This window comes from Acipenser ruthenus, chromosome 5 (assembly GCF_902713425.1).
Source record: "Acipenser ruthenus chromosome 5, fAciRut3.2 maternal haplotype, whole genome shotgun sequence".
In the NCBI taxonomy this organism is placed as follows: Eukaryota; Metazoa; Chordata; class Actinopteri; order Acipenseriformes; family Acipenseridae; genus Acipenser; species Acipenser ruthenus.
Window position 1 is genome coordinate 7,840,256 of NC_081193.1, and position 50,694 is coordinate 7,890,949.

Genomic DNA, 50,694 nt, shown 5'->3' on the forward strand with positions numbered 1-50,694 from the left:
CTAGTCTGTGTCAAGGATGACACTCAGACTCCTGACTTCAGGTTTGACAACCAAAATTATACCCAAAGAGAATCCTGAAAGAGGGTGGTTTACCCAAGAGTTTGGGTGAACCAATAATAATGAGCCTCTACCTCTTACAGCACAAAAATACAACAAAGATTCTTTCATAATGATTTATGAATACATAATATGTTTTCCTTTGCATGGAACCCTGTGGTGCGGTAGTGTCACAGCCCAGATGGTATTTGCAGGGAGAGAGACTCAGACACAGAAAGCTGCAAGTTAAATGCACTAAAGCACAGTTTATTGAAATAGAACGGATAAAACACTAAACAAAAAACTTGACAAAACAAATGGCGCTAGGGCCAAAACAAAAAGGTTTACAAAAACTCACAAATGTAAACATTAGATGGGACAACACAGCATGGAACACGCAACACGGACCTCCACCTCTATCACCAACATTAATTCTTCAATTCTAAACTAACACCCGTGAGCACCTATTTTATACACCTGTGGCTGGAGCCTAATTAATAATTTAATCATTTATTCAATTGTCGGCTCTAGCCACATTCCCATGTGTTTTGACAGGGAGAAATGTAACCTTCTCCCTGCCAATCCAATATTCCTCACACCAACACATACACTCAATTCAGCAGGGCTTTCACTCTGCCACAAATCCCCTTCTCTGCTTGTATGATCATTGAGTTCAACCTTATTTGTATTCTGAAAACAAAATGCATGAAAATGCAGTGTGAGTGGAAGCAACGATAGCTAATTGTCTTGTTTTACAGCCATATTCTTAATGTGAAACACATTTCCAATTGAAATTAAAGTATTGGACTGAATTAAAGTGAATGGAAGTCATTATTTCTAGTTCAAACATTTTTATTGAATCTCTTCCAAATCCATTTTTAGATACATATCTTATTTCAAGTGTTTCCAAAATAGTACCTCAAAACCTCACTGCTGCTCAGCCTGAGTACATGACAACAACCTCAGCCATCATTCTAACACAGTACTTGTCACAAAGACGGCCGGAGTGGGTGGCGTCAGACCAGAAGCAGGAAATAAACAGACAGAGAGGTGTGGTTTGGTGAAGCTGAGCGAATGCTTTCGCTCAGCATTTAATAAACAGAACAGAAAATAAAAGGTTTTAAACACAAAACAGGACACGGCACTTGCGCCAAAATAAATAGACAAACAAAACGTACTAAACACTTAACAAGGTGCACGGAGAGACAAACAAACACGGTGAGTACAAACACTTACAGATTATTCACTTTAACGTTTCTCCTTCTCTTTCTCACCCGTTCCCCACTCTCGAACACCCAACCCCGACTGAATGAAATATATACTATCTATATATACTGTTGTGCTGGGATTCAATTACTAATTAATTATTCACTTGAATCCCAGCACGTGAATTAATTCTGTGCAACCCCGTGCTCACATATTACATTTAACCAGCACGTGAAGTGATTTGTGCCCTCCTCGTGCCTAAATACAAATCTACACTTTTTAAATCACACGTGAAACACAGACCCGTTTATATCCCGTGTACCAATCTATACACCAACATTAACACACGCACGCAACATACAACACATAATATACACACAGGGGCGGGGCACATTGCCACAGTACTGTATAACAAAAAGTGAATAAAACACATTGAGTAATTGCAAGAATTCCTCAAAAAATGTAAGGGCATAGTAAACACCAGGTATTTCATATTATACTGTAAATAACAAGTGCATTTAGAACCGATCATACAATGTCAAGGATTTACTATTATTATTATTGTATAATAATAAAGTATATTTACACATGTGAGCATGCACTTAGTTTATTTTAAAGGGATGCTTAAACTAGATGGAATGCTGATTAGAATTTGTATTATGCTGCGGTCCCTTTCTGTTTTCCAGAAGATTAGAAGCTACAGCATACATGTGAAGTAACTCTGCAACTACAAATATATACAGTACCTACAACTGCCAGTAGCTTTTGTTTTTTGCTCTTTAAAGACATTTGTTGTTTCCTATGTATGGTTATGTGCACCCAGATGGCAACAAAGGTAAGACATACTGTACTGTAGAACATTATGCTGTGCAACTTATATATCATGTAGAAAATTAAACCTGGAATATAGGTTATAATACATTATGTTTCAAATATTTGAATGACGAGCCTTGGTTCCTTTCAGCAGCTCCCAGCACGTCTCTCAATGGGGCTTTCCACTTGCCAAATTAAAATGGACAACAATAGCATACTGTACATTCATACGAAATGTAATGATATCATTCATTTCTAACAGCTCTGTTCAGCTGAAAAGTTCATAATTATACTAATAATAAAAATAATATTAAGGTTACTATTTTTTGCTTAATATAACTGGCTTGTTATTCATATAAACATGGACTGCTATTGTCATAAAACGTATGACTGAATACGATGTAGATATACAGTAGTGTCACACAGAGTGCTGTCCGTTAATACCGTTGCTGTAGTCAGTCTGTAAAAAATCTGTTTTAGATCAATATACATTTACTGGAGTTTCCCAATATATGCGTATTTGTGATATCGTATGTATTCTGCAAGTAAATTTCAGTTCTGACAGACTTTTGTATTAGATTGGACTGACAGTAGTAGCTCCATTGACAGCTGCTTCTACATTCAAGACTGCAAAAAAACAGATTTACACTCCCTAACTTTAGTAGTTTACCCACAAAAGATTTTCCTAGGTGTTGTTGTTTGTTGGTGGTATTCAGAAGTACACTTCAGTGGGGATGACACACAGGAAGATGAAGTGACGTGCCCCAAGCAAGGCTGAGCATGGATTTTAGGCTATAACAACTAAACCACGCTGCCTTTTACACTTTGCAACTAAACTGTCAGAGATGCATTTGTTTTCTTTTTAAATATGGCAAGGTAACTTTACAGAACCAGGTATGAAAATGATTAGTGTTTAATTGTTTAACATACTTATAATTTCACCATTGAAAAAATGTAACATAAGTCATTAATATCAGACTATGGCTTTACTTCTAGGAATCGATGCAGACCAACCCCCACTAAAATCTTGGGCTTGCAATTAGTCTGATAACAATGATTTCAGGGTACAAACCTACCATTTTTATGGAATGCCCCCCAACTTTCAAACTGCAGAGTATTAAAATGCCAATACAGATGCATTCAAATTTCGATTCCACATTGTTATAACAAGATTTGGTATTTCAGTGCCCTTGGCACTCTGTTTATGACAAGTCTTCCATCGTAACTTAAAGACGCAAAGAGCCAAGGGTCTGCAGATGACCACTCCACAGCATACACGCTGTCCTCATGTTCTTCATAGGTGGCAATTATGCTATCCTGAAGTGGTTCTTTCCTCCTACAACAAGAATTGAAATACTCCTGTAAGAACGTCTAGTGCTCATTAACATTTAAGGATTTAATCTTTGCCCACAAAACAGACAATAGTTCTGCATCCTGCAACCCTTATTGAAGCTCAATTTACTAGGAAACACATCATTATTTGAGTTTATTTTTATATACTGTTGCAAACAACTTTATTGTCTTGTTTAGTAGCAACATTTAATTGCAGCTAAGAATCAATTGACAGCATTTGGTCAAGGTTTTTAAATCAATTTCTAGACTCTTCTGTACTGTTATCTTCAGTAAACATGTGCTGTACCATCCCAATGTTTTGAAATTAATAAAACGTATAAGTAATGAAAAATGTGATATATTTGATAGTACTGCAGAGAGCTTGCCAACACTGAGTGTTGAGCCATTACCCAGTTTGAATACTCTGAGTATTATAACTGTATCACGTACTTATCCTCCTGGGGATTGTCTTCTTGGTCACTCAGGTCATCTTCATCCACCAGATGACCAAAGGGCTCTGAAGAGATGGACACCATGTTGGAGAGGATGACTCTGCTGTCACTACTGCCTGTCAGTACCAGCTGATCATGAGATTGATTGTACCTCACACTCCACACCCTGTGAAACAATGCAAAAGACAAGCCACAAGGCAATTCAATGCACAACCTTATTTCAGTGACATACATTCCCCGCTATGGGTGTGAATACTAAATTAGAGCTAACTTGTGCTGAAGAATGTCCTGAGCAAGATTCATCACAATTGCATAAGTGGTTCTATTGATATACGGTATCTCTACTAAGTGTAACATGCAGAGGGAACAAACAGACAGACTGAGCACAACCATGTACCCCCGGATTCTGATGGTTTCAATAACTTGTGTTAAAGAATGCCATTAGCAAGTTTTATAGAAATTGGATGAGCAGTTCTACAAATAGACATAAAACAAGTGTGACATATAGCCTCTACATGCAGGTATAAGGAAGCTGTGTAACTTGTGATTCCATGTGTTATCAAATAGTATGCATTGAGATTATACTGTAAGTGAAAGGCTTTGAACATGTGATCTTTTGTCACAGAAAAAAGCATGTCACGTACTGATCCTATAATGCAAGGCACCAGTTTATTTAGCAGACGCCTTTATCCAAGGCAACTTACAGAGACTAGGGTGTGTGAACTATGCATCAGCTGCAGAGTCACTTACAATTACGTCTCACCCGAAAGACGGAGCACAAGGAGGTTAAGTGACTTGCTCAGGGCCACACAGTGAGTCAGTGGCCGAGGTGGGAGTTGTGTAAATCCCTGTAAGCATACTACTGTGGGTACTGTAGCACAGATCACACAGCTCTCATACTACTGTGGGTACTGCAGCACAGATCACACAGCTCTCTCATACTACTGTGGGTACTGCAGCACAGATCACTCAGCTCTCATACTACTGTGGGTACTGCAGCACAGATCACACAGCTCTCATACTACTGTGGGTACTGCAGCACAGATCACTCAGCTCTCTCACACTACTGTGGGTACTGCAGCACAGATCACACAGCTCTCTCACACTACGGTGGGTACTGCAGCACAGATCACACAGCTCTCATACTACTGTGGGTACTGCAGCACAGATCACACAGCTCTCTCACCAATGGGAGTGGTCTTCCAGACTCTTGACAGGTTCATTGATGTTCCGGACATCCCAGAACTTGACCTTGCAGTCATCTCCGCAACTGGCCAGATAGTACTGCTTATTTGGGTTGAAGTCCAGGTCTCTCACCAGTTGGCCGTGTGCATTTTCTATACAGTATATCTGACTGCGTCACAAGGGAAGAAAACATTTGCATTGATCTCCAAAGTAACTCAACAACATTTACATTAGTTCTTTGCCCCCGAAAGTGGGGGACTGGATTTGTTTTATTTATATGGTGTTGGTAGTGTTGGTGTTAGGGGGGTACTTTGACTGATGCATACTGATCAGCAGTCAACAGCATAAAGGGTGGGCTTTTAACACTGAAATGGAAACAAATCGATCTCTCTCTTAAATCTATTTTACACCACTGGGTAGAAAACAAAATACTGCTGTGATACCTGGACTACTCTTGACTTTACTGTAAGTCACAGAGACAGTAAATCTCCAGATTTTACTAAACGGGAACTGGAAAAATGGAGCAGGAAATGATGTTTGTTTAAGGATCCAGGCACATTTAGATTTTTTCCTTCTAAAAATTAAATCTGGATTCCACAAAGCTGGATGTAACACACTTGACAAAGTTATTGGGATTTAGTCTTCCTTCCCTAAGCCGGTGGACCTTGTGAAACCAAATTTAAAGTCTTCTCTCCTTTAAGGCAACAGAAGTTATTACAAGACATCCGTCTCCCCGGTTTAGTGATAAATCACTTTGTGCTGAGGGGATAAACTGTATCTTTTAAAAGCTTGCACAGGCCTGTTTCTATGGCAACCGCTGTGCACAAAATTACTTCATTGCTTATCAAAATCAAACCAGAGCTGGAGAAAAAAAAATCTCTTCTATGGTTTATTAGAAACACAATCCTATGGATTAGGTTCAATTAGCGTGCTCCTGGAATTAAGAAATACATTGGAAGAAGCAGGTAATGTCACTTCATTTACTAGTAAAGTTAATACATTTACTGGTAAAGCTATATTTTCCATTATATTATCCAACATATTATGTAACATACATGTTTACCTAGCATGTGAATCTAATATTATATCTATCTATCTATCTATCTATCTATATATATATATATATATATATATATATATATATATATATATATATATATATATATATATATATATATATATAGATATATATAGATATATATTTACTAATTCAAATATGAGATTTCATGTCTCATTTACAGGTTGTAATTTGACTGGCCACAATTTGGTATTACTTGTACTTATAAAAATACGATCTATACAGTAATATCGCCTGAGCGATATGCTGATTACGGTAGTGGATTCTGTAAAATACAGAAAAGGCTATGAGACAGAGAAAGAGCAAACACCATTAACAACGACTGCAGAAGTCTACATAACAGAAACAGCCAAAGACCTGCTGTTTCAAATGAAAAGAAAACAAAAGCTGAATTGCAGCAATCAGAAAAAATTACCAACTGCTAAATACATGTTAGATGCTACAATAAATACTATGACAGACACAGGGGTAAAAGAAACCCCAAAGCTGGCTTTCATTTCTAAAAGAAATGGGCCAGTCCTTCTTAATGAGAAATATGGAGTGGAGCAGCCAACCATCTTGAAGCACGCCTCAGCAGCGACTCTGTTTGTGTTTGTTTTCACTCTCTGCGCACAAGTCCAAGTATGAATTCTGAGTGATTCACAGAAAGAACATCCTTTATGACAGGCGTAGCTAATGTCTGAAACAAACAATAGCACCCAACCACACACACACACACACACAATTTATTTCTTAGCAGACGCCCTTATCCAGGGCGACTTACATATATATATATATATATATACACACACACACACACACACACACACACATACTGTATGTATCTATATGATATTAAGCAAGACTTACATTCAATTCAAAACATGAAAGAATTTGTTGTTGATGAGTCAATATTTTAACAATCTGTCTTCATTATCACTTGGCCATTTTAAGAAGAACTAAGCTAAAGCATACAAGACTGCCCTCTAAAGTGCGTTAGTGGAGTAGGTGAGAAATGTATCCTTGAGTGCTTTCATAGCTTTAGGGAAGCGCATACTGTCAAGCATACTTGAATTCTGTATTGAAATCAGATGTTGCCACGGCACTAAATGCTAGAGGCGAGGGTCCAGCCTGGGAATTGTCTGCCAGGGCTCTTCAGGTGTCTGACCAGTAGCGGTTGCTAGAATGCAAGGAGGTGAACAAGCTCTATTCGGATCTTCCACCCCCAGCAAAGATTGGCATCTTGCAAATGGTATTCAAGTTTGTGCATAGTTTTACAATAAATCCCCTGAAACCTGCTTATAGAATGTCTTCAGTTTACAACTTGATTCCACAACACAGATTCATTTAAACATCAGTAAATAAACGATGTTAGTCCTTTTGGAAAAGCTGTAGTAGTATAGTCATTGTGATTTTGCTGTGCTGTGTTCCATGTGAGAACTGGAACCACTCAGGAATTATTTTAGCATGCCACAGGAATATCATTAGTCCTTAATTGTAACTGGAATGCTGTTTATGTTATATCTGATTGAGCACAGTAAGCTACACCTGAGAGATGTAATTTGGCTTACTCCAAAGAAATATACAAACACACACATGTATTCCTTAGGTACCCAAATATCTGGACTACAAACTAAGTCTTCTAATACTTCTCTCCTCTTACCTGGACCCTCATCCTGCCGCAGCGGCCACTCTCCAAGCACCATTCCAACTCTATTGCTTTTCTGGCTTTTTATTTAGGTTTATACATTGCTGGTAAAACCACACTGTTACTAACAACACTGGTGTCCAGATTGTTTAAAGCAAAGTGTGGAACATTAAGGAGATCAGTAACAATCCACCAGACAATCCTGGTGGATGAAACATTTGGGAATAGTTCTGTAATCAGCCATCTCTGCTACAGACGAAGAAAGTGCCCCATTCCGAGAGCAGAAAGTAATTCACAACAGGCACAAACAAGCTGATGAAATGAATCGTTAAAGACTCTACATTAAAGATTTAAAATCGACATGTTAAGCTAATTCAAGAATTTTAACCGCTGGATGCAAATTACCAAGCCCTAGTTCACTCAAGTATGAGGTCTATATAAATTTCTTTAAACAGTTTGAAGCACAACATCTTGTATTATGTCTTAATCACAACATAATCTGATAATCATACCATTCGCATGCCGATGTGTAGAGACAAATAGCGTGTTGCGACTTTGATGATGTACACAAAAGACAATCTGCAATCTGTGGCATACACTTTAATGTAAGTAGCTGTCCCCCACATGGCTCATTTGTTTGTCTGTCAAAAGGGAATTATTATTATTATTATTTGTTTATTTAGCAGACGCCTTTATCCAAGGCGACTTACAGAGACTCGCCATCTATTCTGTAATATATAAAAGCTGCATCTCCCTATTGATGAATCACTGGTTTAGTAACAATGGGCAGACCAGCAGGTAGGTCAAGCAAACATTACTAGAGGGCAGATTGTAAGTTCTCGGTTGGCAGTTGATTCTTTCCCGTGCGGATTAGATCACTTCAAGATACAGCTGTGGAGAAAAATATTTACTAGAGAGCACAAGAAAACCAGACAGATGCAGGTATCAGACAATTGCCAACAGGCTTCCTAATGGTGTTATTTGTACTTTTATCTTATGTTATCCCAGACAAATGGTGGGTTTAGTGAGCAGAAAGTAAATGTTTTCCCAGCTCAATGTAGGATATTGTAGCATGAATGCAGACTGATACTGTTCAAAAACGATGTTGAAATCACTGACGAGTATGAAGAAAAGCGCTAGTATTAACTGTAAAACGCTCCTCATATTACGACGGCTCCTTCCAACAAGCTGTTAATCTTCCTTTGTTCATGAAAAGGTCTCTGTTGTCGGTCCAGCCTGAAAATGTCATCACATTAAGCTGAGCCACTGTGGTCAATATTTGGCTGCATTTGGCTGGTAAACAACTTGAAGGCACCATACTGCAGTGAAAGACCTGTGCTAGTGCTTGCCAGCAAGCTGCTTTGTTTCAATTACCTCATGCTCCTGATGTCCCAGCCTCGTATGGCCGTGTCATTGGCAGTCGCAACCTGTGTGCAGTTGTGATGGGGACTCCATCGGCCAGATGTCAATTTTAACTGCCCCTTTCCTTCCAGTGTTGCAGAGCTGGAAATCTATTGAAAACAAAGACAGATGTTAAAAATGTATGATTTGTCAAAACTAAAATCAGAAACAGAATATAATTATATAAAACACATACATTTTTTAAATTTAAACAGGATAAGAATGTTTTTTTCTTTTATAACTTTATGATATACTACATACTGCTGCACATACAAAAGGTCTTCTTGTCACCATTGACATTATCTAAACATATTTTCTAGACAAGGTTTTCCAATTACCTCACTTACTGTAATCACCTTTTTTGCCATTTGTGTGCCATTCAATTTAATATAATGTTGTGCTGTCAATTTACATGCTAACTTAGTAGTAAAGGCATGCCTCTGTTTGCCCTTCATTGCTGAAATTTATGGCATTTCAGGAGACCCAAAGATCCAGTGGGTGTCCGATCCCACGACCAAGCCAGCTTCCTTTTTCAGCCAGGAACTCAAGAGCGGATGTCAGCGAGCTAACGACCTCTGGAAGACAAAGGCCAGCCCTGCAGGTGTCCTGCAGCTCACTGGGCACCTGGCCAGCAGGGTTCGCTGTAGAGCGATGAGGAGAAACAGTCCCTGCCGGTTTTACCTCCCTAACCCACGGGAGCGCCAGAGCCAATGCAACACTCCCTTCGGAGTCCCAGTGAAGACCGGCCTACTTTGCACAGCCAGGACGCGACGCTGCGCTGTATGACTCTACCTTGCGCACTACGTGGCTGGGCTTCTAGCAGGTGAGCCACTCGGGGACCCCTCACCCACCTTTCTTAAGCCTGGTTTATTCTATCTCATCCTCAGTTTCTGAATTAATGCAGGATCATTTTGTATTTTTGTGCATCTCTAAAATTTCAGTCCCTAGCTTCAAGACAAGTGTTTGCTCAAGTTAACCAGACAAAGCAAACTGTTTAGGATTTACTTGAACAGTTAAAAGGGGATTGAGCATGTTGGAAATTGCGCCACTGTGAAGTTACAATCTCGCCATGTTGCAAGCTGCTCCTCTTCTAACCTCATTTCACATTTAATGGGCTCTGTTCAGACAGCAAGGCGCACCACTGGATAGCTCCTACCCACATGCCTATATGACATTAGCATTATAGTGCTGTTGCCCATGTCACAATCACTGCATAAAAACAGAAAGGATGGTGCATGGGCAAGTTTCTCCAAAACAATGTGATATCAGTTGTGAAGGCCATCCATCTATCTTGTAGCCAAAGTAAACAAGAAATGAACTACACACATTGTGAGTGTTACAGTTAGATTTGGCTACTAACCTGCTTGGCCTAGTGGCTACTGCCTATCACATAGACCTAGTGGAAGCTTCAAGGGAAAGATGGAGGAGACAGTGTTTTTGTTATTTGCCAAATCCATACTAATCGTGTAAAACAGCTCACGTCATCTCTTTATATTAATAAAAAAGAATTATGTCTTACCACTGCCTTGTTGGAACTTCCCTGCAAGTCCCATAGCTGCACATGGTTATCTGCAAGTGAAACCAGTCTTTTGCCATCACCCATGGGCTCCCACAGAACACTATAACACATTAAAAAGGTTAATGCCTAGTGATTTGTTTGACAAACAAGCCACCACAGCTACAGTTATGGAATGGTGGTAGATTTGTGATGTCTCAGGAATTCGGGGGAAATCCCGGATAATTGACAGAGGAAAAAAAATACTGTATGTGATAATAAAGTGCGAGATATTAATTATCAAATGTATTTTTCATCAATTAAACAGTAATCACAAAAAGTACCTTTAAAAGTATCATTAATTTCCACGCCTAGTTTGATTTTTGCCATGTATTTTTTTTTTTTTTATTTCTTGCTGTTGAAGATAGGACAAATACTGAAATACTGTATGTGAACAAACATTGATTGCTTGTATCGAATGTAAAGTATACCTAATTATACAAAAAAACATATTATTCATAGACAACAAAAGCATATTATTTTATAGTGATGTAATAACGTATGTCTGGTATTAAAAAAAAAAAAAAAAAAAAACCAACATTATATTGTACTAGAGTATATGGCAGACACAGTTCCTCTTCTTGCTTAGGATATCTGATGGTGTACTGTGTTTAGTTTGACTTTACTTCATTCGTTACACTATAATTCAGTGCTATTTTATCATTTAAAACAAAAATACAGTGAAGTAAATATTTTGAAATGATAACCAAACATTCAAATGCAATGTTAATCTCAATATTTAACATTTCTTCCTATAGCTAGGGCTAAGAATTTGCTATGAAGGAGGATAAATGTGATGCATACAGTATGTTAACTGTGATAGAAATATTATTATTTTATTTCATTCAGTCAATGATAAACAATCAAATGAAACATGTTTAACTAAATAAATAATTATTTCCTAAAAAATATTTTTCATGTTGAATCTTTGCTGTGCAGACAAGACATATACCCTTCACTAGAACCAAGGTATCTAGGTCAGTCAATAGCTTGTCTTTAAAAACAAAATGTGGAAAAAACTATCGAATAACACATTCAACCCTGGATACTCTACTGTAGGTAAAAAGGTTTGAATCAATTGGGTTCCTACCAAGCCATATTGCCATGGGCTGTGTTGTCAAGGTGACAGAGCAGCTCTAGGGTCTGAGGGTTGCTTGATGAATCATCGGGGGATTCTTGATTGCCTGATTCCAATTCCTTCGGCATCCTCCACACAGCTGCACATGTTACCACTTTACTGTCTGAAGCTAGGCAACAGAGACCAGTTTTAGAGGATCACCTCATACATGACAGACACACTTCAGTGCTCAGCAATTAAACAAAAAAAAAGAGGAAAAATTACAACAAAATCAGCGGATAATTGTGGTCAGGGTACCCTTATCCACCACTGTTTCCCTTTCACTTCCTCGAATGTAACTTGAATAATGATCAGAAATGACTATTGTTCTGAATAATGACAGTCCTAGCTGGGTTTAACAGGGATTTGTGTTACTGAATACAAATGTGCACCCCTACCCGAGACACAAAACAGTTTGGATGTTAAAGATCTTTTATATATTGTGTGATTGTATTTCAATACTTGGCACAGTTTGAATTTATTCATTGCAGTAGACAAACACATTTAAAATATATTGAATTGTTTTCAAAATATTGTTGTCGCAACATACAGTATGTGACATATTGAACTTGTTCAACACGGCTGACCGGCAAACAGGTCTCGGAAAGATAACTCCACTACAAACAGCAGACCAGCACACTAGCACACTCATTCATGTACTGATTTGTATGTATTTATGTCCATTTTAATTTAGCTCAACTATTTTACCTATTTGTCCTTTGGTAGTTTTCCTGTAAAGGAAAAACATTACTGAGCTTCACCTGACAACCGCATTTTGTACAAGCCACAATTAGGGCCCACTGAATAAACTGGAGGTAGGCAACAAAAACTGGTCTTGACTACTACTGTAGATTTATACCAGACATATTCTATTGTTTAAAAGCTGCCCTTGAAGGCTCTTAGTTTTGTACCATTACTGTTCTTTGTTTCATAAAAAAAATCTGTGCATATTGCAGTTGAAGTAAACAGTTTTGATTAAAAATGGTAATTTACAAGCAACACTGGTCTACTTAGCGTGCGGGACCTGTGCCATGATGAAGCAACATAAAGAAATGTATTGCTTGAAAATCTGCATTTAGATAATGTGGGTTACACCATTAGAGAAGTCTCTCTCATATTCTGATACAATAAACCTAGGACTATTGGCAAAAAACTTTCAGAAATCCATACTGTTGTAGTGGCACAGATATATTATGTGTAAATGTTTCAAAGCTTCTTGAGTGTAACATCATCATGTATTCATGTTAATTCCTGTTTATTTACATTGCCAATATAAACAGTGGTGAAAGTTATAATAACCTCCCAAGGCTTGACAAGGAAACTAGTTAATGATCTGCCACTTTATAAAACACTATTTATTATCTAATTCATTTTATGCTTTATTGGCAATACGCAAGTACTGACCACCTGCAAAATAAATTAATCGAAACGTATTAAATATTAATTTGACGGCCCTAGCTGTATTTCCCACATTACAGCAACTGTTATTTCAAACACCAATAAGACATTACCTTTGCTTCTTTGTTTGTATCCAAACCTTTGCTAGTGCTACACTGTATAATTGACCATCTGTACCTCACTTACTTTTACTGTAACATGTTGTCAGCACACTTTTATCTGCAGGACTTGCACTGAGGTGCCATATCTCTCCAACTTGGTGCAGCAGTACATTTTTATTAATGATGTTATTTTCATCATCAAAGTCAACAATGTGTATCTGAAAAAATAAAGAAAAAAGATGGAGTAAGGAGCTGAATTTTGCAACCCTCAAATGGCACGGAATGTAGATCCCAGTGTCCTTTATTGCTTAATTCACTCTAGTCTTGCACCCAGTCCTGCGTCTCAGAACCTGTTTGCATAACATTGAAATGACCTGGAATTCCAGGAATTCAAGCAATCAGGCCCCTGCTAAATAATCTGCTCTGGACTGATTGCACTTTTCACAGCTTGAATGTATCAGCTGTGTCTGTTCAGCAGGTTTACTACTAGAAGTCCTGTTTGCTGAAACTACTGACTCATGATCATTTAAATATAATTAAGGGTACTTAAATGTACACTGTATTCTGAAAGGTAGTTGTTTACTACATGGGTAAAGGTAAAGACTTAAGCCCAGCATACACAAGGAAACGTGTTTCCAGGCGCAATGTTTCCTTGTGTATGCCGGATGTTTCCGTGTGTCCAGAAGCCAGGAAACATGTTTCCCGGAATAGACCTGGGTTCTACTTTGAGAAACATTTTTAGGAAACATTTTGCCTTTCGCCAATCAGGAGAGACTCTGTGAGCGTGAGTTCATCGGTCATGTGACCTTGCAAGATGGCGACTTCAACAGACTTCTGCAGTCTACGGATGTCTACATTAGTGCAATGTCAATGTTGCAGTAATTTCTGTTTAGCCTAGCAGTAGTTAATATAATGTTATGTAACATAAAAGTGTAGTTTATTTTAAATATTTAAGTTATACTTAATGATACATTTCATTCGTGCTGTATTTACCTGTCACACATTTATTTAAAAACTTTAGGCAGGGGCTGATGAGTCCGGTGCTGTTTGTTTACGTTTGGTTAATAAACCTTTTTCTTTTCAAGTTTTAATGCAATTATAAGTGCAGCACCACTCTGCAATAAGGCTTTGTGACAGAGAAAGAATGAAATTTGGTTATAAATCTCCCTCCCGACCTGTGAGGGTACTGTGTAAAGGGAACAGAGTGCCCCGGAATAGATGGTCTGACAATTCATTCTAAGGGAAAGGTGGAAGTCGGCCATCTAGAAAGGGGGAGGAGCTACGGTACACCAAGTCACCGAAGGGAAGCGTTGTGGCAACCACGGATTGGAGGAGAAACGGTTGCACTCACTAACCAAGGGGGCGTGACTGACGGTACAAAAGGGGACGTGGCTAAGGGATCTGTTCCTTTTGTTATGGTTAAAAGCGAACCGCTGAAGGAGAACTGTAAACTAACTGTGTGTGTTTTAATTATACTTGTTTGTTTTTGTTAGACGGCTAACACGATCCGGAACTGTCGCTTGAGGCCAGCACCAAGGAGCAGAGGTTTTCTGCTCCTTGAAGACACATGATCTAGTCTTCCTTCATATACAGGGGTGGAAATAAGACTCATATTGTGATAGTTGCTATACAGTAATTTGTACCAAGAGGGAACCAAACAAGTAGAGAATTGTGTCCTTAATAAACTGGATGGGATCCTTTACATGACTTCAATCTCCCGTTTGGGTAGAACATTTCTTCAAATAAACTATAATTATTACACTAATGCTAAAAGTGTATTTGTGTGCAAGTTTCAAACAGCACGGAAAGTAAGGCTAATTTTGATTTTAATACAAAAAGAAGTACCAGAGACATCTGAAAATGAGAGACAAAGAAACAGGTAATGCGAATATAATGTGAAATACTGCAGTATTATTATTATTATTATTATTATTATTATTATTATTATTATTATTATTATTATTATTATTATTAGTTTATTTAGCAGACACCTTTATCCAAGGTGACTTACAGAAACTAGGGTGTGTGAACTATGCATCAGCTGCAGAGTCACTTACAACAATGTCTCACCCGAAAGACAGAGCAGAAGGAGCTTAAGTGACTTGCTCAGGGTCATACACAGTGAGTGAGCAGGGATTTGAACCGGGGAGCTCCTGGTTACAAGCCCTTTTCTTTAACCACCGGACCACACATCGGGCCTTCTAGCAAGGTAGTAGAGGTTAATAATAATGACGATCGAACAGTGGTGACTGTAATATAAACAGGAAAAGTTTTCAATGGCAAGCAATTAATAGATGCTGTATTTAATTACAGTATACAGTACCTCATATCAACGTGAGGCAAATAGTTACAACTGGCCAAGAGTTTATCCATGAACAATAAAGGTTATTTTATACTACAAGCTGTTTCTTAGTGATCGAGAGAAGCGAGACCATTAACCTTGTGATGAACCCTATCTGATTAAAATGATAACGCCTACTGATTCTTTTATGGAGGAGAGCAGAACACAAAGGAGAAAATCCTTAATCAGTCTAATTTTAGAAAATATAGCTGAGCAGTTGGGTAACTGCACCTCGGGCAAGTAAACACTCTGTAATCCAATAGACATGGGGTCGGTCAACACATTGTTCTGGCCAGGCCAGGCAAACCTTCAAATTTTTTTAATTCTTTGTATATGCAACAGGATAGAGTTGTGTGTTATGAAGACCATATCTAAAAGGCCTTTATCAGCCTTACAGTAGATCACATATCAAAGTGAAGGGCAGTGTTAGAAGTTGTCAAAGAAGTTTCCATAAAATTGAAAATATAACGTAGGCACATCAAGTGGTTTATGATACAGTATCTCAGCTATTTAAAAAGTGGTGGTTTCACAAAAACATGTTAGCTCACCCACACGGTTCCAGATATGTTTTCTTTTTAATGGAATTAATGTTTTCTAAAAATGTGTTTCTTTTAAATCTGCACATGCGAGACCTACAGCTATGGCCAAAGGTTTTGAATCAGCCTATAGAATGAACTAATATGTTAACGTCAATAATGTTACGCTAACATATTAAATGACATACCACTTTGTTGTTTTCCATATACTTAAAGTAAAACTGACAACAATTTAAAAATGTGACATTTCAGAATCTAACATGAAATACTGTACAACGGATATGGTTTCCGGTAGACTTTTGCGATATCATTTTGTAGTTTCTTTGAATACACAATGTTAAATAAAAGATCTAAATTATGTTCATATTGTTATTTTTTTTTTTTTAATTATGTGTCAAACCTAAAATTCTAGGTGATGCAAAACCTTTGGCCATAGCTGTACATAACTATAACAGTATGCAATGTATCAAAATATTAAATTATCTATAATCTTATTATCAAACATCTCATTTTCATTTATGGCAGTTCAGCGGTTTTCACAAACAAACACATTGGCACAGGTGTCAACATGGGTGCCCTGTGCAGAAATAGGCATTGCTTTATTCCCAAAACCCTGGAAACTGGTGTTTGCCCAAAACTGGTGTAATTTATATACAGATATGCAAGAGAAGATGTACTGGAGAAGCAATGTTATATAATGAGATTGCTTGTTTAGTGTTAGACTGTCGTTGTAATAGACATCATTCTACCACACTACCACATATGCACAGGGTATCAGCAGATGCAAGATGGGAGGTAAACTGATCTGGTACAGTCTATGAAAGTGTGACTAATAGTACTGCGACATACCTGTCAAATCTGCATGTGTTATATGATGTTGGTTATAGCCTAAGGGATGTTAAGCACAGGGTGTCACAGCTCTCATGTGAAGTACACTACGTATTAATACAGTGCTGATTTTTTACTTACACTGGCTATTGTTATACTGGATTCCTGCCAACAGGGTGCACCCCGAAGAAGGAGGTTTTAAAATGTTGCCTCACAGAGAAGCTTGTTTCGAGATCAATACATTATGATAAATGCTTTCATGATTCTGACTGAAATCTCAACCAATTTGAAAGTTTAAGATACTGAGATAATTTATCTTCAACAAAACATTTTGAAATCTATTCCAAAAAAAGGGTCAGAGATAGATTTTAAATTCAATGTGAGGGTAATGGACCATTCATTAATGGTCATTTCTAATTCCTTCAGTGTATTCTCTAGAACAGTCCACAGACTGAGAACCAAGGTGTTAAACACAGCCATTTGATGATCCTGTGTCCAGATTTGATGCTCCTTGCACCCCTGGACACACAAACATGCCATGACATCTGGACAGGTGGAGTTACCTTTGTAGTTTCAACACAACTGGGTGCTGTTGCCTGATAGTAAACTCTGAAAACACTGATTGCAGTTGTCTCCTCTATTTTTTCAGGATCACCCAGCATGCTCTTGTTGTACTAAATAAATTATGTTTATAGCTAAAGCATCATCACTTTTGAGACTGCTCCTCATGGAAGATAATTAAGTTCTGCAGTCTTTAATATAGAAGCACCTGCCAACGAACCCTCTATTAAAGTTGGACAGATCTGCTTTTTTGCCCATTGTTACTGAAACAGGTATATTCTCCCTTTATATTTTGTAGAATACATAGATGCAGTTTGCAAAACATGTTAATCAGTCACGTAAAGGGCAGCCCATTATTGCTATGAGTGTGTGTGCTATTGTTCGAAGATTCTGTTTTATTTGCCTAACCCCCGCTGTAGATCTTTTTACTTTTTTTCAACAATAAAAAGTACAATTAAAATTACACATGCATAACTACAAATAATATTCTGAAGCTGAGTTCGTGCTCTGCTTTTCTAAGCCATCTGAAGTTGAAAATGTTGTTAGAATTCCTGCTATGACTGTGCAGTGCCTAGTACTTTGTGAATCATCTACAGACACAACTGGAAAGATGTTTATATGCAGTTAAATGTCCAGTAAAACTTTATAGATGTCATGAATGTCATGGAAAACCATTAACATGGCACACACTTCTTTGGGGGTCTACTGCAGTCATGAGTCATCACAGATGTAGTGCTACTTTCTAATGATTATTTATTTATTTATATTGTTTTTCAACACATTTGTTATCTATTGTAAAATAGTACCTGATTGTCGTATTTGAGAGATTGTGTGCCAACAAGAAACCGTATGGACTCTGTTTCTGCAGTTTGGGCTGTCAAAGCACGTGCCTAAAAACAATCAAACAAAAAAAGTTATTGAAAACACAGGCCCATTTTAACCCCTTAAGGTACACAAGGAATTGAGCAGCTATTCAAATGGTTTCTTCTTAAAATACATTTGAGAGTGTCTCAAGTATCATGATCTGGATGACCAGATCCAACCTGTTAGCAAAATGTAAACCCTGTTTCCTGCACCTTGTTTCAAAAATAAGAAAGTTAGCATAATTGTACTTGTGGGACACATATGTCCCTTGTACCTCAAAGGGTTAAGACAGGGGAGCACTGCATTTTTTTAAATGTAGACCATTATTGTTTAGCAATTCCATCAATTACAAAGATGTCACAGATGTGCATTTAGTAATATGGCACAGTCAGCACATACATTAAGAGACTATTCAATGCAGACAGTTTTTCCACACTGTTGTTAATTATCTTTAGTCTAACTGTCTGTACTCTTATACTGAGCCACACAGTGTTGTTCAAGCAGTGTCTGTTTCTGCTGGTGATAGAAAATGTTAATTCATAATGCTCAGTAAGATCCCATTATCTGTCTGTGCAGGCAGCGCAGCAGGGTTCTGTAGTGGTTGTTGCTGGAGGGGAGTGCACCATATGGGATTCAATGAAAAGAAATCAGCAGTGGGTCTTCTTGTGGTTCCACTGATCAGTTTGACAATCCAAGTAATGTATTCTACCAAGCTGGCAGCATCTTGAATGCTGAAGAACAAAACTCCAGACCAACAAGGTGGAGGTCTGCACCATAGATCAATGCAAAACACAGCAACTTTTTGACGAATTGTAAAATTGTGTATCTGGTTTGAGTTGATGCTTCATCAAATGCAGAGCACATAAGCAAAACTGTTCAAGTTTGTTCACTAAAAAACTGTAAACCATTGCAAATGAGTCTATGTCTGGGTTATACAGTATGCCTAATTATGATAAAACTCAACATCTCCCTGTAAATAAAGGAAATAAATCGCACTCACACACACGGCACTGTATGAAGGCAACAATGGTAGTTATATCACAAACCTAATTCCAACTAGCTGAGTGATAAGAATGTCAATGTTTTTTCCAGTATTAATGCCTTGCATATTATATTCACATAGTTTCTCACAGATCCTACCACGAAAAAAGGGATGTGTTTCCAGCTTTAGAGTCCTACCTTATACTTATCAGGCAGCAAAGTCTTAAATCAGAGCTAGTATCCAACAGAAGGCTCTACAATCGTTTACTTATATATTTAAAGAGGAGTCGATTAGCTATTCAGTTATAACAATATATTTAGTACCGGAAGTATGGTGTCTAAGTGTGTCAAGGCTGCTAAGGCTCTTTCTTCCCCCAGAAGACTCTAAATGTAGGCTATGCTAACAACTGCATCTTGCAACACCTGAATTACAATATGATGCCTGAGTTCAATTCAAGTAATGGGATCATACTTGTACTGTAGTTTCAATGTACTTCAGGGTAAGCTGTCTACATAACTGTATGTGGGGTTACGATTTTAATTTTAATTTATATTACAAACTGCAATGTGCAACTTAAATATAAGACGTTTCGATTTAAAAAAACAAACATTTTGACAGTTTGGTACAACAATTTTACATTTTACTATGAATGTTCGTAAAACATCAACATCTCGTTTTGTCTTGGATCGTGTGAAACACCTGAGTTGACATGAAAAGAGCTTTTTGGTACACAGTGTAACTTTATTGTTTAGTAATTACAGTGCTTGTGTTCTTGATGTAATGCAGTACTAAGCTATTGTCAGCTGACTCATATTTACGTAACGTATATCGGCCTTTTTTTTCGAAATCGAATATTATTTCACATAATTGATTTATATTATTTCTGATTGATAAATGTGTGTCATACAGACTAATACAATTATGACAATGTACTTAAAAAAAATAGACCTGCACTGCACGTACCTGGAATTCAATGCCATATATAACAGGGGCATCATCTTCCATATTTCTAAATATGTGCACTCGCTCTCCTTTCGTTTATTCAGCAGGTTCAATGATAAATGCAAGCTTCATTCATGCGTTTAATACTTCCTGGTGCCTGTTATATTGAAAACTGGATACGATTACACGATTTTCTTTCGTAATCCACATGCAATGAATGGATGTATTTCCATTTTAATCGCAAAGCTTTTCGTGAATACACTCTTGCGGTCCAGCCTGACACCTGACACAAATCGGCTTCCGTCGTTTTCTCTTCGTTCTTCTTGCGCATGCTCACAGTTGTATTTTGCTATCAAAAGAGCGACAAGGTAAGCGGCTGGTGTTTACATTTTAGAAATGCAACTAATAGTCATTATAAACATATACTTTACACAATCAGTAGGTTAGGTAATTATTTTTTAAAGTAAAAAGTTTGACATCGTAATTCTGCTTGGATGTACATGGTACATGCGTGTTTTGAACTTAAGGTATCATATCATCAGATTCAATATATTGTTTTTGAGTTTTTCACAGGTATTCGATATTTTGAACCCCGATACAGGCATTGCATCCAGTACTGTAGGCACCTGGGGAGGCTATATTGGTTCAGAGCGGGCAAAGTCTGGCGACTTTTTTTAATTATTATTTGTTTATTTTTTTAATATATTCTATGGTTTTCTGAAATGATCAAGCCAAGTAAAAACACTGATCATGCCATTTTAAAATATTGTATTTGTTATTTATGTATTAATGTTGACCAACCCAAGTGTCAACAGAATGTGATATAACAAAGCCTTCGTATACTACATGAATAGAGACTAGTACAGTTAGGTTGTGAGCAGTTCATCTTAAATTGAAGATCTTCCTAATCCATATTCGCCACAGTTTACCATGTTGTTGTAGTTTAGCTTTCCAAACTTGAAGCCAATGTATCCTGCCCCCACCATTTTTTTTATTTTTGTGCAATATGCATTGAGACTTTGGGGGATACAGTGGGAAACACAGATTACACTGAACAGCAGTTTTAAACCCGGAGAGGCTTGACAATGACACATTGGAATCCGGACGGGCATTCCATAACTCCAAGGCTGTGCCAAAGAAAGAATAACAACACAACTGAAGGCGGAAAGGACTAATGGTCAGAGCAGCTCTGTGGAGACCTCTCAGCCCTGGTCTCGAGCACAGACTGACATAGAGGGAGAACACAGTGAGTGCAGAACCATAGAAATGAACGAGAAAAAATAGGACCTTCTGCCACTTAATGGTTTAAGAGAAGAGCGACTAAGAAGGCTGGCATGAGTTGAACACCAATTCCAGTCATTCAATACAATCCTACAAGCAAATGTTTGCACCGACTCCTTAATATTGTGTTTTTGAAGAGGTTTACTCGGCTTTTGTTTGTTGCATCATAAAGGGTGTTTGTTGGCAGGTAACAGCATTATTATTTACAAGCAGTTTTGCTGGAAACCTATGCTAAAATGTATAATGTTTTATATGTTGCAATTTTGATTGACGTAGCTTTTTGTTGATCTTATAATACACATACATTTATTTTTACACTTCTCATAGGTATAACCAATACATTAAAATATATGCATTTTAAAGAAGTGAACTGAAAGTATTCACTTCCTGTTTTAGATTAACTTAACATTTGCCATTGTACCTGTAATTTATCAATGATGAACATTATATTCACTTGTAAGGTGTTAAAAATGATTTTTTTTTTTTTCAAAGTACAAAGCGCTATGGATTGTTCCAACTCAGAAGCTAAAGATGCAAAACCTGTATCTCTTGACATCACTGGAAAAAGAGAAAGTCAACAAAGGGACCAAACATCTCACCAAGCGACGTCAAGCCAGCATCCAGAAGTGCTTTTCCAAGAAGAAAACATTGACCTTGATGGGGAAGCATTTGTTACGCCGCAAGAGGATATTTCAGAGAGCTTTATGGATAAACTCAATGACCAAATGATGGAAAGCGTCTTGATATCAGATTCGCCCAGTAACAGTGAAGATGACCTTGGTCAGATGGAGAGTCTGCAGGATATTTTGGAGCAGGATGAAGAAAGGGAAAACTTTGGGATAAAAGAAACTGAGAATAAAGAAAACCACGAGGCTACTGGTGAGAAGACAAAGCTTGAAAGTTTGGAAAAACCTGAAGAAATCACAAAGATAACCTTAACACATGATGAGAAACAGGACGAGCCAAAAGAAGAGTCAAAAGTGGTTGAAACCCCTAGCCAACCAACAGTGGATGATTATGATTTAGTTAAGACTGAGCAACAAGAATCAACAGAATCTACGAGTTCAGGTAAACAGTCACCAAAGGAGGAAACCATCCCGGTGTGTACTATCTTCAGTCAAAGTAATTTGCCTAAAATCCAAGCCCAGTCTTTGATGCCTGCTGGGTTTGAACCTGCAATGGTTAAGTCACCTAGTTTTGGCAGCGGCATTGAAACCCCTAACAAACTCCTTCCATTAGTATGTCAGCCAAGTCCGAGTCTCAGCAAGTTTTTTGTAGACAACGGCAATTCTAACCCAGCAGCAGACTTCTTTGATTCATTTACAACCTCATCTTCTTTCATTTCAGTTAGCAATCCTAACGCAAACACCCCCGATTCCTCAATACCAGAAGGACTGTCATCTTTGTCCTCTCCAACTGGGGTTGCTCCCCAAGAACCTGCTACTCCTACCTTTTTCTTTGGGGGTGCCCCCCCTGAGTCACCTGTTAAGCCATCCTCTGCTGAAATTACACCTCAGTTTTCACAGATACAGGCTGCATTTGCAGGCAGCGATGATCCCTTTGCCACAGCCCTTAACATTAGTGAAATAGACAGAAGATATGATGCTTGGCTCCCATCAGAAGAAACAAGGAAGATTTTGATTTCTGTTGCCACTCAGCAGTACAACACAGTGTTTATTGAGAAAAAGCAGCTGACCATGCCCGGATTGAGGTTTGACAACATTCAGGTAAATCTAGCATGTAGGTCTCACGTGAAATTTTAAAGGAAAAACATTTTATAGAAAACATGTATTATCCACTGTTTCAATGGAAGTCCATGAATAGGTATGATTTATTAAATTGTTTATATATATATATATATATGTGTATATATATATATATATATATATATATATATATATATATATATATATATATGTATATATATATGTATGTGTGTGTGTGTGTGTATATTGGGGCTGTCAATTAATTGTAGTTAACTAGTCTGCGGTTAACGCATTAATTTTTTTGACGCAAGTTAATCGCACTCCACTGTCTTGACCCTCTTAGCATACTGTAATTAATTTCCTGCAGCACCATTTTAATACACTCGAGTGCATGCCAGGATGTAATGAGTGTAGTCATCGTTTGATTATAAAATTAGTCATAGAACTGCATTATGTAGCAAAGCACTTAAGGACTTGTGAATGGGAAGTTTATTTAAAAAAAAAAAAAAAAAAAAAAAAACTTTCTGATGGTTCATTGATAGAAAGAGGGTTACTACTCTCAAAGTGAATTCCAGTAACACAGAAGTGCATCTAGTCTGCTGTACCACCTGCGTGCTAAACAGGCCTTCACTTCTGAAAATACGCTTTCTGTTGTTGTTCTGCTGCAGACAACAACAAACGAAACCTGCCAGTTTCGACAGAGTACTCCTTTAGAAATTCAGGATCGCTGCAAACCCATGAATCAAGCCAAGTATGATACTGTAACCAGTGCTGTTGCAAAGCGGATAGATACCGATTGTAGACCTGTTAACATTGCAGCGTTCGTTTATTTCAATAACCACATTTATTTTAAATGACTTTATTTACAATTATAGAGGATACAAGTGTTACTCAGTAAATGTTTTGTCTTATTTAGGCAATAAGCAAGTTATTAATAAGATTATTATTATTATTATTATTATTATTATTATTATTATTATTATTATGTTGTTGTTTTTTTTTTTAAACGGCAATGAAAAACATCATTTCATGAGTAAAAGAAACTGTAAAAGGACAGTAAATGCAGTAAGGTAAGTAATAAACTGACTCCATTGTGATTTAGCAGTTGGTTCAAACAATTTAACAACAAATGCTGGATTGTAAATAAATATAAAACTATAAAGAGAATCCAGAAATAGGAAAACAGGGTTTTTATGAGCTTGTTTATAATGTCACAGAACTCAATGAAATGCAGCCTGTATATTATTTTATATATATATGTGTGTGTACAAATATTGTAATACAACTATTGTATATACATATAAAAGAGCAGGTGGCATAAATAAGCAATTAACAACTATTAGCAGATCAACAAAATATAAATTACATGCATAGGATGCTAATACTTTCATCTGACTGTGTTTATATAAACAGTCTCAGACAAAAGTACTTGGGGGGAAAAAAACACAAAGAAAGTAATTTCTAATTGTTCTATTGAAAGATATAAATTAAAGTAGATATTCAGATTTATAATAAAACAACAAATTAGTATGTAACATGCATAAAATGAAAAATAACGCAAAAACTAATTTAATACTTTGACAAGTATTTGGGCAATCAACATATTTCGTATGAAACCCATTCGTTGATAATTATTGACAATTATCATGATTGAAAACCAACGGCTGATGATAATTATAGAATAAATAAATACTTAATCATCAATTGCTGAAAAATAAATTGGAAATCTGTTATTGAAAAAAGCAACAAAAATGGTAAAACTTAAGAGTACAGCAACAAGGAAAAAGGAGAAACTACCAGAAAGATAGTAGAAAGACTATGAAAAGCACTGTGTGGGCTATTATTGACAAACACAGGAAAACAGGAACTAGTGCAACTAGCTCCAGGTGTGGAAGACCAAGAAATATTTCTGCTAAATCTGGAAGAAGAATCGTTAGAGCAGTCCGGCAAAATCCTCAGAATACTGCAAAATATTTGACACAAGAATTGAGAGAAGATGGTCAAGAAATTCACGAGCGAACAATTCAACGATACCTTGACAAGATGAATTTCCAGGGGAGAAAACCAAGATGCAAACCTTTGTCAAAAACAATACACAAAAGAAAATGATTGGAGTTTTCCACTGAATACTTGAAGAAGCCTGATGATTTCTTCAACCACATTTTATGGTCAGACGAATCCAAAATGTAACTTTTTTTTTTTTACCAAGAAAGCAACAATATGTTTGGAGGAAGAGGGCAGAGGAATTTAAAGAAAAGTTCATCATGCCTAGTGTTAAACATGGTGGAGGTTGTGTGATGGTATGGGCTTGTTTTTCTTCCTCATCCACTGGCGACCTTTGTATTGTAGAAGGATCAATGAATGCTGCAAAATATCAAGAAATGTTGCACTCTCATTTGTTACCCAGTGCTAGAAGTCTTATTGGACAGAAGTTTGTATTCCAGCAGGATAATGACTCTAAGCATTCTACGAAGTCTACAAAGGAATTTCTGAAAAAAAGGAAGATTACAGTTATGGGGTGGCCATCTCAGTCTCCAGACTTGAATCCCATCGAGATGTTGTGGATTGACTTGAAGCCTGCTGCTGCAAAATGGAAACCAAAGTAAATTGCAGAACTCAAAGCTGTATGTGTTGAAGAATGGGCAAAATATCTCCAGAAAGATGCCAGGAACTGGTTTCAAAATACAAAAAAAGACTGCAAGCTGTAAAGGAAGCAAAGGATGGGCACACAAAATACTACTGTAGGGTGCCCAAATACTTTTGTCAAAGTATGAAATTAGTTTTTGCATGTTATTTTGCAAATATTTCTAATTTATTTTTCAGCAATTGATGATTATGTATTTATTTATTCAATAATTATCATCAGGTGTTGGGTTTCAATCATGATAATTTTATGCATGTTATGTAATGATTTGTTATTTTATTATAAAGCTGAATCTCTCATTTATATCTTTTTAATAGAACAATTAAAAATTATAATTTCTTTATGGTTTTTCTCTTTTTTTTTTAACTGCCCAAATATTTTGTCTGTGACTATATATATATATATATATATATATATATATATATATATATATATATATATATATATATATAAATTACTCTCTTTCAGGGTGATGCCGTCAGGGATTTAATGGTGCGTTTTTTGGGGGAGCAGGCTGCAATGAAGAGGCAGGTTTTAACAGTTAACTCTGTGGAGCAATCCTTTGTGGGACTAAGGCAGTTAATTGTAAGTAATGCATATTTTATCCAGCTGTTTCTAGAGATAGTTCCAGGGCCAGTCTCAGCGAAGTTGACTAAATGCAGCACTAACATGGTACAGTAAACAGGTTCCTCATTTTGCTGAACCTGTCCTGCACCTTTTTATGTTGTTTAGAACTAAGATAGCCAGTTATCTTCTTATTGCCGCTCAGTTGAAATGACTGTGTCCACTTTTTGATTGGCTTTAGCTATTGCATTTTTTATTCATGACTAGTCTGCTAGGTGTTGAAATGTTCTTGATGAATACAGGAAAATATGTCTGTGATTACTGCCACTTATTACTTCAGGAAAATTTAGGAATGAGTATCTGAAGTACAGTCTTCCTTTTGAGGTTGTTCCTCGTGAAGCAGCAGTAATTTGTGTAGTCTTGGATTCAGTTTACAGAAGATCAGCCTTCTAAGAAAGTTTGTCTTATCTGCTATCATTCCCATCAAGAAGGAATCAGATTTGCAACAGAAAGCTGTAGCCTTTTATATTACAGAATATGTCAAGGATTTCATTTGCATAAAAGGTTAATCAGTCATGTAAGGGAAGTTTGTTTTGACATGTATAATAAACTAGTAACTAGGTTATACTTGATGCATCTTTTACATCTTTTAGCAATAACATAAAAAAGGTCACATTGTAATGGAATTTGCAATGGAGTCAGAATAATCGTACAACTCTGTTGAAATGTCTGGTGGCTGGGGTTCTCAAGCAGAAATAACATGTTTGTGTCATAGCCTTAGGGTCCTACAAGCTTATTTTCTGGGATATGAGTTGGCAGCACAGGAACTCTGCAGCGCTTCTGTCTCTGTGTTGAGTTCCAGACCTGCCTGCTGTGATCAGATCTCTTCCATAAGAATATCACTGGTACAGTACTGAATAGTGAACAGCAGTCACCGCAGTGCCTTCCCCTCACCTAGAAGGTTGAGAGAAGTGCTGTCAAAGACAAGCACTACTTCAGAAAAAAATAAAATAAAAATAGCTTCAATGATTTAAGTTATTTAAATGATCTGAAGGCAGGAGTCTGAAATAAATTGTTCCTACATTATACTGTAGCTGCAACCCTATAGATTAATGATGCTATAAATAAGCCCAAGGCCCTATTTCAGATTGTCTCAAACTAAGCAAAACAGACAACAATCTTTATATTCCTGAAGGTTCCCCAGAATTATGTGAATCTATACAAGATTTCTTTATTGAGAATGTTATAAAGATCCATGCTACTATATCAGGTGACACTTCCTGTTTTTTACTAATAGAAAAACCGAGATTTAAAGATGCCCTGTCAAATTGGTCATTGATGACAGCCGCAACCTTGGAACCTTTTTTAGCTGCTACTAACCCTTCGTATTGTAACCTGCAAAATCTGTTTTGTTGCCACTTTTCACTGATTTAATAAATAAATCTATCACTGAAGGAATGGTTAAATATGGGGTTCCTCAAGGATCCACTCTTTCTCCCATTGTATTCAAGCTTTATATAGAGCCCCTGGGGGAGATCATTGAGGCATGTGGACTCCAGTACCACCAGTATGGTGATGACACACAGCTATATGTGCGTGTCTCGGGCAATGTTGAGGAGTTGAGGGCTGGGTTAACCTTGGAAGAGTGATAAATAATTCACCAATTTACATTATATGGTGGGTGGTGTAGGTGTATTTATTACTTTAACATTGTCACCCGTGAGGCAAATCACTGCATCTGCATTGGATTCTGTGCCAGCTATGTTGTGTATTGATTCTCTTGTAAAACTGTTATTTTTCTTTCTCTCAAATATACACAAACATTACTTGCATGCAAAATGAAAGCAGATTGTATAACTGCGAGAGACAGGTATAGAATAAACAGTAATTTATTGTTGGTGTACTGTACTTCATACGCACCTACTGTGTAAATTATCTTTAAATAATGAAGAAAAAAAAAAATCTGCAAACTTTCTAAACGATGAGTTTGTTCTTGTCCAGGTCAGGGGGCTGCGTGAAAGTGATTACTGACTGTTTTGTAACTCTCATTTTGTTCTATCTTAACTTCTGATCATTTATTTTCCTGTCCTTCTTGATAATAACATTGCATTGTAGCTTGATGTGTGAGCCTTACAGTCTATGCCTGCAGTTTTTTTTTTCATTCATTCATTCATTTATTAGATAAATATAGAATCAATTGTGACTCATAGTTGTGACTCATGCTGCAGACACAGTGCCAAACGGGGATGTCTCGCACTGTACTCTGTATGGGGCTAAGATCAGTTTTTTTCAAAGCCTTATTCAGCAGTATCATGTGTAGGTTTATATCCTAACCTTATGTTTGTCCAATGCACCAGTCCTTGTTTTTTCATTCTGTTTTCCTCCTTCTCTATCTACCTCCCTGCGACAACAAAAATGATCTAGACAGCATTCAGAACTGTGCAGACACATGGCAAATTAAGTCTAATAGAGAAAAGTGTAAAGTATTGCATGCAGGCAATAAAAATGTGCATTATAAATATCATATGGGAGATACTGAAATTGAAGAATGAAACTATGAAAAAGATCTAGGGGTTTATGTTGACTTAGAAATGTCTTCATCTAGACAATGTGGGGAAGCTATAAAAAAGATCAACAAGATGCTCGGCTATATTGTGAGAAGTGTTGAATTTAAATTAAGGGAAGTAATGTTGAAACTTTACAATGCATTAGTAAGACTTCACCTAGAATATTGTGTTCAGTTCTGGTCACCTCGCTATAAAAAGGATATTGCTGCTCTAGAAAGAGTGCAAAGAAGAACAACCAGAATTATCCCAGGTTTAAAAGGCATGTCGTATGCAGACAGGCTAAAAGAGTTGAATCTGTTCAGTCTTGAACAAAGAAGACTACGCGGTGATCTGATTCAAGCATTCAAAATCCTAAAAGGTATAGACAATGTTGACCCAGGGGACTTCTTTAACCTGAAAAAAGAAACAAGGACCAGGGGTCACAAATGGAGATTAGATAAAGGGGCATTCAGAACAGAAAATAGGAGGCACTTTTTTACACAGAGAATTGTGAGGGTCTGGAACCAACTCCCCAGTAATGTTGTTGAAGCTGACACCCTGGGATCCTTCAGTTAGCTGCTTGATGAGATTCTGGGATCAATAAGCTACTAACAACCAAACGAGCAAGATGGGCTGAATGGCCTCCTCTCGTTTGTAAACGTTCTTATGTTCTTATGTTCTTAACACAAAGGCCAGTGCGGTGGTCCTTGCAGTTGCAAAATCGTCAGCTTAGCATGAGCTGCCATGATCAGATACTCCTGAATATTATTTTATATTTCACACATGTTTCTGACTTCTTTGTTTTGTGGGTGGTTAGCGATTGGAATTACCCATTTCCAAAGACATTGTCTTGATCAGAAATTGATAGCCTGCTAACAAAAAATGTCAAAGAACCTTGGGTACTAATCAACAAAACTAATTGTACAAAACCATAATGTAAAGTATATTTTAAAAAATGGTTTGCCGTTGATTTATACATTAATGGTATGTTAGTGTTTTTAGTAAAGCAGTAAGTAAGTTTGAAATAAGTTTTTGTTTTTTTGTTTTTTATCCGGTGAACTAATTTTATTAAATTATTTAAAAGTGGTGATTTTCAAAATGTCTAACACTATAAAATTGTAAAATGAATGGGTTAAGTGCAGGATTAAATACAGTAAAATAGGGAGCAGATAAGTGCAAATTAAAGTGCATTAAAGGCAGAGTGCTATATAGTCCAGAATGGAAGAGCTGAGTTTTACAGGTGTTGTCTGAAGAGGTGTGCTTGAGGAGGCGCTGGAAGGTGCTCAGGGACTGGGCAGTCCTGACATCCATAGGAAGGTCATTCCACCACTGTGGGGTGAGGGTGGAGAAGGAGCGGGTCCGCGTAGAGGAGGTATAGCCAGTCTTCTAGTGCAGGCGGAGCGGAGAGGTCGGGTGGGGGTGTAGGGAGAGATGAGAGTCTGGAGGTAGCTGGGTGCAGTCTGGTTAAGGCATCGGTAGGCGAGTACAAGAGGAATGGAGATAGAGAGATCAGAGGAGGGGGAAGATGAGGGAAGAAAAGGAGGTGAGATTTAGAGAGGTTGAGTTTGAGGTGATACGAGTGCATCCAGGAGGAGATAGCAGACATACAGGAGGCTGTGTGGTCCAGTGGTTAAAGAAAAGGGCTTGTAACCAGGAGGTCCCTGGTTCAAATCCCACCTCAGCCACTGACTCATTGTGTGACCCTGAGCAAGTCACTTAACCTCCTTGTGCTCCGTCTTTCGAGTGAGACATAATTGTAAGTGACTCTGCAGCTGATGCATAGTTCACACACCCAAGTCTCTGTAAGTCGCCTTGGATAAAGGCGTATGCTAAATAAACAAATAATAATAATACAGGTAGAGATACAGGAGGGGATGGTGGGGTCAGAGGGGGGGGGAGGAGAGGAAGATCTGAGAAATGGTATGAGAAACAAGAAAGAACAATACTTGAAGATAATATCCTTAAGGAATAGAAAGAAGATGAGCGTTGAATTGACAACAGAACTGGCAGAAGGCACAGGTGTTCTTGTCCATCAAATCAACAGTACGAAGGTCAGAACTTAAAGGATATGTTGCAGTAAGAATACCTCTGTTAAGAAAGGGGAACAAGGGGAACAAGACTAAAAGACTAAAATATGCACAAAAACACAGAAACTGGACTATGGGACAATGGACTGTTGATGGATGGACAATGACACTTGTGCCTTCTGCCAGTTCTGTTGTCAATTCAACGCTTGTCTTCTTTCTATTCTTTAAAAACTTGTAAAATTGATCCCAGAGTGAATTCCATAGCCACAATCATCATTGCACCTTGAATAGTATCCAAGCTGACTGAGCCCATGATGAAGATGTTTCTTTTGCAAGTATGTATTATACCCTGCCATTCTCCCATAAGAATCGGTGTTACAAGCCCAAGATTAGATGTAGTGTGGTCAGCATTGTGCAACAACTCTAACTACTTGACCTCACTTTTCCCAATGGAATAGAGAGACTTTTTTTAGAGAGATTTCTTTCTTTGAAGAAATATTAGAATTTCTTTGGAGCCTCTAATTTTGTTTATTTTTTTTAACTTTCTGGCATAAAACAAAAATTGTAAAGGTTCAAAATTTATGGTCCAAGTTGACTTTATCTGTTCTGATTCAGTAGTTGCAGCTGCCTTTGTCCATTTTCTTGCCAGTTATTTTAAGCTTCATTTCCCTTCCTAATGAAGATTTAGAAGTGAGAGATCTGGTGATATGAAGTCTGCTGTGTGTCGGAGACATTAGCATGCTGCTGGAATGTATCGGAGGAGTGCAGGAGCTGATAACAGCAGCCTTAACAGCATAGCCATCTTAACTGTTTAAAAAGGTTTTCTGTTTGTTCAATTACATTTTATGCTTGGTTTAAATTGTTGCCTAATTACACATAGCTTTGATAAATGACATTGCAGTTAAATCTGAATAGCTAAACTGACCTTGTCATTATTACTGATGGGTAGCTCAGCTGTACCTGCTTGCAGCCAAACAAGCAGCTGTTCGTTTAATGGGTTCATTTATTCTTCACCTTGTCCACTCCATAATAGAACACAAAGAACTGGAGGGCTGCTGTTGACCTGACTGGAAGACTACTGACTGCTCACGGTCAAGGGTATGGGAAGAGTGGGCAGCCTACCAGCCACACTACAGATTCCCTGCAGGTAGGTTTTCCACTTACATCTAGTGTTGTCAAACCAAATTCAATCTATACATTTTTCTTTTTGTTGTTAGTGAATTTTACTGCTTTTTTTTGTTTTTATAGTCAAACCTAAAGTGGCCACCCTGCTGAGTCCCTGTGTATACACATATTCCCCCATTTTCTATCTTCAAACACCAGTATATAAAATGGCAACTGTGTTTTAGGAAGTGCCTTCATTGGTCAGTAAGCAGGTCTGTTTTATACTAAAACTATTTTGAAATTTATAATACCCACAGATCAATGTGTAAAAGAGAACAAATTAACCAAAAACTTCAATGCATGAACTGTTTTTATGGCTGGCTGTGTTCAAAATATGCTGTATTTATTATAATGGTTTCTTGGTTACACTTTGATAAACAAATTAACTTGAATATCTATTTGCAAGGACCTTTGACCGACAGTGGAGGAAAATGAGAAACAAGCAAAAATCCTTTGACCGTTGATTTCAATGGGTATACTGAATGTACTGTATTGTGATAATTAATCACAGTTAACCTGGTTTCTCTTTATTTTTTACCCTTATTTATTTTAAATATATTCTTTAAACATAGTTTATTATGTTGTGAAATCATTGCACCTCAAATTCACATTGTGGAAATAGGGTATAAGAATTAAGAGCCGGGGCACAACTCTGCCGCAAGACTTTTTAAAAACAACTCCCAGTCGCCTCCTCCTGGGCCAGGGCATAGGAGCATCCTGCCCAATTGTGGCCATAGACCTCGCAGCGCCCACACCAGTCTGCTGGTGGCACCTCTGGGCAGGGTCTCCAGCGATGGTCCTCCTTCCCGCACCAGGAGCACAGGCTGGCTGGGTCCTCCAGCTGGGGTGGCAGCAGCTTTTGATGCTGCTGTCGCTGCCTGCTTCTTCTGCCTTTTTTTTTTTTTTTTAAATTCACAAAACTAAAAAAACACACAAAAAAAATACTGCCCTGAGCCTCCAGGTGACGCTATCCCACTCTGACACCAAATGTGACAGGATGACAGAGGTTGAGACTCAGAGACAGTGTGAAAAGTTCAAAAATAAAGCTTTTAATACTCAAAAATACAAAATAAACCGGCAAAACCAAACAAAAAGGTTTCTAAGACACAAAATAAACACAAAACGAAACTTACAACAAAATAAGGCTTCCAGGCTGGGCGTTGCCTTCACTGGATCGCAAAACATGAACAAAAAACCAGCACACACAGAAAAACACTCTTGCTTCCTCTCCTTCTAGAACTCTCCTCTACTGGGAGGCTGAGGCCTCCTTTTATGCCAGGTGGCTGGGTGATCATTGAATAATTAATTAATTGATTGCTCCCACCGGACGCAATCAACCTGGGCAGGGAGGAGAATTTAACTCCATCCCTGCCAGTATTACAGTTTTTTTTTTGTGTGTGTTTTCTCTTGGGCTAAACATGCATGGGGTTTGAACTATCAAATCACTCCCTTAAATTTCGGTAACACATGGGAAAGCCCAGCCCAGAGCTGTGCTTGCTTGAGATCTACTTTAAATAAGCAGTCCTGTGAGGAGAGATTTTATACATTTTCAAATCCACCATTGCACCTCCAACTGCTTACGAGTATCCCAAAATACATTTTAGCTCGCAAATTCTTACCTAATATAGCCTTTTTCACCCGAGGGACTACTTTTATATGTGGCTGAGTTGGTTGCCAGATTGAGACCTACTACCTGTGCCTTGGATCCTATTCCTACGTTCTTAATCAAATCCAGTTTCTCTGCTCTTTGTCCATTTGTTACTAACTTCATTAACGAGTCTTTGAAATCTGGATTTGTACCTTTGTGTTTAAAACTTGCTGCTGTTGCACCTGGTCTTGACCCGGAAGTGTTTAATAACTATTGTCCTATTTCTAATTTGGCAAAAACTTGGAACGGGTGGTTGCAGCCCAATTACAGTGTCATCTTTCATCTAATGAGCTGTTTGAACCTTTCCAGTCAGAGTTGAGACAGAAACACAGTACTGAAACAGCCCTTGTTAAGGTAGTTAATGGTTTGTTGATGGTCGCTGACTCTTCGCAGCTTTTGATACTGTCAAACATGATATCTTATTGGATCGTATGGGAAAATATTTAGGGATCACTGGTATTCCCCTTCATTGGTTTGGCTCCTATTTGGCTAACAGGAGACAATTTGTAAACCTTGCCTGTTATAAATCTGATGATGTCATTGTTACGCAAGGTGTTCCGCAGGGCTCTGTACTGGGACATTTATTATTTAGTCTATATATGCTGCCTCTTGGCCAGATTATTTGCCAACATGGACTTGGGTTTCATTGTTACGCTGATGACACGCAGATCTATTTATAAACTAAACCAGATACTGATGTTGCTGTTACTGCACTTTATAGTTGCCTGTTGGATATCAAGCTATGGATGCAACAAAATTCTCTCACGTTAAATGGTGATAAGACTGAGGTTATGCTCATTGGCTCTCAACAACAGCTGCGCAACGTTAGTGATTTCAGTTTGGTTATTGATGGCAATGAAATTAGCTCCATGCCTAAAGTTAGAAATCTTGGTGTTATTTTTGACCCTATGTTGTCGTTTGAAGGTCATGTTAGAAACGTCACTAGGGTGTCATTTTACCACCTACGTAACATTGCCCGGTTAAGGTCTTTGTCTGATGCTGAAAAATTGATACATGCTTTTATTTCATCAAGGTTAGACTACTGTAATGCCTTATTTCCTGGGGTATCTGTTAAGGTACTAAATAGGCTCCAGTATGCCAGAATGCAGCAGCTCGGGTACTAACAAAAACCTCTCTATCTCAGCACATAACTCCAGTCCTGTATAAATTGCATTGGCTCCCTGTGAAATACAGAGTTGATTTTAAGGTCCTGCTACTTACATATAAGGCATTGAGTGGGCTAGCTCCAGGTTACCTGAAGGACTTACTGTGTGAGTATTCTCCGACACGCAATTTAAAATCTACTGATGCAGGATTTCTCACCTTACCTGAAACCAGACTACACACTATGGGTGATAGAGCCTTTTGTTGTGCAGCACCACGACTGTGGAATTCTTTGCCCAAAACAATCTGACAGTGGACGGTTCTAAATCTCATTTAAAGACTTACGACTTTTAAGGTATAATTTTGTAGTTGCTTGGTTGATGTTCTGTCTGGTTTTTATGTATTATCATGTGTTTTTGTGTGTATCCGTGTACAGCATTTGAGATTCTTGAAAAGCACTTATAAATAAAATGTATTATTATTATTATTATTATTATTATTATTATTATTATTATTATTATTATTATTATTTCTATTTTGTTTAGCAAGGTTATGGACGTGACTGCTAGTGTATTAAAATGGTTCAAGTCATGAATAGTTGCATTTGGAATCGATCTCGGTGGCAGTGGGGTGGGCCCCCTGGAGGTTGTGTCAAACTTTCTAGGGTGGCGCAGTGAGCGTTCTAATAATACAATAATTATAGTAATAATAAAATGTTTTTTTTTTTTTTTTTGAATAGACAAATGTTTTGACTATGGAAGGACTTGATTAGAGTCAAAGTTGTGTTTCTTATGATTGTACTTTAGAATGTATGAACTGGTGACATCCCTACATAACAACATTTCATGTGTTATCTAAAATTGAACAAATCACATTACTGTTTTTGCTGTTATTGTTGTTTTTTTAAATATGAATGAGTGAGCCAAACATTTGTTCTGATATTTGTTATCTTTCTTTTGCAGCTCTGGTTTGTAAGGCTAGCATTACTAACCAAATTAAGCCTGTTTCAAAATGCCGAGCTGGAGTTTGAACCATTTGGAAACCTTGACCAGCCAGACCTTTACTATGAATATTACCCGAATGCATACCCAGGACGCAGAGGTAAACATAACTTCCAGTGTTTTATACTGAGACAGAAGCAGCTATTTGATAGAATGTGTTTCAGATGTAATGTTGCTGCTTTGCTGAAAGCAATTTAGGTTATTCTTATTCCAAATGCCAAGCAACGATATCCATTGTAACTGTTGTCAGACCCTGTTTTGTCAACGAGATGACAGATAATTACATTGATGGTAAAACTAGTTGCCTTGTTTTAGCAAATTCAGAAATGTTGTATAAATTGCTAACAGCTAAGTTTTGGAAGTATCAGCATAATAGACGTCATACAGTACATGTGGGTGACTACTGTGAGAGGTTCATTTGATCAACCATTACCCCAATAGGAGCTGCATCTTGCTGTTAAAGCATTTGACAGCACTTGGGAATCCCCCTGAATTGGATCAACATCCAATCCATGGTTATCACAGAATAACCTTAAAAACAGGAGGATGATGCAATCAAAGGGATACTTTTGAAATGCTGTAAGTGCTCTCATACAATCCAGTGGTTGTCTTACCAGACAGGGTCCAATTGACCCCTATGTTAAGGTTAAACACATTATGGCACAATCAGTGCTATGCAAATCTGGTACTGACTAATCTACGTGTTTCGCCTGCAGTATACTGAGAGTTGTAGACAACATTACTTATTGAATCAGATGTATATTTAATGAATGGGAGATTATGGATATTTTATAATTAAGATACTGTATATTTTTTGTTCAATGAACATGCATTTGTTTAAATCTTTAGGTTCAATGGTTCCATTTTCAATGCGGATTTTGCATGCTGAGCTGCCACAGTATCTTGGAAAGGCACAAGATTCCCTTGACCGCCTACACAGCATGAAAATGATTGCCTTAAAGGTGAGCAAACAGTAGGATCACTGGAAAGTGTAAAATTAGTATCAAACTTGCTCTAGGTGTGCTCATGTTTCAAATTGTTTGCATATTCTAACACGCCCACATCCTCCTGGAAGAGTAGCATTTGCGTGAAAGGAATAATCTGAAACAATATTTATAACAATCATTTCTTGTAGGTTAGGTCTACCAAAATGTACATTTTTGCTATATGGGATTTCAAATTCATTATAATTTTGTGGACAGATTTTAGAAAGCTGCGCAGTCTGGCATTAAAATTGTATGCATTATTTACTACGTAAAATAATGCCTGTGCTTGCAAAGGTACCACGAAATGTTCCTCTCAGGACAACTGAGGAAGTCAGCACCTCCGGTCACTTTTTTTTAAAGTAACAAAAATGCTTATTCACTGCCAAACATGAACTACTTCAGATGACTGCAGTATAGGATATGACCTTAAGGTTAGGGTTTCAGTGTAGCGAGAGGATTATTCATTGTTTTCACAATAATACGATAGCCAATCAGAATGCAGTGTCCTGACAGGAGAATTTTGTGTTACCTTTGTAAGGACAGCGAAATAATGTTTGATATTTTAACCAGCAGCCTTATAGATTTTTTAAATACATACAAATGAATCTTCTCTCCAGGTCTTTAGCAGTTAATAATGGACTAGCACTTGTGAGAGCCGTAGTTGTATACATATACATATTAAAAAAAAATAATACATGGCCTTTTTTTTTTTTTTTTCCAGATTTTGGATAATTTGGAGAATGAACTATCAGAAGATGGAAGTATGATTAACATAACACAAGAGAACAGGCAAGGTAAACAATATTTCAACTATTTATAGCATGTTCATATTCAAGCTAAATTATCAAGTGGCTGGACCGTGTAGGTAAATAATCAAATACATTCAAAAATCTAAAATATCAAAATTATCTTTAGTATATTGAAAAACAGATTGCAGGTACATGGTGTACAGCACAGTTGCATGGTGTTCAGTAGAGCTTCACAAACAAGGCAGGCTGGGATCACGCTTGCAGCTTTCCTGGGCTTGTGCTAGTCCTGCTTCGTGGATAAATAGAGAGGATTTGCTGCCAATCCAGCACCATTCCAGAGTCAGGAGTACCAACAAAACATCAGGAAAGAAAAGAAAATTGCAACATGACATACTGTTTGATCTCTTCACTGTGCTAGCAGCCTTATTGTTTTTTAAAGAAATAATATTAATAATAATAAATTCAAATTGAAAACAATGCAATTAAGATTGCAATTAAGATTCACTAATAATACACAGGAAAAGGGGTGTTTAATTTGTTCACAAAATCAACTTTTTAAATATTATATACTTTTTTTTAAACGATCCATTATATTGCTACACATTACATTAAAATATATATATATATATATATATATATATATATATATATATATATATATATGAGCATCAGCAGCTGTCTAGGAACCTTCCAGCTCAGTCTCTATAACGTGCTTGTGGTGGAGGGGGGGGGGGGGGGAGAAATAATTAATTGGGAGTTCTGAGGGAATGAATCATTACACCCCTAACACACTATTGAGAGTGGCTGCTGTGAATTCAGAGCAGTGCAGCTCAGTGGCATTGTTTCTCCCTTGGATTGCCTTGCCTCTCAGTACTGTCTTTGCAGTGTTTTGTTTTGTTGTTATCTCATGGGGCTCCATGACTCTCAGCTTTGCACAATATGCTGTGTCCCTCCCCCCTCCAGACTGTGTTTAGTCTGACCATTGTCTAAAAAGCAGTTTTTCCTGGGGTTAATATAAAAAATATTTGTATTTTAAGAAAAATGGGGTGTTATTTTTGTAATATAAACACAAAGAAGACCAAATCGGCAAAAATATGTTATTCGAATATGTTAATTTTGTGGCTTGTTATTCCAGGAACATTATCAGTGTTAACCAAACCTGTTATTATTAATATTACAAGTAACTTAGTATTTATACGTCCTTGTTTGTCCAGATATGTTCTCTAAATTAGGTCTGCACAACACACTGCCTTGCCTTGATGAGTCAAAAGCCTTTTCATTTTCCTCAGTACAGTCTTAGATACCCTTTCTGTAGAACAGTTTATATCCTTTTTTCACACTGAATGTATGTTTTTGTTAAAGAATGACATGTCCCTTTAAATATATATTCTCTCATGTTTTAATGTAGGAGAAGAGTGGACTGGATCTTTTATTTATTGATTTATTTATTTTGGTGTAAAATTCCAATAATTGATGGTTATAGAACAGGCTGCAATTTAGTAGCACTGTCTCACAAGCTTTTGTTTTCTGCAGCTGCTATTCAGCTGTGGAGGTCACGTCTGTGCCGGGTGAAGTACTCCATGGCAAACTGTCTGCTACTGATGAAGGTATGTGGGCGGCTGCAAGCTGCAGAGCTACCGTATATACTTGTGTACAGGGGCCAGAAACTATCAAGTATCTGAGCTTATTTTTAGGCAAAAGGGAAAGAGAATGATATCAAGATCTATCATTTTGGAAATGCATTTTAGATGAGTGCAGTCAGCATTTTTGTCAAATTAAGCTGTTTTAAAGGGCTTTTAAATCTCTTGTCCCTGACATTTTTTTTTTTTTACCTGAGGGTAAATAAGATTGCTAAAAGATTCCCACGAGGCCCGGCTACTGTGTCCTGCCAGGTTAAATCTCTACTGATTTCTGTTCTGATTTCAGAAATCTGAAATGTGCTAAAATGTGTACATTGGGCTTTGTAAGTTTGTAAGAGTCTTGTTAGAACAGTACCCTTATAAAGGAAGCCTTTTTAATGTGCTTTTACACAAACACAATTATCTGTGTCTCTTTACTACATTCTTTGACAGTTTAGTCTTCAGTTTAGTCTTAAAATACCATGTAAGAAGGCAAGTCCGTGCTTCAGGGATACAAGCTCCCATACCCCCTAAAATGATGCTTAGCAAAAACAGATAAATAAATAGCAAAAAAAGTAACTGTTTCTGCAAGCTTTGAAAAACACAGAAAACAGGGTTGTTTCAGGTTTCATCTACTGTACAGCAGCTGTGATGCCTTTTTTTCCCCTTATCAAGAACGTAATGGAAGTATAAGTCTTATATTTTCAAATAAAATCTTGCACAGCTTGACCTGAGCTCTCTTTTTGGTTCTATTTACCTTGAACCTGGTACAGTTGAAGCTGTGTACTGAAAATGGCAATTTGTTAATGACAACAAATCTGTTGGTGGTGCCTTCAAAATAGTAAGAAGTGCATTGCACTGCCATCTGCTGGAATAAGTGTTGCAGTGCTGCTAACATATAAGGCTATAAATGGTATTGCACCTCCATACCTTAAAGATCTTTTGGAACCCTATGTCCCCAATCGCCCGCTCCGATCACGATGCTGGCCTACTGTCTGTACCTATTATTCAGAAAAAAAACTTCAGGTGGTAGATCTTTTAGTTATATGGCACCTAATTATGGAACAACTTGCCCATCACAATTAGAGAAGCCCCTTCAGTCAATGCCTTCAAGTATAGACTAAAAACCCATTTCTATAGCCTGGCAGATGAGCTGATATCCTCTTTTTTATTTATTTTATTTTATTTATTTATTTTTATCTAGATTAAAATCATATTTTTATTATATAACTTATATATTCTGTTTTGTTTTTATTCTGTTCTTTTTTTAAAATGTTTATTGTTCAGTAATATGTATTGTTTTTGCCTTTGTAAAGGACTTTGTGGTGACCTGTTGCAAAAGGCGCTATATAAAAATAAAATTGAATTGAATTGAGTGTACAGGAAACACAATATTGCCATCCACAAATATGCATAGTAAATATGATTGGGATTGTTCACAAATTTAAACTATTTGCTATTACAGTTTTTATCAGACAATTACAATGAATGACCCTGACGTTTTAAAAATAAATAAATCAATAAAAATACCATATAATGTGTAGGGCCCTGCGTTTCACGCGACCTGCTTTCTTAGGCTGCACTTCATTCCTCCCACCACAAGGTGGTGATGTAGTCTGCTTAAATAAACCGCTTATTGATTAATAATCTCCCGATTCCTTTAATCATCTAAATTAGTCATTCTATTAATGCGCATTGGCGTGTTGATTAGGCGGCAGCAGCAGCTACGGACATTTATTTAGTGATGCATCCCTTTATTACTAATACATCTTATTCAATATTATTTTTTAGAATGTGTAAATAAATAATTTAAATGTTTCAGTTTACTAGTAGGAACACATAATATTGTCAACAAAATATTAAAAAAACAGCACTGATTCCCAGAACAATTTATATAAAATACTGAAATCATAACATCAGTGCTGTAACATTACAAATTTAACATAATAATAATAATAATAATAATAATAATAATAATAATAATGATAATAATAATAATAATAATAATAATAATGCAAGGTTGATCGCAAGCAGCACATTGTCACTTACAGTTTCATGAAAGAAAATGTCCCATGCATTAAATGTTGCTATTAAACTCAAGCATCGTCAGTTGGTTAACCCTGCCTTCTTTCAGCATCTACAGAATTGGTAACAATTGACAAATATATTTTAGCCTTTCGTGTTAGCCTTTAATCCAAAATTCATTCAAAGTCATTCTACTGCCATTTTCTGTTGCATATGGTAGGTATTTGTCCATTTCTGATTTACAGTCAGCATCAAATCCTGGAATAGAATATAATGGGAGGGCTTCCAGATCCAAACTACACACTTGTTGTGGGTCGAATATCCTTACTGCCATCAGAAAGTTATGAGCTGGTTAAAAAAACCTGGTTTCTTTTTGCATTGATCCGGGTTATAGTAATTAGTGAGTTTTTCAGAAACGTATGGAAGGTTTTTACACATAGTTTGTTTATTGCGGCGTCTGTGCTGTGTACCGCTTGTGCCATCGGTATGTATTTATTAATTCTGCAACTTTATTATATGTTTGATGGACTCTCACTTCACGGCTTTCAAACCACTGAATCAGATCCACCAGTCCCTTGGCATGCGTTGCAATTAGGGAGAGTTGAGATTTTAAACTTTGCACATCTTTAAGCAATTTCTGGAGGTTCTTTAACACTACAGTGTTTGGTGAAATGTGCATTTCCTTTTCCACGAAGCCTGCGTAAAAAGGTGTGTATTTAATGATATTCAGCAGCAGAATACTAAGTGCCCCATCGTGTTATACATGGCTCAGGTAGCAACTTTATGGGTAAAGTACAGCCTTTTTGTTGGATTGCTTCTGTCAGGTGGTCTTTAAAACATAGTTTTCTTCTTGGGCAATGTTTAAACAATTTTTTTTAGTGGTTGTTGCAACCAGCTTGTCTGCTTTTGGAAAATTATTTGCCCAGATATTGCTGGCAAGGGCTATTATGTGGGCATTACAAGTCAAATGTACTGAATTTGGCAGTAAACCTCGAAGAATGTCATTGTATGCCTTCATCATGTAACTGGCATTATCTGAGACAAATCCAGTCACATTATTAAAATTAACTTCAAATGCGTTTAAACATTTCACAACGCCCTGTGCCACCGATGAGTAATTCACAGAGTGCAGATTAACTGTATCGGCTAATATTACTTTCACTTAGAAGGTATTCGATAGTCCTTGGAGAACAAACAAAATGTGCAAACAATACTGATCTTTTGCATTTGTAGACTCGTCAGTAACTACAGATACACTGTCAGACATCTTTACCAGTTGTACAATTTTCATCTTGTGCAACTCAGCAATTTGGGGTAGATATTCCCTTCTCAGTTGACCTGCTGTAGGAATTGCTCCCGCATTTATTACGTTTGTTCAGAAATGCACATAGTTTGGGATTATCATTTTTTCCATGGGGATATAAGCACAAGCAAATGCCTCGTGTCAAATCGAAAATAACATCCATCGGCGTTCATAATTTTCACTCCCCTTACGTTTTTTTACTGGAGGACGTTGTCTCATAGCTGTCAATCTCAGCCTTTCGTTTTCTGTGATAAATGTCGGTCTATTATTGATTTTCGAGTGTGGTCCAAAGATAAATTGCAAGTTGTGCAAAATAAATTCTACCCATCGGTGTACAGAACAACAGGTGGATATTGTTGCGTGCGTTCGCTCAATGAAATGCTTTTTGATTGCAATGTCTTTGACTCAATGTTTAGGTCTCTCGATTTTTCTTTTAATGCATCAATTTATTCAATTACCATTTATACTCATCATAGTTAGCTTTTATTTTTCTAATTAGTCAAAGCGTAATATGTTGATTTCTTAATTGTGAATTTGATTACTATAACTGGAGTGGCTGCAGGGACATCTAGGGGATAGCAGTTGAATTACAATTGAAAAAAAACGGTCGCATAAAACGCAGGACCCTAATAATGTGCTTCAGTCATTTATAATTCCAGTATAAAGGTGGCATCTATATTTAACAGAATACAATGTTTTGCATGTTATCCAGTAAAATGCAGCAGAATCCATCTGTTAAATTCAATAAATGGTCTTAATGGAGATGAGGACTTGTAAGCCATGGATCTTCACATCATCTCCATTTGGTCTTAATGTAGGGTTATTCAGTATATTGAATTGCTCACAAAGCCTAAAGCCTATTTTTCTGTGAATTTAACATTTCCTAATCTGCACACATCATTTTTAAGGAGAATTTGAGCCAAAAGCATTTGCAAAAATCCCTTATATTGTTTTTATTTCTTCCTGATGTAGTCTGTCTTGGCTTGATCAGCAGCTCCTTACTGTGTGTGTTTGGCATCACCATTGCTTAGCATGTTACCGTAGTATGTCAACATGTTGTTGGAATGGGAACTGTTTTATTACCAGAAGGCCTGACATGTGGTTAGATGAAAGTTGTGAAATCCATCACTGCTGTACACCTAATGCTATTGCAAGAGTATACATTCTCTGCATTGTGTGTTCCCTTAGGATTATGTGCTAGCAGTAGATGTGTACCACTCAATCATCCAGTATGAACCAGAGCAACAACCCCAGCTTCTAAGCGGAATTGGAAGAATTTTCCTCCAGGTGAGCTCATCTAAAAATTACTTGGGTGCAGCAAAGAAATACTGTTTGATTTGTTGTTGCTTAGATCCTTGAACCTTTCCTGTATTTCTTGAATTAGCATGTTGCAAATGGTAATCTAAAATACTAACACTTGTAGTTATCTTTAACAATGAATAATCTGTTTGGTTAGAATGGCAGAACCTCTAAAACAATTGCCTTGTACTGTATTTTTGTTATGGAATAGTGACCAAATATCTATGCATATCCACAAGTGTTTCTGGAAGGGCATTTGACTGTTTTTAAGCACCTGGACCTACCTTCCTAGCCTCATTGGTCTGTCTGGGTATTTTTGTGTAGATCTGTCCAGTGTTTTAACAGTAACAATAATTTGCATCTAAACACAAGATAGGAAAAAAAAAACATGTTTCAGTTTCAAAGACTGGAATTATGTAGTGCTTTGAAACTACCAGTAATGCAAGACATTGCTGAATCGCTCTGCTTTCTAGTAGTTCCTTCAAACTCTCTTATATAAATAACAAGAGTTTGCATATCACTCGTTGTTTTATTTAAAACAAAAATACAATTCCTATGAGCACAATTAACCTTTTAAATACCTTGGAGAGATGTTTTAGAGGAAAGCCCTGTAGTTTTACAATGTGAAAACTCCAGTTTAATATGTAAGGAAGAATCAAATTCTCCTTGTTCACAATCTCATCTGCTAATGAGCTGACACCCCAGCAGCTAACATTCGATTTGTGTAGGACTGCTTGTGGAAAGCATTTCATTAACACTTACTAACACCTGCATCATCACTATTTTATCTTCCTTTGCAATCATTCAATTAGAGATTGCTAGTTAGAAGCAGTCACACAGCATAAGACACCCTTTTTTTAACCATCCCCTTGAGTGGAGTTTGTATGAATTTGCAAATCTGTTGCTGCACCTGCCACTCACACGGTATGCAGCTGTATTCTGTTTTAATTTTTTTTCTCTGTACTCTGCCCTCAGAGTCAGAAACCATTTGAGGTAGTGGTTTCATATTTGCAAGGTTATATAAACCTTGCATGCTAAACCTGTGGCTGACCATCACATTGGACTCTGGCATAATGTGGTAGCCATATTGAGATAATACACTTTGAATTATTGTCTTAATGTTTGGTACTGTAACAGGGGTCTTAGTACCTGCTCCTGTTGTTGTGGGTGTCCACTGAATGATGAGAGAGAGACAGAGGGATGCAGTTCAAAGCGCCACTCAGGCGTCCAAGTTTTATTCAAATAACAAAAAATTGCAGTGACAGGTGGCCGTAACTAGGGTACCAGCAATGATAGCCCTAGTGCAGGAGGACATACACAGACAGAGTGTAATCAAAATAAGAACTCCAAAAATGCAAAACAAAATACAGTGAGAAAACAGCTAAAAACAAAAGTTTACCAAAAACTGGCTTAGCGCTGCTCCCATTAAAAGGGAGGTCCCGCTCCGGAACCTACTCTGACACACACTAAAATAAACTGTGGTGGGATCAAAATCCCCTAAATGAATCCCTACACAATTCACTCACCCTGGCTGCCCACACAGTACTGAGGCCACATGCTTGCTGGAACTAGAACAAAAGAACTGGCTTTCCAGCTCCTTTTTTATACCATGTGGCTGGGCTTAATTGAGCATCAATTAGTCAATTAAGCCCCAGCCACATTCCGCACATGGATTTAAGAACATAAGAAAGTTTACAAACGAGAGGAGGCCATTCAGTCCATCTTGCTCTTTTGGTTGTTAGTAGCTTATTGATCCCAGAATCGCATCAAGCAGCTTCTTGAAGGATCCCAGGGTGTCAGGCAGAGCTGGATTTAATCCCATCCCTGCCAAACCTAAATTCAAAACTTTTAAACTTTATTTACAACTGAAAAAGCCCGTCATATCTAGTACACACTTGCGTTCAATATTTTTTAAAAACTATACATATACACAGTACATTATTTACACGTGCAGGGCTTTTGCCCTGCCACAGGTATACATCCCGTCTTTCTTAAATTCCATTACCAGTGTTGTCAAGTAAAAAATACCATTTCACTGAAACATTGTTTCAACCATTTACAAACCATTCAATCTGATATGATATTCCCCTTTGATGAAGCCATCAGGGTTACTTTGTTTTTAAGTAAGATGAATGTTTACAGCAATCTAATATTTCCATCTTTGCATTGTCTCTCATGGAATTATTTGCCCTGCAGAGAGCCTTGTATTGCACCCAGATAGATGAACACCCTGTTTGTTGTTTATTGTTCTCATTTATCTTATTGAAATATTGTTACACTATTATTGTCATTTAAATGAGTCCCCTTAGAAAGTTACAAATTAATTGGCTTTTTTGTACAGTAGATTGTATTTATGTATGTTCTTTTTCATTTATTTATTAGATTGGTGACATTAAAACAGCAGAGATGTATTTCCAGGATATGGAGAAAGTATTCACAACAAAAGGAGATGATCCAAACCAAAGTACTTTGGTTTTAATGAACAGGTAATAGGTTTTAATAATTATTGTAGGTCTGCATTGATGCACTGATGCCTCGTTAGAGTATTCGTTTTCCCCTGAAGATACTCTAAAGTGAACTTTTGTCCTGCCCAAGACATGTGCCCTACACAATACATTAGATACCCCCTAACATTTATTGTCCTAATGATATGTATTTTGTACCTCTAATAGCTATAACAGTAGCCACAATCTGGTTGGGCATGCATCATTTATAGGTAAATATTTCACATGCGCATGCAGCTTTCCTTGGTGCTACCTCAACAGAAAAACACATCATTTTATACACGCTGTTGGCCCATTAGCTAAGAAAAAACTGACTGTCATACCCGTACCACGTTACTGTTGAAGGGCTCATTTGACTGGGAAAATACTTACGACCGATTTGAATATTCAAATGAGAAACTAATTTTCCGGAAACTTGTCATGCTAAGTGTTAGCCCAAGGGTTTAAAACATGCCACAACCTTATACAGCACTCCCACCCAAAGCAGCTGTTGCCAGATGCAGGTTAAGTTACTTCAGAGAACAACTGCCCATTCATATGCACAGTCTAATCGTATTCAAGTTATTTATTTGTTGACTCGGTTCCCAAATCCTCTGTATATTCTACATGTAAACCAGTTCTGAGCTGGAATCAGGGTGGGGTTTTAATCAGATTCAAGTGCACACAGGTTCAAAAGCATTGACTCCACCAAAAAAGTCTGGCATGTAAACTCTGTACATTTGTTTTCAGATAATAGACAATCAATTGCAAAATGATTGATTCCTTTGTCTTTGTTGCTCCATGTCTAGTGAAGATTTAATTTATTAAATGAGCATTTAATATATCATCTACAAGTTAATGTTCCTATTCCATATTCTTCTTTGTAAATGTAACAGTCTTTGTAAATGTAGCCAGTTTTTAAAAAAGTACTAGGGTCCCCGAATGGCTCACCTCATAAAAGCACTGCCACGCGGCACGCAGGGTGAGTCATACAACCAGAGATTGCAAGTTTGAATCCTGGTTGTGCGAGGCAGCCGGTCTGCGCTGGGGAATCCATGGGGGCGCCGCATTGGCTTTGGCGCTACCGTGGTTGGGGGGGGGGGGGGGGGTGAGATCCAGATTAGGCTGTTTCTCTTCACTGCTCTGCGGTGACCCCTACAGGCTGCTGAGTGAGCTTGGGGGCGGAGATTTGCTGGGCTGGTCTTTGTCCTTCAAGACATCCGCTCTCGAGTTCCTGGGTGTAAAAAGATGCAGACTGGCCCGTGGGATCGGAGGACACCCCCCTGAGCCTCGGGTCCCTGAGCTGTGTGGGGAATCGCCGCGGTGAAAGAGAAAATAATAATAATAATAATAATAATCGGGCATTCCAAATTGGAAGAAAATCGGGGGTAAAATAATTGGAGATTCTAAATTAAAAAAAAAAAAAAAAAAAAGTTAAAAAAAAAAAAAAGTACTGATATTGTTTAATAACCAGTTGTTTCTGTTCATTTTTCTCCATTAGGGCATTTGTATACCTAAGTCAGAATAACTATGGAGAAGCACACAGTTTGTTTTCAGAGGTTTTGAAAATAGACCCCTCTAACCCTGTGGCAAGTATTAGTGTTTTTGTCACTGTATCCATTATTTTTTTTAAATGCATATCTTAAGTTAAACAACCCATGTGGAAAAATGTTTAAAAAAATAGTTTCTATGCATAAATGAATGTGTATTTATATTCTTATTATATGTTGCTAAAGGCCCATTGCTTTACAATAAATAAGTAATACAACAATTGAAGAGTAAGCTGGCTGATTCTAGTATTAAAAGGCAGCTGTAAGAATAGTCAGACATCTGCTGAATTAAGAAATCATTTCCAAATCATCAGTTCATTTTGGAATTATTTTTTTTATATCTCATTCAGTTGTATTGGGTGTTTATTTTAAAGAACAGTGTAAACGTTGTTGTTGCTACTATTGAGTACCCACAACACAGGCAGCATCTCCAAAGCCTTCTCTGATTCGAGGTGTGGCTTTAAGTGGTGCTGTTTCCCTTTAAGGATCAGAACTGTGTCCAGTGCTGCATTGAACGACCCCTTGCTGTGCACTGCAGACTCACAGCAAACCACAGAAATCCATAAGAATGGATTCAGGTGTGCACAGGCACAATTTAGTACTGGGCTTTTCCCAAAGCGTGTAAATACATTTAGCTGTCGGAAATAACAGGCATGAAATAGGAATTAAAATATCTATCAAAACTCCAGTAGACTTGAAGTCCAGCAGGCATTTACATTGACATTAGTTTAGTAAATACATACATAAATCAACAATATTTTTAACCAAAGAATAATAAACTTGTGTCAGCTGCCAGCCAAAACCAGGGTATATATATATATATATATATATATATATATATATATATATATATATATATATATATATATATACACACACACACACACACACACACACACACACACACACACACACACACACACACACAAAACAAGTGAAAAACAAAAATACTGACTAAACTCAAAGGCAAAAGAGATGTTTCTTCAGAAATGATGGAATGTTAAGTATGTCATGGTAACCAATGGCAACATGTTATTGCATATATGCAAAAGATAACTTATTTATGACATGATGTATGTCGGCTGTTCGTAACAAGTATTTATTTTTATTTTTTTTATCTTTAGGCAAATAACAATGCTGCAGTTTGCTTGCTGTATTTGGGTAAATTGAAAGATTCCCTCAAGCAATTAGAAGGATTAGTCCAGCAAGATCCCAAACACTACCTTCACGAGAGCGTTCTTTTTAACCTCACGACTATGTATGAACTGGAGTCCTCCCGCAGCATGCAGAAAAAGCAAGCTCTGCTGGAGTCTGTTGCCTGCAGAGAGGGAGATAGCTTTAACGTTCAGTGTCTAAAGTTGGTGTAAAGTTTGTGTGCTTACAAGAGCTTAGACTTCTGTTTCATGGCTTTGAAAGTAGAATGTAAAAAATAAATGTGTGTGTGTATATAATTAACAATCAAAGAATTTCTACTGATGAAAAAATGTATTTGATTTGTATTTATGAATAAAGACTATACAAAGTAAGTACTGTATCTCATGTCTCACAGATCTTTAAAAACAGTTAGGTTGGACAGTAGTTATGCAATCATAAAAATCTTAAACTCAGAAGTTTTTATTGAATTGAAAATACCTGAAATTGGTTTCAGCTACATCAAACATATTTTGAAATGCCAATTTTCAGACCCCATTCATGATAACTGGTTGTCAATACATTTTCGAATACAGTAACCTAAAAAAGTTAACCAGCTCCATATGAATGTAAGAATGAAAAAATATGTTTACTTTTTTAAATGAATAATAGTGATTTGACTTGGTTTTATTTGCATTCAATGTACTCTTCCCTCCAAGTATCTGGATGCTGGGTTTATGACCTACGTAACTGCATTTTAATTTAGATATTTTCAGATGTATACTAAAGATTGAATAGAACCATCTGATGTTAATAATATGTATATTATTCACTTTAAAAATCCAAAATCCTGTTATCTCTTACAAGGTAAACCACATATGTGCAGAAAAACAAACTTCACACTAGTATTATTTTATTCAAAGCGACTTGGAGAGACTAGGGGGTGAACTATGCATCACAACTGCTGCGGTTGAGCTGGGATTGAACCCGGGAACACCTGGTAACAAGCCCTTTTCCTTTAACCACAGGACCACCAACCCTGGACTTCTCAAAGTGTAACCACTTGGATGACACATCACTTTGTGTGCCCTGTAGTTTTTGCATAAGATCAAATATGTCTCAAGTGTTTTACCCTTGTAACAAATAAATAAAATAAAACTAAACTAAAACCAATAATTGCCCAAACTAGTTTTCATTATGCCAAATTGTGTAATAGTTTTATGATGTGGCAAATTGTATATTGGTAAACCGAGGTAAAAGTCTGGTGCATTAACCCACTATATCCCATTACAAAAAAAATAAAATTAATCAAAAGCTATGAATAAAAAAATAACAATAAATTGCTCTGTATCGTTCCTCTGCGCTGAAAGTTCTTCTCAAATGACATTACAGACTACTACAGATCCTATATTATTATTATTTATTTCTTAGCAGACGCCCTTATCCAGGGCGACTTACAATTGTTACAAGATATAACATTCTTTTTTACATACAATTACCCATTTATAC

At 37.1% G+C, this 50,694-nt stretch overlaps 2 protein-coding genes across 7 annotated transcripts; one reads left to right on the plus strand and one right to left on the minus strand.

Moving 5' to 3' along the window:
• Positions 1-276: 276 nt before the first annotated feature.
• Positions 277-20,527, minus strand: LOC117402341 (EARP-interacting protein homolog). The gene is made up of 9 exons (XM_034003391.3): positions 20,377-20,527; positions 18,374-18,457; positions 13,387-13,519; positions 11,776-11,932; positions 10,650-10,749; positions 9,104-9,240; positions 5,026-5,193; positions 3,838-4,005; positions 277-3,391 (listed from the first exon to the last, which is right to left on the minus strand). Exons 1-9 carry the CDS (start codon positions 20,416-20,418, stop codon positions 3,217-3,219), a joined length of 1,164 nt encoding a protein of 387 aa, XP_033859282.1. The 5' UTR covers positions 20,419-20,527; the 3' UTR covers positions 277-3,216.
• On the plus strand, positions 19,851-49,580 carry LOC117403344 (trafficking protein particle complex subunit 12-like). 6 transcript variants are annotated; one of them, XM_059023610.1, is made up of 12 exons: positions 19,857-19,912; positions 22,129-23,363; positions 26,455-26,571; positions 32,157-32,270; positions 36,002-36,140; positions 36,890-37,002; positions 37,748-37,820; positions 39,309-39,382; positions 43,911-44,009; positions 46,404-46,507; positions 48,006-48,093; positions 49,179-49,580. In XM_059023610.1, exons 1-12 carry the CDS (start codon positions 19,873-19,875, stop codon positions 49,419-49,421), a joined length of 2,439 nt encoding a protein of 812 aa, XP_058879593.1. In that variant the 5' UTR covers positions 19,857-19,872; the 3' UTR covers positions 49,422-49,580. The 6 variants fall into 6 exon arrangements, with proteins under 6 accessions (XP_058879596.1, XP_058879593.1, XP_033861310.3 ...); XM_034005419.3 differs by lacking the exon at positions 19,857-19,912 and adding an exon at positions 20,638-20,723; XM_059023611.1 differs by lacking the exon at positions 19,857-19,912 and adding an exon at positions 20,750-20,882.
• Positions 49,581-50,694: the final 1,114 nt, after the last annotated feature.

Coding starts and splice junctions, on each gene's coding strand:
- LOC117403344 (XM_059023610.1), top strand. CDS start 19,873: ATGGGATCATACTTGTACTGTAGTTTCAATGTACTTCAGG. Junction 19,913..22,128: donor TAGTTTCAATGTACTTCAGG/GTAAGCTGTCTA, acceptor TTTTTTTCAAAG/TACAAAGCGCTATGGATTGT. Junction 36,141..36,889: donor TGCATACCCAGGACGCAGAG/GTAAACATAACT, acceptor TTAAATCTTTAG/GTTCAATGGTTCCATTTTCA.
- LOC117402341 (XM_034003391.3), bottom strand. CDS start 20,418: ATGGAAGATGATGCCCCTGTTATATATGGCATTGAATTCCAG. Junction 4,006..5,025: donor CTGGAAGACCACTCCCATTG/GTGAGAGAGCTG, acceptor ATTGTTTCACAG/GGTGTGGAGTGTGAGGTACA. Junction 3,392..3,837: donor GACAATCCCCAGGAGGATAA/GTACGTGATACA, acceptor TTCTTGTTGTAG/GAGGAAAGAACCACTTCAGG.